General features: G+C 39.8%; 2 protein-coding genes across 2 annotated transcripts in view; both read right to left on the bottom strand.

Moving 5' to 3' along the window:
• Positions 1-20,591: 20,591 nt before the first annotated feature.
• Positions 20,592-47,718, bottom strand: LOC308439411 (cytochrome P450 3A9-like; the record flags this gene model as incomplete). The annotated part of the gene is made up of 13 exons (XM_080941212.1): positions 20,592-20,669; positions 22,103-22,265; positions 25,910-26,136; positions 28,276-28,436; positions 31,427-31,493; positions 32,070-32,197; positions 34,296-34,444; positions 41,437-41,525; positions 41,746-41,859; positions 43,623-43,722; positions 44,297-44,349; positions 45,772-45,865; positions 47,648-47,718. 13 exons carry the CDS (start codon positions 47,716-47,718, stop codon positions 20,592-20,594), a joined length of 1,494 nt encoding a protein of 497 aa, XP_080797338.1.
• A 17,637-nt stretch (positions 47,719-65,355) lies between these two features.
• The window catches only part of LOC308439302 (uncharacterized protein), a gene marked incomplete at both ends in the record, with an annotated part of 20,755 nt that continues 15,389 nt past the window's right edge, over positions 65,356-70,721 (bottom strand). The window contains one exon of the mRNA XM_080941029.1: positions 65,356-66,309. Within this exon, the coding sequence (XP_080797155.1) occupies positions 65,356-66,309 (954 nt within the window). The remainder of the gene's footprint in view (positions 66,310-70,721) is intronic.

Below are 70,721 nucleotides of genomic sequence, written 5' to 3'. Positions count from 1 at the left end.
ACAGGGGAAATCTGTCAAGAGGAACTCTCAATGCTTAACATATATGCTCCAACTACAAAAGCACCTACATTCATAAAAGAAACCCCAATACAGCTCAAAAAATACATTTTACCCCACACAATAATAGTGGGAGACTTTAATACCCCACTCTCACCAATGGACAGATCATGGAAAAAGAAACTGAACAAGGACACTGTAAAACTAGCAGAGACTATGAACCAACTGGAATTAATAGATATCTACAGAACATATCATCCTAAAGTAAAAGAATACACCTTCTTCTCAGCACCCCATGGCACTTTCTCGAAAATTGACCACATAATTGGACACAGAACGAGCCTCAATCGATATAAGAAGATTGAAATACTCCTATGCACCCTCTCAGATCACCATGGTCTAAGGCTGGTCTTTAACAACAACAAAGACAACAAAAAACCCACATTCACATGGAAACTAAACAACGCTCTGTTAAATGATAGCAGGGTCAAAGAAGAAATAAAGAAAGAAATTAAGGATTTTCTAGAATTCAACGAAAACGAAAACACAACATACCCAAACCTATGGGATGCAATGAAAGCAGTATTGAGAGGAAAAATCATTGCTCTAAGTGCTTCCAAGAAGAAACTGGAGAGAGCTCACATCAGCAACCTGACAGCACAGCTAAAAGCCCTAGAACAAAAGGAAGCAGATTTACCCAAAAAGAGTAGACGGCAAGAAATAATCAAAATTAGGGCAGAAATAGACCAAATAGAAACAAAAAAAACCATTGAAAAAATCAACAAAACAAAGAGTTGGTTCTTTGAGAAAATCAACAAGATTGATAAACCCCTAGCCAGACTAACTAAAGGGCAAAGAGAGAGTATCCAAATTAACAAAATCAGAAAGGAAAGTGGTGACATAACAACTGAAACTAAGGAAATTCAAGAAATCATCAGATCCTACTACAAAAACTTATACTCCACAAAATTGGAAAATCTGGAGGAAATGGACGAATTCCTAGACAGATACAAGGTACCAAAGTTGAACCAGGACCAAGTAAACCATCTAAATAACCCTATAACACCTAAAGAAATAGAAGAAGTCATCAAAAGCCTCCCAACCAAAAAAAGCCCAGGTCCAGACGGGTTCAGTGCAGAATTTTATCAGACATTTATTGGGGATATAAGACCAATACTCACCAAGCTATTCCAAAAGATAGAATCAGATGGAATATTACCCAACTCATTTTTTGAGGCTACAATAACCCTCGTACCTAAGCCACACAAAGACCCTACAAGGAAAGAGAACTTCAGACCAATCTCACTTATGAACATTGATGCAAAAATACTCAACAAAATTCTTGCAAACCGAATCCAAGAACACATCAAAACCATCATTCATCATGACCAAGTAGGCTTCATCCCTGGGAAGCAGGGATGGTTTAACATAAGGAAATCCATCAATGTAATCCACCATATAAACAAACTTAAAGACCAAAATCACATGGTCATCTCACTAGACGCTGAGAAAGCATTCGACAAAATCCAACACCCCTTCATGTTAAAAGTCCTGGAAAGAACAGGAATCCAAGGCCCATATTTAAACATAATAAAAGCAATATACAGCAAACCAACAGCCAACATCAAACTTAATGGCGAGAAACTTGAAGCAATCCCACTAAAATCAGGGACTCGACAAGGCTGCCCACTCTCTCCCTACCTATTCAACATAGTACTGGAAGTCCTGGCTGGAGCAATTAGACAGCAAAAGGAGATCAAGGGGATACAAATCAGAAAGGAAGAGATAAAAACATCACTCTTTGCCGATGACATGATAGTGTACTTGAGTGACCCCAAAAATTCCACCAGAGAACTCCTACAGCTGATAAACAAGTTCAGCAAAGTGGCCGGATACAAAATTAACTCAAACAAATCAGTAGCATTCCTATACTCAAAAAACAAACATGTGGAGAAAGAAATTGGGGAAAAGGTACCCTTCACAATAGTTACAAAAGCTATGAAATACCTTGGTGTGACTCTAACTAAGGAAGTGAAGGACCTGTATGACAAGAACTTCAAACCTCTGAAGAAAGAAATTGAGGAGGATCTCAGAAAATGGAAAGATCTCCCATGCTCATGGATTGGAAAGATCAACATCTTAAAAATGGCCATCCTACCAAAAGCAATCTACAGATTCAATGCAATCCCCATCAAAATTCCAACCCAGTTCTTCATGGAATTGGAAAGATCAATGTGCAATTTCATCTGGAATAACAAAAGACCTAGAATAGCGAAAACCATCCTCAACAACAAAAAAACATCAGCGGGAATCACTATCCCTGACCTCAAGCTATATTACAAGGCAATTGTGCTGAAAACTGCATGGTACTGGTACAGAAATAGGCAAGTGGATCAATGGAATAGAATAGAAGATTCAGAAATGAGCCCTCATGTATATGGTCACCTGATTTTTGACAAAGGAGCAGTAAACATTCAATGGAAAAAGGACAGCCTATTCAACAAATGGTGCTGGTCCAACTGGCACTCAACATGCAAAAGAATGAAAATAGACCCGTTCTTATCTCCTTGTACAAAGCTCAAGTGTAAGTGGATCAAAGATCTCCACATTAAACCAGATTAAACCTATTAAAAAATGGGGTACAGAGCTAAACATCTTTTTCAGTTGAGGAACTCCGAATGGCCGAAAAACATCTGAGGAAGTGCTCGACATCCTTAGCCATCAGGGAAATGCAAATCAAAACAACCCTAAGATTCCACCTCACTCCAGTCAGATTGGCCAAGATCCAAAACTCAGATGACAGCAGATGCTGGCGAGGCTGCGGAGAAATAGGAACACTTCTCCACTGTTGGTGGGGTTGCAAGCTAATACAACCACTCTGGAAATCGGTCTGGCGATACCTCAGAAAATTGGATATAGTACTACCTGAAGACCCAGCTATTCCACTTCTGGGCATATACCCCAGAGACACTTTAATACACAACAAAGATATATGCACCACAATGTTCATAGCGGCTCTATTTATAATAGCCAGAAGCTGGAAGGAACCCAGATGTCCTTCAGAAGATGAATGGATACAAAAATTGTGGTACATATACACAATGGAATACTACTCAGCCACCAGAAACAATGACTTAACCAAATTCTTAAGAAAATGGCTGCATCTAGAGAAGATCATCCTGAGTGAGATAACCCAGTCACAAAAGAACAGACATAATATGCAGTCACTAATAGTGGGATGCTAACCCCAGAGGCTTGCACTCCCCCAGAAACAACTCACAGACTGTATGAAGTCCAAGAAATAAAGAAAACAAAAACTATACATATATTCACAAAACAAGAAGACTTTGACTATTTCCATGTTGCGTTTTGTTTTGCATGTACTTAACGCTTATTGCAACTAGTACGTTTTCAATGCATACTGTCAAGCCCTTGAAAAAAATCAAGTACCGACTAAAAAACATATTCACATGGTTTTATGTAAAATTTATTTTAATGTCTGAAAAAACAGTACTGACAAAAATGTATAATTTTAAGCAAAAAATGTTTAAAATCAAAAAAAAAAAAAAAAGAAATTAAGGATTTTCTAGAATTCAATGAAAATGAAAACACAACATACCCAAACCTATGGGATGCAATGAAAGCAGTACTGAGAGGAAAACTCATAGCACTGAGCGCTTCCAAAAAGAAACTGGAGAGAGCATACATCAGCAACTTGACAGCACAGCTAAAAGCTCTAGAACAAAATTAAAGCAGATACACCCAAGAGGAGTAGATGGCAAAAAATAATCGAACTTAGGGCAGAAATAGACCAAAAATAAAAAAAAGAACCATCGAAAGAATCAACAAAACCAAGAGCTGCTTCTTTGAGAAAATACACAAGATTGATAAACCCCTAGCCAGACTAACTAGAGGGCAAAGAGAGAGTATACAAATTAACAAAATCAGAAAGGAAAGTGGAGACATAACAACAGAAACTGAGGAAATTCAAGAAATCATCAGATCCTACTACAAAAGCCTATACTCAACAATGTTGGAAAACCTGGAGGAAATGGATGAATTCCTAGACAGATACAAGATACTAAAGTTAAACCAGGACCAGGAAAACCATCTAAATAATCCCATAATACCTAAAGAAATAGAAGAAGTCATCAAAAGCCTCCCAACCAAAAAAAGCCCAGGTCCAGATGGGTTCAGTGCAGAATCTTATCAGACATTTATTGCGGACATAACACCAATACTCTCTAAACTATTCCACAAGATAGAATCAGATGGAATACTACCTAACTCATTTTTTGAGGCTACAATAACCCTCGTTCCTAAACCACACAAAGACCCTACAAAAAAATAAAACTTCAGACCAATCTCACTTATGAACATTGATGCAAAAATACTCAACAAAATCCTTGAAACTGAATTTAAGAACACATCAAAACGATCATTCACCATGACCAAGTAGGCTTCATCCCTGGGATGCAGGGATGGTTTAATATAAGAAAATCCATCAATGTAATCCACCATATAAACAAACTCAAAGAACAAAATCACATGGTCATCTCACTAGATGCTGAGAAAGCATTTGACAAAATTCAATACCCCTTCATGTTAAAAGTCCTGGAAAGAACACGAATCCAAGGTCCTTACCTAAACATAATAAAAGCAATATACAGCAAACCAACAGCCAGCATCAAACTTAACGGTGGGAAACTTGAAGCAATCCCACTAAAATCAGGGACTCAACAAGGCTACCCACTCTCCCCCTACCTACTCAACATAGTACTGGAAGTCCTGGCAGGAGCAATTAGAGAGCAAAAGGAGATCAAGGGGATACAAATCAGAAAGGAAGAAGTAAAAACATCACTCTTTGCCTATGACATGATAGTGTACATAAGTGACCCCACAAATTCCACCAGAGAACTCCTACAGCTGATAAACAAGTTCAGCAAAGTGGCTGGATACAAAATCAACTCAAACAAATCAGTAGCCTTCCTATATTCAAAAGACAAACATGTGGACAAAGAAATTAGGGAAAAGATACCCTTCACAATAGTCACAAAAACTATGAAATACCTTGGTGTGACTCTAACTAAGCAAGTGAAGGACCTGTATGACAAGAACTTCAAACCTCTAAAGAAGGAAATCGAGGGAGATCTCAGAATATGGAAAGACCTCCCATACTCATGGATTGGAAGGATCATCATTTTAAAAATGGCCATCCTACCAAAACAATCTACAGATTCAATGCAATTTCCATTAAAATTCCAACCCAGTTCTTCATTGAGTTGGAAAGAGTAATGTGCAATTTCATCTGGAATAACAAAAGACCTAGAATAGCAAAATCCATCCTCAACAACAAGAAAACATCTGCGGGAATCACTATCCCTGACCTCAAGCTATATTACAAGGCAATTGTGCTGAAAACTGCATGGTACTGGTACAGAAATAGGCACATGGATCAATGGAATAGAATAGAAGATCCAGAAATGAGCCCTCACGTATATGGTCACCTGATTTTTGACAAAGAAGCTGTAAACATTCAATGGAAAAAGGACAGCCTATTCAACAAATGGTGCTGGTCCAACTGGCACTCAGCATGCAAAAGAATGAAAATTGACCCTTTCTTATCTCCTTGTACAAAGCTCAAGTGTAAGTGGATCAAAGATCTCCACATGAAACCAGATACACTGAAACTATTAGATGAGAAAGTAGGGAAAACCTTAGAACACATAGGCACAGGAGAAAATTTTCTGAACAAAACACCAGTGGCTGAAGGTCTATGGTCAAAGATTAACAAATGGGACTTAATGAGATTGCAAAGTTTCTGTAAGGCTAAGTACATTGTCACGGAAACAAAAAGGCAGCCAACAGAATGGGAAAAGATTTTTACCAACTCCACATCAGATAGAGGCCTAATATCCAAGGTATACAAAGAACTCAAAAAGATAGACACTAGAGAATCAAACAACCCTTTTAAAAAATGGGGTACAGAGCTAAACAAAACATTCTCAATTGAGGAATATGGAATGGCTGAGAAACATCTAAGGAAGTGCTGGACATCCTTAGCCATCAGGGAAATGCAAATCAAAACAACCCTGAGATTCCTCCTCACACCAGTCAGATTGGCCAAGATTCAAAACTCAGATGACTGCAGATGCTGGCAAAGTTGTGGAGAAAGAGGAAGACTTCTCCACTGTTGGTGGGGTTGTAAACTGATACAACCACTCTGGAAATCAATCTGGCGATTCCTCAGAAAATTGGACATAGTACTACCTGAAGATCCAGCTATTCCACTTCTGGGCATATACTGCAGAGACACTCCAATATAACAAAGATACATGCACCACAGTGTTCATAGTAGCTCTATTTATAATAGCTAGAAGCTGGAAAGAACCCAGATGTCCTTCAGTAGATGAATGGATACAAAAATTGTGGTACATTTACACAATGGAGTACTACTCAGCCATCAGAAACAATGACCTCACCAAATTCTTAAGAAAATGGTTGCATCTAGAGAATATCATCCTGAGTGAGATAACCCAGTCACAAAAGAACAGACATACTATGCAGTCACTGATATTGGGAAGCTAACCCCAGAGGCTCGGACTGCCCCAGAAACAACTCACAAACCGTGTGAAGTTCAAAAAAAAAAAAGAAAAAAAAAAAAAAAAAGAAAAAAGAAAACTATATAAAAAAAGAAAATGTCATGCTCAATCCTTACACACCAAGAAAACGTTGACTAATTCCGGGTTACATCCTGTTTTACATGTACTTTTTGCTCATTGTAACTAGTAAGACCTTAATGCAGAGTATCAAACCTTAAAAAAAAAAAAAGAAAAAAAAAGCCAAGCACTGACACAATTGTATTTGTATACATTTATGCAAAAATGGTTAAAATATTTTTTTTTATCTTTGTTTTTTAAAATAAAGTTTAAAAAAAATAATAAAAAACCCCCAAATATTACCGTCAGAGAATCCCAGGTTCTGTGTACCTCCAGAAGGCCACTCTGTACAACCTGTTCATTTTATAGAGAGGACCTGTTTAACTAGAATATCATGCTCATTGTTACCAAAAAAAAAAAAAAAAAAAAGAGTCAGAGAATTGAATACCAAGAAATAAACCCTCACACCTATGGTCACTGCATCTCTGACAAAGGAGCTAAAATGATCCAGTGGCGAAAAGACAACATTTTCAACAAGTAGTGCTGGTTCAATTGGAGTTCATCATGTAGAAGAACAGGAATCAATCCCTTCTTATCTCCTTGTACAAAGCTCAAGTCCAAGTGGATCAAGGACCTCCATATAAAACCAGATACACTGAAATTAACAGAAACAAAAGTGGGGAAGAACCTTGAACACATGGGCACAGGGGAAATTTTCCTAAGCAGAACACCAATGGTTTAGGCTCTAAGACCAAGAATCAATGAATGGGGCCTCATAAAATTGCAAAGTTTCTGTAAGGCAATAGGACAAAATTGTAACCAACATATTGGGAAAAGATAGAGGGCTAATATCCAATATATACAAAGAATTCAAGGAGTTAGACTCCAGAGAACCAAATAACCCCATTATAATGGGGTACAGAGCTAAACAAAAATTCTCAACTGAGAAATACCAAATGACTGAGAAGCACCTAACAAAATTCTCAATATCCCTAGTCATTGGGGAAATGCAAATCAAAACAACTCTCAACTTACACCAATCAGAATGGCCAAGTTTAAAAACTCAGGTGACAGCAGATTCTGGTGAGTAAGTGGAGAAAGACGAACACTCCTCCATTGTTGGTGGGATTGCAAGCTGGTACAACCACTCTGGAAATTAATCTGGCAGTTCCTCAAAAAATGGACATGGGACTACCTGAAAACCCAACTATTCCACTCCTGGGCATATAACCAAAAGAAGCTCCAGCATCTAACAAGGACACATGCTCCACCATGTTCATAGCAGCCTTATTTATAATAGCCAGAAGCTGAAAAAAAACCTCAAATGTCCTTCAACAGAGGAATGGATATAGAAAGTGTGGTACATTTACACAATGGAGTACTACTCAGCTATTAAAAACAATGACTTCATGAAATTTTTAGGCAAATGGATGGAACTAGAATATATCATCTTGACTGAGGTAACCCAATCACAAAAGAATATACATGGTATGCACTCACTGATAAGTAGGTATTATCCCAAAAGCTTGGGATACCCACAATGCAATTCACAGATTATATGAAGCTCAAGAAAAAGGAAGATCAAAATGTGAATGCTCCAGTCCTTCTTAGAAGGGGGAACAAAATACTCTCGCAGGGAAATACTGGGAAAATGAGTGGAACAGAGTCTGAAGGAAAGGCCATTCAGAGACTGCCCCAATGGGGATTCATCCACATGCAGCCACCAAACTCGTACACTACTGCTGATGCCAAGAAGTGTTTGCTGACAGGAGCCTGATATAGATGTTTCCTGAGAGGCTCTGTCAGAGCCTTATACAGGTTAGGATGCTTACAGATAATCACTGGACTGAGCAATGGGACCCCAGTTAGAGAAAGAACTGAAGGAGGTGAAGGGGTTTGCAACCCTGTAGGAATAATAACAAGATCAACCAACCAGACCTCCCAGAGCTCCCAAGGACTAAACTATCAACCAAAGAGTACACATGGAGGGACCCATGGCTCCAGCTGCAAATGTAGTGGAGGATAACATTGTATGGAATCAATAGGAGAAGCCCTTGGTCCTGTGAAGGCTTGATTCCCCAGTTTAGTTGAATGCCAGGGAATTGAGGTAGGAGGAGGAGCATCCTCATGGAAACAGACAAATGGGGTATGGGAAACAGGGGCACCAGGAAGGAGGATAACATTTGAAACATAAATACATAAACTATCCAATAAAAAAAAAAGAAAAAAGTACAATTATTTTCCAAACTCAGGGGCTGGAATGTGATTCATTGGGGGAAATGTGTAAATTGTGGGGCTGGAAAGTGGTTCATTCAGGGAATGTGTATATTGAAAACATGACAATCAGAGGTTTGGTGCCCTGGGCAAGAGGCTTCAGACATCTAGGAGAGGGAATTGAGAGGAGGTAACATTGAAAATATATAAATAAAATAATTAAAATTAATGATATTTTAGAAAAATGTGTAACAAATTTCTTAAGTCAGGGCCTGGAGAGTGGTTCATTTAGGAAAATGTCTGTGTTGTAAGCACGAAGACCCACGTTTTATCCTCAGAGTCCAACTTTTAGAAAGCTTGTATGGCTCCCAAGGAATGACACCTGAGGAAAAAGTAGTTTTCAAGTGCTTATGTGGCATATTGTTCCTTAACAAATCCCTTCCTTGCTTCTGTGCTTGGTGACACTTTACTGTTTGACCCTCACTGTGCTTTATGTAACTGTTGCAGATTCCCTTAAAACTGAAAAAGAAAGTTTTTTTCCAACTTAAAAAAACAACAATAACAAACAAACTCATCATTCTAAGGGCTGTATCGAGAGATTGAACCATAGGCGGAGGCTGGCATTATGCCTACTGTAAAAGCCGTGTCTCATGGCACCGGAAGCCAGCTTATTTGTGAAGAAAATGCAGAAATAAAGATGGGATTGATTCTCTTCGTGTTTGGGGGACTCTGGGCCTTCATCAGGCTGCTCACCTCCTCTAGCCACCAAAGTTCAGCAATCACAAACTTCCCAAAATAGACAAAAGCCAGAGTATTTTGTGTACTTGTTTTTATTTCTGTTGTTTTACTTTTGATTTGGTTGCATTGAGTTGACTGTTTGTTGTTTTGAAAACAGTGTTACATTTACCCCAGGTTGGGTTTGAACTCACTACATATTTGTAGATACCCTGGAGCCTCTGTTGCCACCTCTCAGCCTAATTAAACTTACCTCGAAGAAGAATGGGCAGTTGTCTTTGCTACATAATGCCAGGTGCCAACCCCAGTCGGGGTTTTCTTTCTTGCTGGTTCTTCTTGAGGCAGCAGAAAGGGAAGAGCGTAGACAGAGGGTAAGACTTGGTATTATGAGATATTGGGGTAAGACTTTTTCTGATGAGAGGTTTAGGGTTTGCTGTATAATAAAAAGTTTATCTAAGTCTAAGTTACTATGCTGCTGTCACTGACCCGTCTTCTGTGTTCCTCTGGGGCCAGAAACTGCAGTCTCTGGCACTTAGCACCTATTCCTCAAAACAGCAAAGGATTAAGTAAATAGCCTTTGGACTATCTCAATAGGAGCTGTTCAGCTCTAACTTTCAGCCTGCTAGTAGGAAGTCACAAGAAGAAATAGGGACTCTTAGAAAAGTTATTATAGTGCTTATCACTATGTTGTAAGAAGTTTCCCATGAAAGCTATCTAAGGTAAAGAGCAGAAAGATCCCAAGTGAGGAAAGGGAGAAATTCTTCTCTAAGCAGGGAAAGGCAAAAAATTCTAGTAAGGGAAATTTTTACTTTTATTTTTTGTCCTCAGTACTTATACATCTTTCAGAATACATGATCACATGTTAAATAATTCATCACAACTTTATACAAAAATCAAATCATCAATTGAAATAGACGTTTACAACAGAGAACGTTTACATGCATATCCATTAGGAGTAATTATCTGGCTAAATATTCATTACTTGTCTCAGCTTCAGAGGTTCACTGAAGGTTTAAAACTATAAATTATTAGTGAAGTTTTGTATAGATAAACCCAGTCAATACTTTATCTTTTGTCCTAGCACCTATAATAAATCGTTAGTTTCCTTTTTATGACCCCTGGTAAATTCTTTTACAGTCTCTTGGAATGTGCTCTGAGTAGGAGAAAGTCTGGTTACTATCTAAGCAATTAAGTTGTAATACTTGGGGGATTGGCAGAGTTCTCATTGCAGTTTTGACTATCAGAAAAGGACCTAATGAAAGTCCCACAGTTGTTAAAAGATGATGTCCCGGGTTTTTGGCACCAATGTTAGGAAAAGGATGAAGAGAGTCGGGGGCGGAATATGGCTCATGGAGGTGCGGTGAGGCCTGGAGGCGAGGGGAATGCCTCTGGGGGATTCATGTTGGGAATCCAAGGGACCAGCCATCGGATGGTATAGTATAGAATAAAGTTTATTTAGGTCATGGGGGAGTTAAGAGGGTAGTAGAGGCAGAGAGAGAGAGAGAAAGAGAGGGAGAGGGAGAGAGAGAGAGAGAGAGAGAGAGAGAGAGAGAGAGAGAGAGAGAGAGAGAGGAAGGAATAGAAGAAGTAGAGGAGTAGAGGCTGGCTATAAGTACGTGGAGAGAGAGGGGGAAAGGAAGGGGAAGAGGAGGGATAGGGGTGGGGAGACAAGGGAGCAATAGAGAGAGCAAGAGAGAGAGGAGGGAGCAAGCAGCCCCTTTTATAGTGACAGGTCACTGGGGCGAAGCTTACTTGGCTATTGCCAGGTAACTGAGAGGTGGGGTTTACAGAATCCCAACACCCACTATAAAAGAGCTGTATAATCACTGATATAATTTTTGAAATTATTTTTTTTTTAAAAAAGATTTATTTAATGTACATGAGTACACTGAAGCTGTCTTCAGACACACCAGTAGAGGATAACAGATCCCATTACAGATGATTGTGAGCCACCATGTGGTTGCTGGGAATTGAACTCATGACCGCTGGAAGAAATTCTTATAGGATCATCATTAAGACTTAAGAAGTCATCTATTTGTCTATATAGCATTACTACAAGACAGTACATCTTTACAGATCTGTAGAGGTCTGCTCCAAAGGGATGAGTTATTACTTAGTGATTATTATATATGTTTAATAATAACAGGAAAAGCATATTAATAGCAGAATCTTTTCTAAAATCCCCTTATGTTTTTTTTTCTAATAAGGACAAATTTGTCACAGATTACATAATCATCTGAAGCAGGCCATCTCTGGATTACTAATAACTAGATTACCTGCTAGTTATTAGCTTTTCCCATTTATGGCTCCTGACAAAATAGCAATGGTACTCTTGTTTGTTTGGATCTTTTTGCCCAGTTAGAATACATGGGCTGGGAACATGGCTGTGTGTTCAACTTCCTAAAAAGAACGACAGTGGCTCAGGCACTAAGGTTCAGAATTAATAAATAGGACTTTATGAAACTGAAAAGCTTCTGAAAGTCAAAGGACACTGTCATTAAGACAAAACAACAGCCCACAGATTGGGACAAAAATCTTCACTAACCCTACATCTGATGGAGGGCTAAAGAAGAACTCAAGAACTTAGACAACAAAGAACCCCAAATAACCCAATTAAAAATGAAATACAAAGCTAAATAGAGCTCTCAGCACAGGTTTCTTCAATGACTGGGAAGCACCCAGAGAAAAATGTTCAAAGTCTTTAGTCATAAGGGAAATGCAATTCCACCTCACACCCATGCATTCAGAATGACTAAGACTAAAAATCTAAGAGATAGCATGTGCTCGTGAATTTGTAGAGGATGCTCACTTGTCTAACTCAGGGTTTCTATTGCTGTGATAAAACCCCAATGACCAAATGCAACGTGTGGAGGAAAAGGACTTATCTCTCTCACAGCTTTGTGTCAGTCCACCGGCCAGAGATGTCAGGACAAGAATTCAAGGCAGGAAACTGGAAGCTGGAGATGAAGCAGATGCCATGGGGAACGTGACTTACTTGTTTGTTCCTCGTGGCTTGGTCAGCCTGTTTTCTTATCCAGCTCAGGACCACATTCCCAGATGTGTCACTCTTCACAGTTAGCTGGACCTCCACACCAATCATTAATTAAGAAAATACACTGCAGATTTGCCTAGAGGCCAATACTTTGGCAGCAGTTTTCCCCACTAAGATTCTTTCTTTCCATATGACCCTAGCTTATATCAAGGTGACATTGATAAATAGCTCTGAACTCACCTTTTTGATTTCTTTTCATAAACTCTCAACGTCCAGAGTCTGAGGAGATAAGTCACTGAATAAAGTGCTTGCCATGCAAGGAAATAGACATGAAGCATTTCCAAAGCATTCACAGAAAGAGACAGAGTATCCATGGGCTGGCTGTTTAGCCAGTGCAGCCAATTGGTGAGAGACCCTGCCTCAAAAGCTAAGGTGGAGAGCAGTATCAGAAGACACTAAATGTTGACCTGTAACCAGCATACATTCACAAAGGTGTGAGCACCCACATACACATGCATACAGCAAATCCACACACTCTCAAAACTCCTGTTAACAGACTTGTCAGTGAGCCCCTTCATTTTTCTCAACTTGTCCTCATTGAGCAAATCTGTGCTCTTTGTCCTCTACCTCTGTTCATCTCTTTGATTATCATATGCAGATGGGTGGTCCAGCCTGTGCTGTGGGGATCCTCAGAACTTAGACTTTTGCACTAACCCTGGTATCAGATCTATAGTCAGACTGTATTTACTTTTGAACCTAATGCTTTCTCTGCTGTTATGTAAAATTGGACTTTGACTTGTTAGGGACACAAAAAGAATAATTACATCAATACTGATAAGTCTGTTTAAAGATAAGATGTTTAAAACCTCTGTGTGATTAAATTTTACATAAGTGTGCTGTAAATATCACCTTGTTATCTCAAACTGCAACCAGAATTGCTTCTGGGTATAACTTACCTCTGTCCTCTGGCTATGAGTCATCAGTGTACTCTAAGTATTTTAAGCAACTTGTTAAAGACATGTGGTAAGTAATTCAATAAATGTGTGTGGGGATGTGAATGCTGCAGTTTTCAGGATGTATTTTCATCACCTAATGTCTGCCTGTATATCTGCAGCTCCATTCTCGGTATAACCATCTCTTCAAGTTTAAAGCTATCATTTAAAATAGAACAAAGTTCAGGAAAAAAAAAATGGTTCCCTTTATGGTCCTTTATCAGCAAATTCTTTGCAGTGGATTGGCCACTGTGCTGGTTGGGTTTTAGTTTCAAGAAAGGACGAGGCAATCTATGCTTACAGTTAGACTAGAGGCTTGTCATGTGAATAGGACAGATGAAGGTCATATTACCCCTATTGCAAGATCCTCTCTTGCAAATTAAGTGTTTCATAGTAAAATGTTATTTCCATAAGTTTTATATTTTATGTGTGTGTGTGTGTGTGTGTGTGTGTGTGTGTGTGTGTGTGTGTGTACAAGCACACATGCTTATGTAGAGGTCAAAATCAACATCAGGAATCTTTCTCAATCACACTCTATCTTACTCTTTGAGACAGAATCTCTCCTTGGATCTGACTGGCCAGCAAGGGCCTGGGATCTTCCTGTCTCTACCTCCTCACCACTGGGGTTACATGTGTGGCTTTCTGACCTGCATTCCAGGAATCCCAACTAAGTGCCTCACAGTTATGTGAACAGTGCTTCTCCCTTATCCTGGCTTTATATTTTAAAAGGACATACATAGCCTTTGCTTTGGGCAAGCTCATTAAGTTATCGACAGTCAGGACACAGTAATCTCCCCTTGTCCTCATGTCTGTGTGCTTTGGTTGGGATTTCCACAGGACACCCTTTGCGCTGGAAACACTTGATTCCTGACTTGTCCCCGCTTAGATAAGACCAAGTAGTAGTTCTGGAAGACATGTGTGGGATGTACTGGGAGGAATCTCATAAAAGCATCTGAATCTCAAACAACTTTGCGGTTGCTGTCTTGAATCTTGCTGTTTCCTAGAGGGACCCTAGTGAGGGAATGTGATATTCTGTTAGTCTCCCACAGTTCTAATTTTTATAATATATTTTTTACTTATACTTTGAGAATTCCATACATATGGATTTTGAAAATGTGGTACATATACTCAATGGAATACTATTTAGCTGTAAAGAAAAGTGAAATTTCCAGGTAAATCATAGAACTAGAAAATATTAAGCACAGTGTGGTATTCCAGACCCAGACAAACAAAGACGATGAGTTCTCACATGTAATTCATAGAAACATAACAATGCAGGAAACACTGAAGGAGCTCATATAACATTGTAGTTATATGTTAATGCATTTCTATGTTTATGTAAATGCAATGATTAAAGAGGAGGAGGACTTGAATTTGGAAGATGGAGAAAAAATAATGTAATTATGTTTTGTTGATTTAAGCCCATAAGGTATGCCAGAGTTTGGAGGTGTGGCCTTGTTGGAGGAAGTGTGTTTCACTGACAGGAAGACATGCTGCCTGAGGGTCAAGATATAGATCTCTCAGCTCCTTCTCCAGCACTGTGTCTGCTGTAAGCCACCATGCTTCCCACCATGACGATAATGGATGAACCTCTGCACGTGTAAGCCAGGCCAATTAAACGTTTTCCTTTAAAAGAGTTGCCATGGGCATCTCTTCAGAGAAATAAAACCCAGGGCAGGTGTGGATATTTGATTTGCACATTTCTGTATATATTTTTGAAGATGAGGCCCTTTCTCAGCACACACATGGGGGCTGGAGAGATGGCTCAGTGGTTAAAAGCACTGACTGCTTTTCCAGAGGTCCTGAGTTCAGTTCCCAGCCACCATGTGGTGGCTCACAACCATCTGTAATGAGAGCTGATGCCCTCTTCTGGTGTGTCTGAAGACAGCTACACTGTACTCACATAAAACAAACAAACAAACAAACAAACAAATAAATCTTTAAAAAAGAAACATGGTCTCAACACACACACACACACACACACACACACACACACACACACACACGTGCATATGTGTGCACACACGTTACTGAAATAAGAACTTGCTTCTTCCTCTACCTTCAATATTCCAAAAGAAGAAATTGCAGGGAATCGGAAAGAGTTTAATTCAGAAAGAGAAATCTTCTGCACTCTCAGGCAGAATCTACATTTTATGTAGAATATGAGAATAGAAGGGAGACCAGGAGAAAAGGTAGGGGCCTAAGATACAGGGGAAACAGGAAAGGGAAAGAAAGATGTCTGCATCTAGTGCATGTTTTCACTCGTGTGGACTATGTACCTGTCATCCATCTTCTGTCTATGTGTGTGCACACATACGTGCACACATGTGGCATGAGAATAGAAGAGTGGCTGTTGAGGAAGAGCGAGAGGACCATTGAGAGGGATGAGGAAAGAAAGGTGATGATGAGGGACAAGTATAAGCAGGGTACATTGATTTGACTTTTACATATGAAAAATATCTTATTGTTTTTTTTTAATCTGGCCCGAAAAGGGCAGTGTTATGTGGCGAGCACCAAGTCTGCAAGCTGTACAATTTAAGCTGCCTACTGGCCAGTAAAGGATGTCTGCACGTCGGTGAGGCGGGATCGGATAACCAGGTACCACTGATGATTGGATACAGGACACAGTACGTCCAGGTGCCTGAACAAAAGCCAGCGACGATTTGGAAATATGAAGAAATAAATGTGTGCCCACTGAATAAGAGCTAAGATAAGATGGGAGCTCCGTGGGTAACTGGGTTGGCTGCACACGCATGACTGCCTCAGTCTGGATCGCCAAACCGAGGCAAAGATCTGGGGCAACATGGTGCGCACCTGAAACCTCAGCACTGTAGGGGCCAGAGAAAGGAGGGTCTCTGGGGCTTGCTGACCAACAGCCTCACTCCGGGTGGATAAGATTCTGTGACGAAACTTTTGAGAGCTTCTGATTCCCCCCAGCAAGTACTAGAATTGTAAATGGGCTTTGAACAGAAAATATTATCTCTATCATGGATTTTTTTCTGACTCCTTCACTTCTTCCTTCCTTCCTTCCTTCCTTCCTTCCTTCCTTCCTTCCTTCCTTCCTTCCTTCATCAATTTATTCACTTTACATCCTGATCAAAGCTCTGTCCTCCTCCCAGTCCCATTCTTCAAACTTTTCTTCCTTTATCCCCCCCCTCCTCAGAGAAGGGGAGGCTCCCTTTGGTTACCACCCCAGGCTGGGACATCAAGTCACAGAAGGACTCAGCACATCCTCTCCCACTGAAGCCCCACACGGTAGTCCAGCAAGGGGAAGGGAATCCGAAGACAGGCAACCTAGTCAGAGACAGCGCCGGCTCCAAGTTTTAGGGACCCACATGAGGGCCAAAAATATATAGAGAAGGCCTGGGTCCAGCTCCTGCCTGGTTTTTGTTTGGTGGTTCGGTCTCAGTGAGTCCTCACGGGCACAGGTTAATTCTCTCACTTTTTGTATATTTTATAAGTTTCTGTGAGTTTGTAATGTGGGAACAATTTATTCTGTTTAAATTTCATTATTTTTATTTTGGGACAGGAGAGACAGTTTAGTGGCTTATTAACCCAGATTCAGTTTCTGGTGCTCACAGCCACATGTAACTCCAGTTCTGGGGCAGCGGGATCTGCTGCCCTCTTCTGGTCTTCTCAGGCACTACAGGAATATGTACACAGATAACATATGCAGCCAAAACACCCATATGTGTAAAAATATTTTAAATTAAAAAATTAGCGGGGCGTGGTGGCGCACACCTTTAATCAAATCATTCAGAAGGCAGAGGAAGGAGGCTCTCTGTGAGTTCAAGGCCAGCCTAGTCTATAGTAACTCAAGTTTCAGGACAGCCAGGGCTACAAAAATTAGTATTATTGTGTGGGTATTTCTTCACACACACCACATCCATCAGGAGTCATTTCATCTTCGATTGTGGGATGCAGGAATCAAAGTCAGGTCAGTATACTTCTAATTGCCTTGTCTTTAAAATCGTGCTGAACGAATCTCTCAGGTGCAGAAAAACTTTTACAAGCATTCCTCAGCATTATTTAGGAAAACTCCGAAGAGGAAAATGGAGGGGGGGGGGTCGTGGACAGTGGATGTTAACTCACAGAAGTAGTGTTGGCCCAGCTTGATATATTATTACCAAATAACATCAGCGGGAAACAGCAGAGTCAGGGACATAGATCCATTTACTAGTGAAGTGTCTAGATAGATATCTGCTATGGATAGACATGTTCTGGCCAATCCAATGCAAAGCCTTAGCTGATAAAGGGCCATAAAGGGAGCCATGTTTTTTCCCCGAATTTTGCTCTATTTTAAATGATAGCTTTAAACTTGAAGAGATGGGTATATCGAGAATGGAGCTGCAGATATACAGGCAGACATTCGGTGATGAAAATACATCCTGGAAACTGCAGCATTCACATCCCCACACACATTTATTGAATAATTTACTACATGTCTTTAACAAGTTGCTTAAAATACTTAGAGTACACTGATGACTCATAGCCAGAGGACAGAGGTCATTTGCAGATGAAAGCAATTTAGGTTGTAGTCTGAGATGTCTAGGTGATGCATGTTTAAGTCAAGTTAATCACACAGGTGCTTAAAACACACAGACTTATCAGTATTGATGTAATTATTCTTTTTGTGTCCCTAACAAGTCAAAGTCCAATTTTACATAACAGTAGAGAAAGCATTAGGTTCAGAAATACAGTCTGACTATAGATTTGGTACCAGGGTTAGTGTAAAAGTCTAAGTTCTGAGAATCTCCACAGTATAGACTTAACTGATTATCTGCATATGACAATTAAAGAGACAAATAGAAGCTGTACTGACTGGTTTTGTGTCAACTTGACACAAGCTGGAGTCATCACAGAGAAAGGAGCCTCAGCTGAGGAAATGCCTCCATGAGATCCAGCTGTAAGGCATTTTCTCAACTAGTGATCAAGGGGGGAGGGCCCAGCCCACTGTGGGTGGTACCATCCGGGCTGGTAGACCTGGGTTCTATAAGAGAGCAAGCTGAGCAAGCCAGGGGAAGCAAGCCAGTAAGTAACATCCCTCCATGGCATCTGTATCAGCTCCTGCTTCCTGACCTGCTTGAGTTCCAGTCCTGACTTCCTCTAGTGATGAACAGCAATGTGGAAGTGTAAGCTGAATAAACCCTTTCCTCCCCAACTTGCTTCTTGGTCATGATGTTTTGTTCAGGAATAGAAACCCTGACTAAGACAGAGGTAGAGGACAAAAATGGCAGATTGGGTCAATGAGGTCCAGTTGAGGAGAACAGGCAAAGGGGTCCATTGAGAAGTCTGTTAACGGGAGCTTTGAGATTGTGTGAATGTGTTGTATGTATGTGTACATGTGTGCCCACATGTTTGAGAATGCATGTAGGTTGCAGGTCAACATTATGTGTTTTCTGCTGTTGCTCTTCACCTTAGTTTTTGAGGTAGAGTCTCTCACCAATTAGCTACACTGGCTAAACAGTGAGACCACGGAACCTCCTGACTTTTTTCCCTGTTGGTGTTTGAGAAATTAATTCCTCATGTCTTTTTCCTGGTGTGACTAGAAGTTCACTCCGTGACTTATCTCCTTAGCCCCCGGGCTCTGGGAATTTCTGGGAAGAAATCAGAGGATGTATGTAGGGTATCGAGGTGGCTATTTATTAATGTCGACCTGATACACGCCAGGGCCATCTGAGAAGAGAGAATCTTAGTGGGGAAAATTACTGCCAAAGGATTGGCCTCTAGGCAAATCTGTAGTGCGTTTTCTTAATTAATAGTTGATGTGGGAGAGCCCAGCTAAGTGTGGGGCGTTTCATCTCTGGTAAAGTGGTCCTGAGTTCTATTAGAAAGCAGGCTGAGCAGGCCATGAGGAACAAGTAAATATGCAGTGTTCCTCCACAGAGTTTCTGACTTGAATTCTTGTCCTGACTTCTCTGGATGGTGGACTTACTCAAAGCTGTAAGATGCATAAATCCTTTCACCCACGAGGTGCATATGGTCACGGGGTTTCGTCACATCAGTAGAAACCCTAATTAATACAGGTATGTTTGAAGGGTAGAAAGGTCATCTTGGCCAAACCTATAGTCTAAAAACTTCATCCCATTTCATGTTTGCTTATGCCGGGGCCTCTAGAGAAGCTGTTGTTGCTGTTACCATTTGCATTCCCATGAGATGGTTGCTCCTGCTCTGTATATGTGCTTGTTTTGTACATGTATGCATGTGTGGGGACACATGAATGTGAGAGTACAAACACATATGTGCAGGGTGCTTGTGGAAGTTCAAAGTTGACAGTCTCCCTCCATCTTTCTCCACTTTATTGAGAAACAGAGATTACTAATTGATTAGTCTAGCTAGTTTGCACAGGGACACTCTGTCCCTGCCTCTCCAGTGTTGAAATTATGTGTGACCTTCAAGCCTGCCCATCTTTTAACTTTGTTCAGGGGCTCTGAATTCCCATTCTTACACTTACACACAGTGAGGGCTTTATACACAGAGCCATGTTCCCAGCCCATGTATTCTGACTGGGCAAAAAGAACCAAACAAGCAAGTGCACCACTGCTCTCTAACAAAGACAAATAACTTTCCATCCTTCTCTGAGGCAACAGTTTAGCTGGGTAGTGCAGGACTACAATCTCGGCATTTGGAAGGTAGTGTAAAGGGCTCCAGGATATCCACTGCTACGGAGTGAGTTCAAATTCATCTGGTGATTAATGTGATACTGTTTTAAAAACAATGAACCAGAAAACTCAATCCAAACAAATCAAAAGCAAAACAAAGAGAAATAAGAACATGTACACAAAATACTCTGGCTTTTGTCTATTTTGAGAAGCATGTGATTGTGATTGCTGAACTTTGGTGGCTAGAGCTGGTGAGCAGCTTGATGAAGGCCCAGAGTCCCCCAAACACGAAGCGAATCAATCCCATCTTCATTTCTGCATTTTCTTCACAGAGAAGCTGGCTTCCGGTGCCACGAGACATGGAGTTACAGTAGGCATAATGCCAGGCTCCGCCTATGGTTCAATCTCTTGATACAGCCCTTAGAATGATGGGCTTGTCTGGTTGAAAGAATCCTTTCTTTCTTAGTTTTAGAGGAATCTGCAACAGTTACACAAAGCACAGTGAGGGCCAAACAGTAAAGTGTCACCAAGCACAGAAGCAAGGAAGGATGTCGTTAAGGACGAGCATGCCATATAAGCACATGGAAACTTCTCCCACAGATGTCATAGAAGCCATCCTACTGTATGAGACTTTGTGCTCTAATGATGAACCCCAGACCTTCATGCTTACAACACAGACATTTTCTTGAAGGAACCACTCTCCAGCCACTAAATTTAGGAAACTGTTATACCATTTTTAAAAGCAAAAGTTACAGCTCTTAACCTGAAGAACTTAACCCTCAACAGATGTCACAAAAGAAGTTCCTTGGCTCATAAAATAAGTGAAAAAGCAAGCAAGCATACAGTTCTTTGCATATAGATGCCCCCAATTAAAATGCCAAAATATGTCTTTCCAAAGGCTGAGAGAGAGAGAGGCTTAGGCTAAGAAACATAAGGACAGCAAGATTGAATCTGAATTCTTAGACAATTTGTACATTCATTGGAAGAAATGACTGGATCACATGTTTAATAACACTGCTGGACATTCTGTATGACCAAATGACATCTGTACTAAACAAAATGCCCAGACTGAAGACTGGATAAGGCCCTTTCCTCACCCCAGTGATTGCTCTCGGGAAGGCAGAGTAATGGGGAACTCACAGCTTGCCTATGGCATTCAGGCCACTTGTCGACATTCCACTGGGTAGTCTTTGAGGGCCAATGTCCATTTTTATTTGCCCTATGAATGGTTATTGCTGGGCAAAAATAATTGAAAGAGTTGTGTACAGAGAGAACATGACTTTATTATATAGGACCTTCAGAAGTCTGAGACAATCTTAATATGTCCAAAGAATTTATGCAAGAAGTGGAGGGAGGTGAGTTGATACGGGCATCACTATAACCAAGTGCAGGTGTGTGGTTGTGCCAGCCAGCTGTTCTAAACATCACGATAACTAGTTGCTCTCGTTTTAGATGCACAAACTGAGTTTCCAGTGAATCTCCCTTTGTCCTTCAGACTGCGATCAAACTGACAGGCCTCCTGCTTCAACCTCTTCAGTGTTGGCGAGCGGATATACTATCACGCCAGGCTGATCATGAACTTTAATCCCAAGGATACAGAGACAATGTTTTTGCTCCTTAAGTGTGGCTCATGAAGAGAAGTGGGGACAATTTAATGGCTGCGTGTCTTGCTAGAGATGGGGAAGACAGTGAGCAGCTGAGCGTGCCAAGTATCTAAGTGAACCTGACCCAGTTCAATGAGTATTGTTTCCCGGGCACAGTTTCTGAAGGTAGCAACAAGCTAATTTCCACAAGACTATGGAAACAAATTTAGTCATGGGTGACAGGGCTTATCTAAATAAAGGAATGTATTTGTGCCTCAAAAAAAAAAAAAAACAAACTACATGTAACTTATTGGGACATCACACTGACCTGAGTTTCCTTACAAGGTTGGAAGGAGAAGTTCTGCAGGACTCTGACAAGAGCAACTTTCATGTTCATGAGAGCGAACCTCATGCCAATGCAGTTCCTGGGTCCGTTCCCAAAGGGCAGGTATGTGTAAGGATTGATGCTGTCCTGATTCTTCTTGCTGAACCTGGTCCCACAGGAGTAGATGAAGGCATGTTAATGTAGCACAATCCTTACAGCAGCCACTTGTTTGATATCTTGGTTACCCACAAGAAGTAGTGGAAAAGATGCTTGCTTGGGTTGCTTATTGAATCTGTCTGGAGCATCTGTCCCCTGAGAGGCTCCACCCAGCAGCTGACTAAAACAGATGCAGAGACCCACAGCCAAACATTGGACATAGTTTGGGGAGTCTTATGAAAGAGCTGCAAGGATAATTGAGGGCCCTAAAAGAGATAGGAACTCCACAGGAAGACCAACAGAGTCAACTAACCTGGAACCTTGGGGCTCTCAAAGGCAGAATCACTAACCAAAGACCATATACAGGCTGGACATAGGCCTGTCTGCACATATGTAACAGATGTGCACCCTGGTCTTCATGTGGGCCCCACAACAACTGGAGTAGGGACCATCCTTAAAGCTGTTGCCTGCCTGTGGAATCTGTTTCCCTAACTGCACTGTCTTGTCTGGCCTTAGTGGGAGGGGATGGGCCTATCCCTGAAGAGAGTTGATGTGTCAGGGTGAGGAGATACCCAAGGGATGGCCTTCTCCCCATCAGAGGAGAAGGGGTTGGGGGAAGAAGGAAAGACTGTGTAGGGGGGACAGGAAGGGGTGCAGTGATGGGGATGCAAAGTGAATAAAAATGCTTAAAGTATAAAAGAAGTCTTTCTGGGGCTTTCCAGCAGTTTTTGTTTTCCTTTGCTTTGCTTTGGTTTTAGTTGTGTACAACACACTGTGATCCCATTTCTTTTGATCCATTCTTCCAAAGTAGTCATCTCCTACTTTCACGACTCATGTTTTTAATGTGCGCAAGTCTATTACAGGTTGTCACAAACGCTTTGTGGTTATGATGGAAATGACCATGCCTTGTCCAGAAGGACATTTCATAGTGCATTTTCCAACCTTCTGGCCACTACAGTCTGTCCAGCCCCTCTTGGAGGTGTGTGATATACTACAGTAGTTGTAGACTACAGGCCTCTCTTTTCCTCTTTACCATGGAGAAGCTTTTAGCTGTATCAAGAATGCTGTTCAAAATACTTGTTGCCTGTCTGTCTGTCTGCCTGCCTGCCTGCCTGCCTGCCTGCTGCCTGCCTGCCTGCCTGCCTGCTGCCTGCCTGCCTGCCTGCCTGCCTGCTGCCTGCCTGCCTGCCTGCCTGTCTGCCTGCCTGCCTGTCTGCTGCCTGCCTGCCTGTCTGCTGCCTGCCTGCCTGCCTGCCTGCTGCCTGCCTGCCTGCCTGCCTGCCTGCTGCCTGCCTGCCTGCCTGCCTGCCTGCCTGCCTGCCTGCCTGCTGCCTGCCTGCCTGCCTGCCTGCCTGCCTGCCTGCCTGCCTGCTGCCTGCCTGCCTGCCTGCCTGCCTGCTGCCTGCCTGCCTGCCTGCCTGTCTGCCTGCCTGCCTGTCTGCTGCCTGCCTGCCTGTCTGCTGCCTGCCTGCCTGCCTGCCTGCTGCCTGCCTGCCTGCCTGCCTGCCTGCTGCCTGCCTGCCTGCCTGCCTGCCTGCCTGCCTGCTGCCTGCCTGCCTGCCTGCCTGCCTGCCTGCCTGCCTGCTGCCTGCCTGCCTGCCTGCCTGTCTGCTGCCTGCCTGCCTGCCTGCCTGCCTGCCTGCCTGCCTGCCTGGCTGGCTGGCTGGCTGCTTAGTATGTAGCCTTGGCTGGTCTGACACTCTCTGTGTAGAACAAGCTCGCCTCAAACTCCCAGAGATCTTTCTGCTCTTGACTCCCAAGTGTTGGGATTAAAGGAATGGGCCACCACACCTGGTTTAAGAAAGTTCACTTTTAAATAAGAGAAGTGCATTTAGCATAGTGATGTGTTAGTATTCTGGCACATAAGAAACAAGACCAATGAAAGGAAAGCGAGTCCTGGTATCAGTCACCACTCTTATTGTTTACTTGTTCAGTGGGCTCAAAGGATATAATACCTAAAATTATTGGAAGTTTCTTCCCTTTCACTCTAGGATTCTCTCCTCTCCTCTCAATTATTCCTTTCCTTTCAACTACATTTGCTGTCTTTTTTTCTCATATATTTTCTCTCTTTCTCCCAGACTCCCTCTCTTCATTCTCCCTACTCCATTTCTTCTTTCCCTTCTCCCTTCTCTCCTTTCTTTCTCCTTATTCTCCATCCTTTCTTCTTTGTTTAATTCTGCTTCTGCTCTTTTCTCTTCATTTTGGTTTTTCCTACTTCTTTTCCCTTCTTATTGAGTATTTAAGTCAAATATTTTAATAAAATATACAATGCCACTCCACTTTATAATGTCATTATCCAAGTTTTGCTTTTTATGTTTCCTTGGGTATAAAATTCTAGAGGAGTAGACACATTTTAATGGAATATGATTCTATTTAAATATTTAAGAGAAGAATAATTATTTGAGGGTGATAATTGTAAATATGGTTATATATTTTAACCTAGTATTTTTTAGTTTTGAAGAAAATTGTGAAATATTTATGGATGGTATGTTATGCACAAATGTGTGTCTTATACACACACACACACACACACACACACACACACACACACACATACCCCACATGGTTAGTTGAGAGAGAGAGAGAGAGAGAGAGAGAGAGAGAGAGAGAGAGGGAGAGAATGTGGAAGGTGGGAAGGTGTGTATGTGGAACAGCTCACATGGGTGAGTGATTGCTGGGCACATAGAGTTCAATTTATAGTATATATTAATAATGTGTATAGATTAATTACTTGTGTATATTTGTCAAACATTCTTTATATTAGACATAAATTGATATTTAGTTTTTATCAGTGTTTGGAGTAGTCCTTCATTTAAAGTAGGCATGTAATATCTGTTTAACTTTAATGAAATCCAACATAAATATAATTGGTGGTTTGTGCTTTTATAGTCACAATGCTGCAGGAGGTGGAACTGCTGAGACTGCAGGGAACACAGAGGTCATCTGGAATGGATCAGTGTCAACTGAGTTCCTCGGTAAATATTAGAGTGGCAATAGGCATGCCACAACCACTACGACATGGACTCTGACAGCAGAAAGTACACAGTTAGGGCTCAGTCACGTCTAGATCATAGGTCATCTCACTTGCTTAGCCACAGTGCTAAATTCCATTCTCTTAAGACTCAGACAGAAGCCTGACCTTAGCTTCAAATTTGAGCCATGTATGAAGGCTTCTAGACAAGCAGGCGGCATAGACAAGAGCTGGCTAGGATGACAGCTAGTGACAAGAATGTGAGACCCATGGGCTCCTCTGATCTCAGCAGGGTTGCTCTAACCATATAGGAGGAAGGCCTCCAAGTACACAGCAAACAGTACCACAATAGAATACCCAGGAGGCAAACTCCCGTGAAGTGAGAGACTCAAATGCTCTTTAAAGGTCTGAGGGCCGCTAATGGGAATGGCAAGAAAACCCGAAGATGAATGCAGATCACATTACATAAAAAAGACAGTGCAAAGGAAGTTATGGCAGGTCCTATGCTTTCCTAAAAGGTTACATAGACGACAAGCAGGTAAGCAGGCAGGCAGGCAGGCAGGCAGGCAGACAGACAGACAGACTGTTTTTGCTACTAACATTAATCCAGTACCAAGACACAACACATCATGCTTGGACTAGTCTGGGCTCGGGGTTATTTCTTTTTCCCCACATCATTTTACCTTTGAGGGCAAAACTTCTCAGGGTCTGGCCAGCACTTTGGGTCTTTGTGAAGAGCAAAGGTTGGTACCATCACCACAGTCCCTTTGGGAATGAACAGCCCATTGATTTCAACGTCTGTCTTACAGATCCTCTCGAGTCTTCCACCAACTGGATATAATCTGAGAGTTTCATTCACCACCATGTCCAGGTACTCCATCTGTACTAGGGTATCATAGGTGACAGGTGCCTGGAGGGGTGGGGAGGAAGAGGGAGGAAGAGAGGGGAAGAGAGTAGGAGGGAGAGGTGGAGAGGGGGAGGGACAGAGTTTCATTAATTAATTAATTTTCATCTATGGAGTACTACTGTGGCATTATGTTTGGAGTACCACAGCATAAATCCTATTGACAAAGACACTTAGCATTTACACAGCATTTTATTAACTCATCCTTCAACCTGTTCAATATCCTATTGAGAAGCAATTATTTAGGATAATTTCAGACCTACAGCCTTGCACCCTCAACAATATTATGTCCTACTTTTTTCTCACATCAATAAGCACTATTAATAGATAATGACAATTACCCAACAATATGCCACAGTTATTGTTACTTTCCACAAAGAAGCTACACATGTATATGAAAGTCTATAAAATGTAGATGAGAACAAATCTCCACTTTAAAAAAACCTTATTTTTATTTATCGGTATCTGTCTGTACAGAGATTTGTTCATGAGAGTGCATGTGCTTTGGGGAGGGGGACAGAAGAGAGTGTCAGAGCCTCTAGAACTGTAGCTACAGGTGTGAGCCTCCGGATGTGGGTGTCAGAAATGGAACTCAGCCTCCCTCCCCCGAAAGTGCAGCCAAGGCCTTAACTTTCCCGCCTTTAAGCAAATCCTTGTCTTTTATAGGATCTGTTTTAGGATCTTACTTAGTATATCTTGCATGATCATTCTTTTTATTATATATAATATTTAGAAAGATTTAGGCTATTTAAAAAACAGCTACTATTGTTTATCAAGAAAACTCCTCTTTACATCAAATAGAGACCATCACAGAAAACTGTGGCTGGACACAAGATCAATGGATCATTTGGAACTCGGCACTAATAGATATATTTAAATTATAGTTTCTGAATTTACAGTTTAGGGAACATGGGGAAGAAGAGGTGGAAATCTGAAGTGAAATAGTCTATCTTAGAAATGGACACATAAACAAGACCAGAACAGTGGTGATATTAATGGATGTGCTAACGTGGAAGGAGATAGTTTCACTTGGTCCTGCTCCTAGACAAAGAACTTCAGGTGGAGAGTGACTGCTGTCAGAGGAAGAATTAGCCTCTCTCAAGGATGAGACTTCTTATTGTTTGTCTATTGTAGAGTGGTCAGCCTTGAAAATACATATACTCAAACAACAAAAATAGACTCATCATGTTGTGTGTGTGTGTGTGTGTGTGTGTGTGTGTGTAAATACATATACACACAAACATACACATATATTTACAAAACAAGAATAATCAAAAGGAGTTACTAATTTGAGAGTGAGGGGAGAGGTTTGAGGCAAAGGCTAGAGGGGAAACATGGAAGAAAGTGCTGTAATTTCAATTAGAAACATTTAAAATTAAGTAAAAGTACGCAACATGGTTGTACATCAAAATAAAAATGAAGTGAGTTGAGGAGGTGTTGTAGTCTCTTTTGTACTAAACATGACAAAGACATATATAAGTCATTAGTAGCAGAATGCTCAGTTTCAGCCCTGGTAAAAGTTCCAATGAGAACCCAGTCCCGTTCTCTTTGCTGATCCAGCCTGCTGGTTGTTTGTTCCTGGTTTGCCTGTGAATCCTGAAGAAAATGATAAGACAGATAGAGCACCCCATAGATCAGGCAACCTCACACTTTTAGCTTCCCAGTTTGAGCAGAGTTCTAAAGACCAAAATGACTAATACTTTATGGGATTTTTGGACAAAACATAACATGGAGTTAAGAGTATGGGTCAGGGGTCACCTATTAGTAGAGATAAATGTGTGGGGTTTCCCAGCCTAGCCAAGGCCAGTCTCACTCAGCCAACAGCAAGGCAATGACATAAACTGATTCGACTGTCCAGACATGTGACTAACCCATGCCACTGTGGCTGGTGGATGTTTCCTGGTAGTTTCTGGCGACAGATAATAGAAAAAAAAATCTATCTCAATGTTTGTCTACAAAGATGTTGTTTTACTAAAAACAGCACCTGATGCCTGTTTCTCATTAGTTTGTCTTTTCATAACCTTCTTAAATAAAGATGGTGAAGGAACCTATAATGTTGAAATTTTCTCACTGTGTGTGTTAAGTAGTCCTTTGTGCCAATGCTCCTCCCCTTCCCTTCCTCCCTCCCTAGATCCCACCCCTCACCTTGTTGGGCAGAGCTGCATCAATTTCATCCTGCAGTTTCTTCTGGATATCAGGGTGAGTGGCCAGCAAATACAAAGCAAAGGAAAGAGCACTGCTGGTGGTCTCGTAGCCAGCAAAAATAAAGAAGATGGACTGAGCCACAATCTCCACGTCGGATAAACCTGAAGGGAAAGGAAGTACATTTTGTTTCATTTATTTGTACATTGATGGATGGATAGATGTGTATGAAGACCCTAGCATGCCAAAGGTAGAAGTCAGTTTTGTGTTTAGAAGACAGAGGAAATCTTGCAAGTGTGAGTTCTTTTTTTCTCCTACTATCTGAGCCTTGGAGTTTAAACTCAGGTCTTGGGTTTGGCAGCAAGTGTCTTTACCTGTTGAGCCACATTGCACCAAGATTATGTTTTAGGAGCAGCCTATCTAAATCATGTGTGTGTTTGTGTATGTATGGGATATTCAGTATGTGTGTGTTTGTGTGTATGTGTATGTATGATTGTATGAGTGGTACATGTATGGTTATATGAGAGTGTGTATATGATTGTGGTATATGTGGTGTATGTGTGTGTGAATGTAGTATGTGTGCCAGCGTGATGTGCATGTGTGGTGTATTTATCTGATACATGGTGTGGGGGTGAGGGCAGGATGTCTTGCAGACATCAGCAGAGCTGACTGTTCAGATACATAACTGGTCAATGTTCACACTTCCATGCCACTGTGATTTTGTATGTTTTTCTCTGCATTATTTCTTTGCAATAGGGTCTTTTTACTGACCTGGAATCTTGCCCTTTCAGCTATCCTGGCTTGGCAAAAATCTTTAGGATTCTCCTATCTCTACTCTTAAATGCTGGGTTTACAGTGATGTCCAACTATGCTTGTTTTTTTATGTGGGTGCTGGGGGAATTCAAACTGAAGGTCTTATGCCTATGGAGTAACTGTTGTCAACCATGGAGACACCTATCCAGCCCCTTGAAGCCTAATTTTATAAATAAAATAAGAAATAATATCCTACCCTAGGAAAAGTTAAATCATTCTTGGTAAAATATAGGTGGAACCACTTTGGGTGAGCATTCACTATAAAGGCGTGAGAGCACTGTGAGGTATATACACCTTAAATCACCATCTGTGGACTCATAGCATCAGTGAAGTTGAAATACAGAGTCTCAAAACAAACTTACATTTCTCATATCGAAATAACAACTTTTATGTGGTGTGATATATTTTTGAACAGTTTCAATTGATTAGCAAGGATTATTAGTCTTCCCAAATGAATGATGCCAAATATTAATTTTGTCAAATAAGCTATGGGGTGGTGTTTGGTCTTATCCTAGTAAATACATTAATGTCGCAGAAGAAAGAAAATGTCAGTAGAAGGAACAAACATTGAGCATGGAACACACAAAAACACGTGTCCATAGAATAAAGTTAGCAATGCTATTCAATCATGGCTGAATGTCATCTTTCTTAATATTCTGCTCCCCCAGCTATTCTTCATGTGGACCACACTCCTGGGTTTTAATCTGCACAGAAGCTCAGCTCAGTTAAGCACTGAGTAGTGAGTGAGTGGGTGGTTGAGTAGTGGGTAGCGTGAGACCTTTAGAAATATATGACCTGCTCCAACCTTGTAAATTCAAAACTGAAAGAATAAACCACAGTAGAAAATGAATGTTGGAAGGGTTTACAGAGCTTTTGTTTGTTGGCCGTGATATCTGTGCTGTTCTTGGTGGAAGATGGCCAATCGGATTCTTTGTCTTAGTGAGCATGAACTTTGTTGTGTTATTGTAGTGGGTTGAATATCAAGACAGTTTCATCTGTCTGAACACTTGGTCCCCAGATGGTGGTAATGCTTGTGAAGGTTGTACCCTCCTTGGAGGAAGTGGTACACCGGGATGGGACTTTGAGGTTTGGTAGCTTGGCCACACTTTCTAGCCACTCTCTGAAGTTTCTGTGACCATGCCTAGTTCCATGTGTTGTCAAGTCTCCAAAAATGAATGAATCATTAACTGGAACCACAGGTCAAACCAAACCCTCCTTCCTTTAGGTTTCTGATTGTCATGTATCTTCTCCCAGCAAAAAGAGAAAACCCAATACATGAAGGTAGAGTATGAAGGCAAAACCTCAGAAACCCGCTCTCTGGTGTGATAGCTAAGTAGAGACGTAAACCTGCTTAGTTCTAATAAATCAACATTCCATTGGCTTAGTAAAGGAGTTAGGGGTTCAAATGAAATGTCTTTTACACCAGACAAATGTAATTGAATCTGCATGTCAAAATAAATTATAAGGGTAAAGGAACAGGACTAATGTGTGCTTATGTAGGTACAAACCAAAGCTCTGTAAACTCTTCCAATCTTCATTTTCCACTGGGGTTTATTCTTTCTTTTCTGAATTTACAAGGTTGGAGCAGGTCATATATTTCTAAAGAGAGAAAGAAACACATGGGAGAAGTTGAAGGGTGAGAGAAAGAAGGGAGTGAGGAAAGAAGATACAAAGAAATGGAAGTGGGAAGAAAGGGAAAAAACAAAAAAAGAAAACAAAACGACAGGCATCTGTCTCTCCTTTATGAAGGGACTCTTGCTGCACAGGCCCTGGTGGAATTAGAAACCCATTACTCTTCAACTATTGCAGCAATAGTTTCCTCAAAAGCCATCCATGATGGGAAAATCAGTATGGGAAAAACTTAAAAGGAATGGAATATGTGTTTAGTACCAAGGCTTCCACTACACATTTCTTATCAACTAGACAGGAAGTCAAAGCTTCTTTGTAAATCAAAGGCTGGGTAGACTAGCACTCTTTGTTTCCAGGGATCATCACCACTGTGGGGCTGTTCCTGCTCACTGGATGTCTAGATGCAAATCTCCAGGCACAGCTTCTGACTCAGAGGAGCTAGATGAGGATGAGATTTGTTCCGTGGTACATGATCCAGCGACCAACGACAACTTCCAGGCCTGAGTTATATGCTATGACTGCCCTCCAGGCTTCGAAAGCAATAACAATACTGTGTGTCTAGAAATTTTCTCTGGCTGTATATATAATATTCAAAAAGTTATTCTGTAATTTGTAGCCTTGTTAATCTACATGGAAAGCCTTTTGAATATTTCCAGAACAAATTATCTGTCTGTGTGGTTGTACTTTAGTAATATGACCCATCTTTGCTTACCTTGGTGAGAATCTTTGTCTCCAGAACTCTGGGAATTTATCATCAGTTGAAGAAAATCTATTCTTTGCTGAAAGAAAAGTTTTTGGAAGGTGCAAAGTCAGTTGTATGAACTAAGACCACAGCCCTTAATTGTTGAAGAAATAAGCCATTAATAAAGGTTGCAACATTGGGATCTCCTGATCCAACATTAAAGCCATAAACTCTCTTCCCAATATGCAATTCTAGGATAGGGTTTAGTGATATACCAATGACAACTTGGACCACTATTCAAAGATGATATGTTTATCAAATATGCATATGGTCCTGAGTTGAAATACGTCCATAATGTTTTCCAAAATCCTCCAAACTAATTTACATCATCACAAATTGTATGTGAGAATTTTTTTGGCATGTGAGGTTCTTATCTCAAAAGCATTTATTTCATGTCATGTCAGTCATAAATATGTATAATTTATTTTAAAAATACTTTCTTCTTGGCTTATTTCTTATTGGCTATTCCCAATGCTTAATTTCTTTTCAAGATATAAAAAATTTCCATGTTCTTAACCTTGTTTGTTTTTAAAATGTTATATGGAACAAATGCATACTCACATTCACATTAGCACTGTCCATAAATGAATACCTTTGTGTGACCGGCTATTACCTTTACTTTTTCTTGCATGCGGTTCTCTTTCATTCGTTCTACAGAAGTTTTAAAAAACCTCATAACATCTTTTGGAAACACAGTTATCTCAAGTGCTTCATAAACTGGGGTAAGGAATGGAAAGAGTACTAGAGGAGAAAAAAAAAGAAATGATGATAAAAATACAAAATTCTACCTGGAATGATTACATTTATTCTGACACTCAGAACAACAAAAGTCATTAGGATGTCAACCAAGATGTATTCCCTCTGTGACATCACTCAGGTTCCAGTCCACTGACTGGAAAAGGGCAAGTCAGTGATTGTCACCAACATATCAGTGATGTCAGTGTCACCTGCCTGCTGTCACCTTTTACATGTTAGACTGAATTAAGCATCTGTCAAGGGCTGCAGTTGATAGTGTTCAAGAAAGAGCTTCTAGGGGTGGAGAGATGGCTCAGTGGGTAATGTGCTTGCCTTGCAAATGTGAGAATCTGAGGTCAGTTCCCAAAATTCAAGGTAAAAGCCAAGTGCTGTAACTCAGCAATGGCATCATGAGAGATGGAAACAGTTATTTCCTAGAAGCTTTATGGCCATGCAACCCAGCCTACTTGGTGAAATTCTAAGCCAGTGAACACCGGTATCAAACAAGGTGAAAATATGTCTACCTCAAGACCCAGCTATACCACTCCTGGACCAGATGTTCCATTCTCCCATAAGACACTAGTTCAGCTATGTTCATAGTAGCTTTATTAATAATATCCACAAACTGGAAACAATCTAGATGTCCCTCGACTGAAGAACAGATAAAGAAAATGTGGTATACCTACACAATGAGATACTATTTAGCTATTAAAAATAAAGACATCATGAATTTTGCAGCTATATAGGAGAAACTTGAGAATATCATCCTGAGGGAAGTAACCCCATTCCAAAAGGGCATGCATGGTGTGTACTCACCGATAAGTGGATATTAGCCATAAAACATAGGCTACCTACGCTACACTCCACAGTCCTAAAGAAGAAGGCACAAATAGGGATGCTTGAATTTCATTAGAAGGGGGGATAAAATAGTTATTAGATGCAGATGGAAGGAAGGAACAGAGAGGAAGAGGGAATGGGAGGATGGGACAGTTTAAGATCAGGTGTGAGAAAGGACAGGGGCAGGAGAGATGGCCAGTTGGCCATGAGAATGAATGGAAATTTGCAACTGACAGGTGTTGGGAGGTGGGGGGCATCTCCAGGATGAGACAGAAACATGGGATACAGGAGGTGCCCAAGAGTCAGTTGGGGTGATCTTATCTGTGACTCACAGCACTGAGGTATATGAAGATACCATCTTCTGTAGCCAGGTAGGGACCTCAATGGAGTGATAGAAACACCAACCCACCCACAAAACTTTTTACCCATAATTTATCTGTCTACCATCCCTGTCTACCATAAAAGCAAGGATGGGGATTGGAGAAGAAGCTGAGGAAATGGCCAACTAATAACTGGCTCAAGGTGAGACTAATCCCATGGGAAAGTACCAGTCTCTGACACTATTAATGGTACTCTGTTATGCTTCTAGCATGGCCTTCCTCTGAGAGGCTTCACACAGCATCTGACTCAGACAGGTGTAGACACCCAGATCCAAACATTGGATGGAGCTTGGGACTCTTATGGAAGAATAAGAGAAATGATTGCAGGTCCTGAAGGGGATAGGAACTCCACAGGAAGACAAATAGTACCAAGTAACCAGGACTTTTGGAACTCTCAGAGACTGAACAACCAACCAAAGAACATACATGTGCTGAACCTGTGCCTCCCCACACCCTTTAGCATATAAAAACTTTAATGCCTGACCCATTCCTCCAGCCTATAAAGGACTTTAAAAAACATAACAGTTAGGAAACTAGATATAAGAGGTGACAAATTATACATTTATAGGAAATCAGAAACTAGACTGCTGGTTGCTCAAGTATGCAGAAGGTAGGAAGTTGGAAGCTGCTGAGTTGACAAGAAGATTCCATAGCTGACAACATTGAGGACCGTGGATATCTTTAAAATCACTGAAAACCATGAGCTCATTGAAGTGGGTCATATATATTAAATAAAGTTCACAAAAACGTAAGTACCAGTAGGAGAGCAGAAGGATGAGACAGAGGAATGGGAGAAAGAAAATGATTAAAATCCATTGTAAAATGTATAAAACTGTTGGAAAAGAAAATGGAAGAATTCATCAATAACAAAATGTTAGTTCACTCACCCAGTGAGAGGAAGAACGGATCCAAGAAATTAAATTTTAAGAGTTTCTTCACTTTTTGTACAAAGGGATGCTGCGGGTTGTTGAGGGAATCGACGTTTACTCCAAATGATGTGCCTGTGATCACATCCATGCTGTAGGCCCCAAAGATGCTGAGGAGAGAGATAGAAGTTAACATCTACACCTCTTACTTCTTCTAACATAATGCATCAAATGGGAGCAAATTCACAATCCAAGGAAGGACAGACACTGTCAGAACCCGTGCCGTGGTCAATCTAAACCTCCATCACACATTTTCATGTGTATTTTATCATTTGACAGTGTTGACACTGCCCTCCTGCTGGGTTGTGACAGGAACACTATGGAGGTTACTTTCAGTTGTCAACTTGACACAGTCTACAATCATTTGGGAAGATATTCTCAGTGAGTGGTTGCAACAAGCTAGCATGTAGGCATGTCTGTGAGGTATGTCGTAATTAATGTGAAAAGAGTCAGTGAACTTTGAGCAGCACCTTTGCCTTGGCTTGGGTCCTTGACTGCATGAGAATAGAAAACTAAAATTGAGCTCAAGTGTGTATGCATTTATTTAGCTCTGCTCTTGACTGTGGACATGATTAGGATCTTCAAGTTCTCACCTTAACTTCCCTGTAATGATTGACTGGAACCTGGAACTGTGAGATATTATGAACCCTTTTCCTCATAAGTTTTGTTTGAAATCTAGTATATGTTATCACAGAAATAGTTATGGGATAAGAATAGATACCAAGAGACATGGATTCACAGAAAAAGTGATTCCTATAACCAGTCGAACTGCTTCGTTATGAGTGAGATGTGGATGACAAGGATGTGGAGGTGCCATGCCTCACCAGGACCAGGTGGAGTGCTTCTCTGTGCCTAGCAGACTAAGAAAGAGAATATTGTATCAGGTAATTGTGTATCACTGGTACTTGTGCTCAAAGCTTATTTATCTTCAGTATAACAGCCAAGGACTGTTACTAATTCCCTAGATCACATGCCATTCTCAAGGTACTGATATTCTGGGGCGCAGAGAGGTCTGGGTCGAGCGCCTGGAAAGCCCCCCCATTGGTTCAGGGGAGCAGAAACTCTGCTATAGGGACACGGTTTCCACCTGGAGGGCCCTTGCGTGCAGAACAAATGCTCAGGCCATCTGCCACTGGGAAAAGTGGAGATCGAGGGACACAGGCCAGGTACATGGGAGAGACGGGAACCAATCACTGACAACAAGACCATGTATAATCACAGACAAGGTAGTAAAAGGAAAGCGAAAGAATGTACCTCAGGGAAACCAAGACAACCTGGCAACACCAGAACCCAGCTCTCCCATCACAGCAAACAGTGGAATGCCAAACACTCCAGAAAAAGAAGACTCAGACCCAATGTCATACCTCAAGATAATGATAGAGATCCTTAAACAAGAACGGGAGGAAAAGCATAAGGAAATAGAAGCTTTTAAAGAGGAAACAAGAAAAATACTCAAAGAAATCAAATAACTAGAGGAAAACAGAACCAAAGAGATGAAGGAATTGAAAAAAGAATTTAAAATGTAAATGGAAACAATAAAAAAAATACACTAAAAGAGACAATCCTGGAGGTAGAAAACATAAAAAAGAAATCGGGAGTCACAGATGCAAGCATCTCCAACAGACTACAAGAGATAGAAGAGAGAATCTTGGGGGTTGAAGACAATGTTGAAAATATTGACAAAACAGTCAGAGAAGATGCAAGAGCCAACAAGTTCCTAACCCAAAATGTCCAGGAGATCCAGGAAACAATGAGAAGACCAAACCTAAGGATAATAGGAATAGAAGAGGTCGAAGAATATCAACTAAGAAGCACAGTAAATATCTTCAACAAAATCATAGAAGAAAACTTCCCTACCCTTAAGAATGAGATGACCATGAGCATAAAACAAGCCTACAGAACTCCAAATAGATTGGAGCAGAAAAGAAACTCCTCCCAACATATAATAGGCAAAACTCCAAGTGCCCAAAGCAAAGAAAGAACACTAAAAGCAGTAATGGAAAAAGGTCATGTCACGTATAAAGGCAGACCAATCAGAATCACATCCGACTTCTCAAAAGAGACTATGAAAGCTAGAAGATCCTGGACAGACATCAAGCAGACCCTAAGAGAACACAAGTGTCGGCACAAGCTGCTATACCCAGCAAAACTCTCAATCACTATAGATGGAGAGACCAAGATATTTCAGGACAAAACTAAATATACACAATATTTGACCACAAACCCAGCACTACAATGAATTATAGGTGAAAAACCCAATACAAGAAGGGAAACTATATCCTAGTAAAAACAAGAAAATACCTAAGCAAGAAAACTAAAAGAAGAAAGACACACAAGTACAATTCTACCTCTAAAAGCAAAAATAGCAGGAAACAGCAACCACTATTCCTTAATATATGTTCACATAAATGGACTCAATTCCCCAGTAAAAAGATATAGGATATCAGACTGGATATATAAACAGAACCCAGCATTTTGCAGCATACAGAAAACTCATCTCAGCGACAAAGACAGAAACTACCTCAGAGTAAAAGGTTGGGAAAAAACTTCCAAGCAAATGGCCCCAAGAAGGAAGCTGGAGTCGCCATTCTAATATTGAATAAAGAAGATTTTCAACCAGAAGTTATCAAAAAAGATAAGGAAGGACACTTTTTACTCATTACAAGGAAAATTTGTCAGGAGGAAACTCTCAATCCTTAATATATATGCTCCAAATACAAGAGTACCCATATTCATAAAAGAAACCCTACTAAAGCACAAAAAATACATTGCACCCCACACAATAACAGTGGGACACCTCAACACCCCACTCTCATCAATGGACAGATCATAGAAACAGAAACTGAACAAGGACACTGTAAAACTAGCAGAGGTTATGAACCAATTGGAATTGATAGACATCTATAGAACATATCCTAAAACAAAAGAATACACCTTCTCAGCACCTCACAGCACCTTCTCCAAAATTGACCATATAACCAGTCACAAAACGAGCCTCAATAGATATAAGAAGTTTGAAATACTCCTATGCATCCTATCAGATCTCCATGGTCTAAGGCTGATGATCTTTAATAACAACAAAGACAACAAAAAGTCCATATACACATGGAAACTAAACAATGCTCTATAAAACGATAGCAAGATCAAAGAAGAAATTAAGGATTTTCTAGAATTTAATGAAAACGAAAACACAACATACCAAACCTATGAGATGCAATGAAAGTAGTACTGAGAGGAAAACTCACAACACTGAGTGCTTCCAAAAAGAATCTGAAGAGAGCAAACACTAGCAACTTGACAGCACAGCTGAAAGCTCTAGAATAAAAGGAAGCAGATACACCCAAGAGGAGTAGACGGCAAGAAATAATCAAACTCAGACCAGAAATTGACCAAATAGAAACCAAAAAAACCATTGAAAGCATCAACAAAACCAAGTGCTGGTTCTTTGAGAAAATTAACAAGATTGATAAATCCTTAGCCAGACTAACTAGAGGGCAAAGAGAGAGTATCCAAATTAACAAAATCAGATAGGAAAGTGGAGACATAACAACTGAAACTGAGAAAATTCAAGAAATCATCAGATCCTACTACTAAAACCTATACTCAACAAAGTTGGAAAATCTGGAGGAAATGGATGAATTCCTAGACAGATACAAGATCCTAAAGTTAAACCAGGACCAGGTAAACCATCTAAATAATCCCATAACACCTAAAGAAATAGAAACAGTCATCAAAAGCCTCCCAACCAAAAAAGCCCAGGTCCAGATGGATTCAGTTCAGAATTCTATCAGACATTTATTGACGACCTAATACCAATACTCTCAAAACTATTCCACAAGATAGAATCAGATGGGACACGACCTAACTCATTTTTTGAGGCCACAATAACCCTCGTTCCTAAACCACACAAAGACCCTACAAGAAAAGATAACTTTAGACCAATCTCCCTTATGAACATTGATGCAAAAATGCTCAACAAAATCCTTGCAAACTGAATCCAAGAACACATCAAAATGATCATTCACCATGATCAAGTAGGCTTCATCTCTGGGATGCAGGGATGGTTGAATATACCGAAATCCATCAATGTAATCCACCATATAAACAAACTCAAAGAATAAAAACCATATGGTCATCTCACTAGATGCTGAGAAAGCATTTGACAAAATTCAACATCCCTTCATGTTAAAAGTCTTGGAAAGAACAGGAATTCAAGGCCCATACCTAAACATAATAAAAGCAATATACAGCAAACCAACAGCGAACATCAAACTTAAGGTGAGAAACTTGAAGCAATCCTACTAAAATCAGGGACTAGACAAGGCTGTCCACTCTCCTTCTGTCTATTCAACATAGTACTGGAAGTCCTGGCAGGAGCAATTAGACAGCAAAAGGAAATCAAAGGGATACAAATCGGAAAGGAAGAAGTAAAAACACCACTGTTTGCAGATGACATGATAGTGTACTTAAGTGACCCCAAATATTCCACTTGAGAACTTCTACAGCTGATAAACAAGTTAAGCAGAGTGGCTGGATATAAAATTAACTCAAACCAATAAGTAGCCTTCCTCTATTTAAAGGACAAACATGTGGAGAAGGAAATTAGGAAAAAGGTACCCTTCACAATAATCACAAACAATATGAAATTTCTTGGTGTGTCTCTAAGTAAGCAAGTGAAGGACCTGTATGACAAGAACTTCAAATCTCTAAAGAAGGAAATAGAGGAAGATCTCAGAAAATGGAAAGATTTCTCATGCTCATGGATTGGAAGGATCAACATTTAAAAATGGCCATTTTACCAAAAGCAATCTACTGATTCAATGCAATCCCCATCAAAATTCCAACCCAATTCTTTATAGAGTTGGAAAGAGCATGTGCAATTTCATCTGGAATAACAAAAGACCTAGAATAGAAAAATCCATCCTCAACAACAAGAAAACATCTGTGGGAATCATTATCCCTGACCTCAAGCTATATTACAAGGTAATTGTGCTAAAAACTGCATGGTACTGGTACAGAGATAGGCACATGGATCAATGGAATAGAATAGAAGATCCAGAAATGAGCCCTCTCATATATGGTCACTTGATTTTTGACAAAGGAGCTGTAAATATTTCATGAAAAAAGGACAGCCTCTTCAACAAATGGTGTTGGTCCAACTGGCACTCAGCATGTAGAAGAATGAAAATAGACCCTTTCTTATCTCCTTGTACAAAGCTCAAGTGAAAGTGGATCAAAGATCTCCACATTAAACCAGGTACACTGAAATCATTAGAAGAGAAAGTAGGGAAAACCTTAGCACACATAGGCACAGGACAAGATTTTCTGAACAGAACACCAATGGCTCTTGCTCTAAGGTCAGAGATTGAAAAATGGGACTTAATGAGATTGCAAAGTTTCTGTAAGGCTAAGGACACTGTGAAGAAAACAAAATGGCATCCCACAGATTGCGAAAATATTTTTACCAACCCCACATCAGATAGTGGCCTAATATTCAAGGTATGCAAAGAACTCAAAAAGTTAGACACCAGAGAATCAAACAACCCTATTAAAAATGTGGTACAGGGATAAACAAAATATTCTCAGTTGAGGAATGTCGAATGGGGGATAAGCATCTAAGGAAGTGCTCAACATCATTAGCCATCAGAGAAATGCAAATCAAAACAACCCTGAGATTCTACCTCACACCGGTCAGAATGGCTAAGATCAAAATTCTGATGACAGCAGATTCTGGTGAGGATGCGGAGAAAGAGGAACACTTCTCCACTGTTGGTGGGGTTGTAAACTGGTACAACCACTCTGAAAATTCGTCTGGTGATTCCTTAGAAAACTGGACATAGTACTACCTCAAGACCCAGTCATTCTACTTCTGGGCATATACCCCAGAGAAGCTCCAACATACAACAAAGACACATGCACCAGAATGTTCATAGCAGTTCTATTTATAATAGCCAGAAGCTGGAAAGAACCCAGATGTCCTTTAGTAGATGAATGGATACACAAATTGTGGTATATTTACACAATGGAGTACTACTCAGCCATCAGAAACAATGACTTTATGAAATTCTTAACAAAATGGATGCATCTAGAAAATATCATCCTGTGTAGGCAACCCAGTCACAAAAGAACAGACATAATATGCATTCAGTGATAATTGTATACTAACCCTAGAAAGCTCTGAACACCCCAGAAACAACTCACAGACTATATGATGTTCAAGAAAAGCAAAGGCCAAAAAAGTACAATCATTATGCTTAATCTTTACACAACAAGAAATCTTTGACTATTTCCAGGTTACATCTTGTTTTACATGTACTTTATTCTCATTGTAACCTGTAAGATTTTAATGCACACTATCAAACCTTTAAAAAATGAAGTACTGAAAAAATGTATTCATATAATTTTATACAAAAATTCTTAAAATATGTACATTTATCTTTGTTTTTCAAAATAAAGTCTTTCAACTAAAAATAAATAAAAAAAGAGTTACCATGGTCATGGTGTCTCTTCAGAGTCATAAAGCCCAACTAAGACATTACTCTACTTTTCCCCCGGAGATTCCTCTTCTCTTCGATGGCCTACTACAGTCATAAAACTGTTTTAGGAAAGTCTCCAGTTTCCTCTGGTCTCAGCACACGAGTTGCTGTAATCAATTGTAACAGCAATAACTCACTTCTATTTCCTTCCTGAGGTGACTTAACATTGTGAAGTTCAGAATCCCAGCAGGCAGTTATGGTGTTAATTGAATATAAAATATCCCCCATAGGCTCATATGTTTAAAACCTTGGTTCTGAGCCCCTGGTACTATTTGGGAAGGTTCTGAGTTTTAGGAGATGGAGCCTCTCTAGAGGAAGTAGGTTGTTACAGCTAGATCTTGAGTCTTTATAGGCAGGGATTCCTCTTTCTTGAGTGTTAGATGCAGTGTGAACAGCTAGCCTCCTGTTCCTGCCAACATGTCTTCCTGCCATGAGGGACTTCATCCTTTTGGAAATGTAGCAAAAATAAAGTCCTTTCCTTCAGTTGGTTTTGTTGGAGTATTTTGTCACAACAATAGGAAATTAACTAATGCAACCCAACAACTGTGCTAGGTGCTGGTACTTACTCTTTTATGGTAATGGAACTTCCTTTTTCTGCTTTCTGTTTCACATTTCTCACCAACAAATCTGCATACTGGTTAATGATGGGGAACATCTACATGCAAAACAAAATATTATCTGTAGGAAGACGAGGGAACTCAATTCTCAGTGGAAACAGCCTTCCCAAGGATGAATCAAGAAGTCACATTAGCCCAAGAAGCCATTGTCAGTAGGTTTCAACTCAGAGGACACTGACTGGAAGAGGCCTGTGACCCTCCATTCTGTCCCCAGACCTATTCTTCATGTCTCCAAAGAAAAGCTTTTTACTTCATTACCTCCTTGAGCTTCCCACTGGTGAAGGTTGGAGACAACAGTGTTCTTAATCTCTTCCATTCTTCATTCTCAGATAAGGTGATAGCTTTTCTCAAAATTCCCACTGGACCAAAGCTCTAGAATCCAAAGCCAAAGAGATGTTGCCATATACAAGTTAGAAATTCTAAAAGTGTAAAAAAAGTGTGTCATTTATTTAAAAATATTTACGACTGTATGTTTAGTGAATGTAATATATTCAATGAATATTTGTCTCAAATGTCTAACTCTATGGAAGCTTGAAGAAGCACAGAACCAATGCACGTGGCTTTAGGACTTTATTGTCTAGCCTTCTTCCTCTATAGACATTCCACAGAAATGGAGAACCATTGTTTCAGGAGGACTAGACATCAACAGTACTTGGCACATCCTTTTGCTCTGTGCCAAATAGACAAGAACTGATTTAAACTGGTGGCCTTGTAAAGACTGACCATCCAATGACCAGCTCAGCTTGGGATCTAGCCTATGCACAGGGTTCATACCCTTACAATATTAATTATGCCATACTGTGCTTTCAGACAGGAGCCTAGCATGGCTGTTCTCTGAGAGTATTTGCCAGCAGCTGACTGAGACAGATGCAGATTCTTATAGTCAATTGTTGGACTGAGGTAGGGACCCCTATGGAAGAGTTAAGGGAAGGACTGAAGGAGCTGAAGAGGATTGCAACCCCATAGGAAGAACAACAGTATCAACCTCAGAGCTCGTAGAGACTAAGCCACCAACCAAAGAGCGCACATGGGCTCTTCTACGGTACCTAAAACAGATGTAGCAAAGGACTGCCTTGTTTGGTTGGCCTCATTGGGAGCGGATGTGCCTAATCCTGGAGAAACTTGATGCTGCAGGGAAGGGGGATCCTAAGGAAGATGAGGTGGGAGTGTGTGTGTGTGGTGGGTAGGTAGGTCAGGGAGCAGCCTCTCAGAGTCAAAGGGGAGGGGGATGGAATGAAGAACTCAGAAATGGGGGATCATGTTGTGGGGCAACATTTGGAATGTAAACAAATAAAATAATTTAATAAAAATTGAAAAAAGTACATTATATACAGTGAGGAATGTCTAAGAAAACCCATTATTTTGCATAATTAAAATATGCCAATAAAGAGAATAAATAAAGATAGATTCCCATTAAGAAGAAACTATACATGGCTACTTTATCAGACTAGCAAGAGGAAGCCTTGTCTATATTGAAGGAACAGTTATGTGGTCTTAGCTGTTGGTTACTAGATATAGGTATACATGTATTAATTTTGTATGACATTATACATGTATACATACACATTAAGGGAAAATAAAATAGATGATAACTGAATATGTATGGATCTATTAATTAGCTGTCATAGACACATAGTAAGTTTACAGATGTTACCTTTGGATAAAATGGGAGAAGGCGAATGGAAATTTCTTATACTTTTGTGCCCAGTTCACATGAAGGTATGATTACTTCAGGATAGAAAGCCAGTGCATAAACCTGACAATTAAGATATAGCTCAGTGATTAAAGTGCTTGCTGGGTATGATCAAATCCCAAGCACAAGCTCCAAAAGCTGGGCATGGCCAGGTGTGCCTGTGACCCCAGTTGTGTGACAGGCAGAGACAGGAATATGTCAGGGGCTTCTGGCTGCTAGTTTAACTCCAAGTTCAGTGAGAGATTCCATCTTAAAGGAACAGGGTACCTGCCATCCTCCTCTGGCTTCCTTACATGTGTTGAGTAAGAACATCCAAACACATGTATGCATCTAACACACACACACACACACACACACACACACACACACACACACCCCAAACACCTACCAATGCATAAACACATGACTAAATGTTAAAATAATTTTAAAAAATAATGCTTACCCGACGGTTTGTGAAGGTAGAATAACATTCCTTCACCAGCACTGTTTTTAGTATATCTGGATCCATTATAGCCAAAATAGGTTGTCGGCCCTCATAAAACCTGCATCGGGAAAGCAGAGAGGATTTAACCAACGAGCTAGATTTTGTAGCTGGAGGCATGCCCAGGAACCCAGATCGCGATTCAGATATTACAAGACTCATCATCCAAACTGTGCAATACACAACTATATGAGTTCCTAGTTCAAGTTAGGAATTTTGACCCCATATCAAAGAAGTCTCATGAAATGAAGTATAATGAAGCTCATGCAGGGAGGGGTGAACACAAAGGAATTCTACAAAAAGACCATAATTAGAAATAAATGGGAACATTTGTTAAATATGAGTATTGTGTACACAAATATTGAATTGAATAGCCAGACACTGGGCAGAAAAATCAGGTGATCCATTCTTGGACCATTAAGTCTAAGAGAAAAGTCAAAATATACAGCTTTCTCAGACTAATTCAGTCTGTGAACCGTGATACTGGGAGACATGTGAGACCTGTGGTTGTAAAAGCCTCTAAAATACTTATAACCATACCTTCGTTGTAAGAGACTACTGTCTACATTTGTCTTCCAGGATCTGAGATACACGATCACGTCAAGGAAACCACTGGAAGTTTCCGGAATACTTACTCCCATATTTCCCCATATTTTTTATGGCATTGTCTATCAAACTCCCAAAATCCCTAGGAAAAAAAAAAGAAATGAAAACACATTATTATTACTTTTACATTTACTCTGTGTGTGTTGTGCTGTGTGTGTTGTGCTGTGTGTGTGTGTGTGTGTGTGTGTGTGTGTGTGTGTGTGTGTGTGTAGAATAGAGCACCATATTTGGTAGTCAATTCTGTCCTCCCACCAAGTAGGTTCTAAGGATCAAACTTAGGTGGTTAGAGCTGGTAGCAGACAAATTTACCAGATGAGCTCTCTGACTACTATTTTAAGTAGATTTCTCTAATCTAATTGGGGCACAAATAATTTGAATTTTCCAAATCAAGTTTACTAACTCATGATATTATCTATCAATGGCAATCCGAGGAATCTCTTAATCTTATGTATATGAGTGAGTAGAAGATGCCTGAAATGAGAACCTTGACATTGTTCAAGAGTTTCCTCCCAGCGTTGTACAAGTAAGGCCGCCTTTGTCTATAAACAACAGTGAATACCATTTCTCTGAAGTGTGTTCACCTTCCCCACATGCCATCCCTCAATGCTCAAGGACTCTGAGTCACTCTTTCCATAGGCACAAGAGGAAACAGGGGCTTAGTGAACATGAGGGAGAATCCTAAGGACAGGTATCATTGTGCGTCTCCATATTTAAAGTCCTTTTTATTCACCCCATAAGCTCTCCCTAGAATGCCAGAGGAAGTGGGAGATGGAAAAAACGCAGGACCTCTTTTAATCTAGAGTGTGTGTGAGTCTCGGGTACATTGCTGAGTGAGAAAACAGGTAAGCAAATAATGACAGAGAACTCTTTTTATCAAGTGTTTCACTGAGCACAGAAAGAGGAGAGATCCCCAACTACATGAAACATTGCAAGTTGTGTAGGTTTGAAAGAAAAATGTCCTCCTAGGCCCATAGGGAATGTCACTAGTATATGTAGCCTTGTAGGAAGTGGTCACTGGTTTTGAGGTCTCAGATGCTCAAGCCATGCGATATGGTAGTCACTTCCTGCTGCCTGCAGATCCAGGTGTAGAACTCTTAGCCACCGTGTCTGCTGGCATGCTTTTCATCATCACAATAATAGACTAAACCTCTGGACTGTAAGACAGCCTCAATTAAATATTTTCCCTTATAAGAGTTATGATCATTATGTCTCTTCACAGCAACAAAACCCTGAGACACAAATTAAACATTTCCATTAACCTTTTAAGTCCTGCCCTAGTCTTCTGAGCTGTATGAGAAAGAGCCTAAGAGAGGCAGAAAGCAGCATTTCTCTATGGACTCTTCCTCAGGCTCCAGCCCTGATAGCTCTCAATGAAGAATCTCAACCACTACGATAAAATAAAACCCCAGATCTGAGAAGCCAAGATCTACCCTTTCTACTTGCACTAAGCCTATTTTGGCAACTGCAACAAGACTGATAAGGAAGGAGCTCAAGCAATACTTACATCTCGGTATGCAAGAATATTTCCCACGAAAGGCAGTGGTTTGGGTCCAGAAATCCCCAACTTTTTAAAATTTCCATGTGTGGAGGTTCCATACCTATAAAGTGGGAGATTAAGCTCTTAGGGATTGTCCCTGTGTGCTATGTGGGCTTACCAGGCACAGACGCAGGGACTTTAATATTCAAGTTGGAGGGACGATGACATGTAAGCAACAAGTAACAATAAAAACTCCAACTGTACCAATTACTTTTGATCTTCATTTTTATCCTCACATTCTCTGAGAGGGTCTCTAAACCCACAAAGGTTAGCTAAAAAAGTAGATGAATATTTTGGCTGTAAGTCCCAGAGCAAATTATTTACCAGTGTCTCACGATGTCACTGTTAATGTGAGATTCTAGAATACTTTAATGTAATGTCATTTAGGAAATTGATTGGATACCACTGAGTCAGCCCGTGTAGTGATCTTTAGTGGGGCCCGCAACCCACAAGTGTATCTGAGAGTTCTTCCCTGAGAAGAGACGGATATTTCTTATCTACCAATCACTCCATGCTTCTCACCCTTCCTAATGCTGTAACCCTTTAATACAGTTCATTATGTTATGGTGACCCCTAACTGTGACGTTAGAACTTTAATTTTGCTAACGTTATCAACCATAATGTAAATATTAGATATGCAGGATAACATATTTGATATGTTACCCTTGTGAAAGGGTTAAGACCCACAGGTTGAGAACTGCTGTCCCGACGTGTAGCTGTCTAGAATTTATGTTGTCACTGACTCATTCTCTTCCATACCTACCTACTCTGAGAGATTCACATGACCTAATGAACATGAAAAACTGTTTAATTAAAAAAACCTGCTAAGCAAGTTTATTTCAAAGCACGCATACAATCTAGCCTATGTATTTTCTTACATATTAGGCTTACATCCCTGATATGTGTAAACTAATGAAGCCATTTTACCCCAAATAGTATTTGCCTTTATCTTGAACCTTCTGAAAGAAGGCTGCAATATTATCTCATAGAAACTTTAGGGTCAAATAGAATGAAATGAAACCTTCAAAGAATAAAACCATGTTTGAGATTTCTATTTTCACATTACCACGTGTATCTATCTTTTATTAATATAAAATGATGACAAAATTTAGATGTGGAGTGTTTGGTGAGGGGGAGCATCTACTATCCATGGATTCAAAGGTGTACACACACACGCACTCACACACTCACACACACACACACTCACACACTCACACACACACACTCACACACTCACACACACACTCACACACTCACACACACACACTCACACACTCACACATACACACACACACTCACACACTCACACACACACACACACACACACACACACACACACACACACACACACAGGCAAATTCACAAAGGCAGGAGAGTGAGTTCTCCATAGTGGTCACATTTGTTGTCCTGGAACTCAGGATAACCTTTTTTCCCCTGTATATCATTATGAAGGCATCCTAACATGGAAAGTACTGGAATAGATATAATATACTAAGGACATTGTATAAATGGTTCTAGAGGTGAGAAAATGGAGCAGAAACTCTATGTCTCCTACATCAGAGAAAACAGAGGTGAAGACAACATTAAAGCTCCTCCCATCCCCACAATACCCACAATCCCCCTTTCCACAAAATGTAGAGTTTAGTAGAAGAGTAATGCACATTTGTCCCTTATGAGGGACTTGCATAAGATCAGAAGCAACACCTTAAGACTTTGTACATCCTATGCTCAAGCAATGTCCCCTTCATTTTCTCTTTGGACTTTCTAAACAAGTAAAGAATTGTCTGATCAACATCCCTCAAGTCCTGATCGCTAAGGAGAGGAGCCTGGACAGTTTACTCACAGGTAGAGGAGCACCAGGATGGTAGCCAGGAGCATCCAGGTTTCTATGGAAAAGTTTGGGATCAGGTCCATTGCTGCTTCCTTTAATCCAGTCTCTCCTCTGTGCTTTTTATTCTCAGCTGTGTGTGCTGCACCTCGTAGGGCTGATCTTTCGGAGCTCCCTTCCCTGTCTGGCTGTGACTCAAGGATTCAAAGGTTGTTACGTCTTATCAGTAACTCTGGTGAAATTATTGCCATTAACTTCCTCTAGTCTGTCCCTTTGCCCAGGGCTTCTTTTATTTCGCAATACTGGAAATTTATCCAAGTGAACTCCACCTACAGGTATTATTGTCCTTCAATTTCCTCTGCTTACAATATTCTTTGCCTCAGAGAGGACTATTATTCATCCTTCAAATCCAACCTTTAAGATTCCATCTGGTAGAATCTTTCCTCACTAACCTCATGAAAAGATAGAAGTAATCAGTCCCCCGGACAACCTTTATTATGTCTAGGAAACAATTCTATTTTCTCTTGTCAAGAACATTATTGGTTTCTATATGTGTTTTTGTAACCAGGTAATAAGCTTATGCAGTGCATATATGGCTTTCACTACTATGTTTTATGTTTCTAGTCCTTAGTAGAATACTTTGAGAAAGTTGACTGTCATCTCTACCCAGGCAGAACCCCCAGTGGATGAGATAAGGACACCATAAAACTTTTAACTCAAAATTTGTCATTTATACAAGAAATGCAGGAATGAAAATGGAGTAGAGATTGAGGTCATGGCCAATCAATAATTGGAACAATAATTGGAGACTCATTCCATGGGAAAGCACCAATCCATGACACTATTAATGAAACAGGAGCTTAGCATAAGTGAGAGGCTCCACCCAGCAGTTGACTGAAACAGATGCAGAGACCTACAGTGAATATTGGACAGAATTTCGGGAATCTTATGGAATGGTTGGGAGAAGAACTGAGGGCCCTGGAGGGGATGGGAACTCCACAGGAAAACCAACATAGTCAACCAGCTTGGATCCTTGGGGGCTCTTAGAGACTAAACCACCAACCAAAGAGTATACACAGGCTGGATCTAAGTAGATGTGCAGCTTGGTCTTCAAGTATTTTCCCCAACAACTGGACCAAATGGACAACAGACAAGTCTGCATTATATCTATGCCCTGAGAGTTCCTCTAGCTGGAGATAGGCTAATTATTAGGGAAAGTTTGTTGGCATGGTTCCTGCTAGTTGCTTTTAGCTAGACTGACCACTAAAAAAGAAATACAATGCTAACAGCCAGTAAATACAAATGTTTGCAGCTTGGTCAGAAAATGATGCATATAAAGTTGAGGCCAAAAAAGTATGGCTACTGAAGAGATTAGTGCCATTTAAAAAAAGATGAAGTAGTTTTGACTTGTATTTCTATGATGACTAAAGATGTTGAACGTTTATTTTTGGATTTTTTTAGACATATCCATTTCATCATTGGAAAGTGTCCATTTAGCATCTTTGTTAGCTAGTTTTTTCCATTTATATATGTATTTACTTATTAATTTATTTTACATTCCAATTGCTGCTTCTTTTCTGGTCCCCCATCACACAATCCCTCCTTCACCCCCCTTTCCCATCTTTTCTGAGAGAGTGGAGCATCCTTGGTATTCTTCTACTCTGGTACATCAAGTCTCTGTAGGGCTAGGCATAACTTCTCCCACTGAGGCTGGACAAGACACCCACAGACATGCAACAGCTTTAGGGACAGCCCCTGCTTCAGTTGTTGGGGAATCCACACGAAGACCAAGCTGTGTATCTGCTACATATATGCTAGGGACCTCTGTCACTGTGCTAGCTAGTTTTATGTTTTATGAAGAGAAAACTTCAATCAAGAAAATGGACCTACCATATTGGCTTGTAGGTAAATCTTTAGTGAATTTTCTTAATCGGTGATTGATTTGGGAGGACCCAGCATATTTTGGGTGATGTTACATCTGGGCTGGTGGTCCTGGGCACTTTAAACAGGCAGACTGAGGAAGCCCTAAGGAGCTATCAGGAAAGCAGTGCTCCTCCACGGCTTCTGCACAGTTCATGTCCTGCTTGAGTTCCTGACCTGATTTTATTAGTGATGAGCTATGATATGAAAGTGTGATTTGGATGAGAATACCTCCCTCCACCTTTGAAAGGTTTGACCACTTGGCCAACAGTTGGTAGAACTGTTTGGGAAGAATTAGGATGTGGTCTTATTGAAGGAAGTGTGTTACCGGGGTAGGTCTCAAAATCCATGGCACTCCAGTTGAATCTCTCTCTCTCTCTCTCTCTCTCTCTCTCTCTCTCTCTCTCTCTCTCTCTCTCTCTCTCTGCCTGTGGTTGTTTTCTCATTATGTAAGCTCATTATGTAAGTTACTGCTACTCATCAGGCCTGCCTGCTGCCATGTTCCCTGGCATGACGTTCATGGACTTCTCTGAAATTAAAAGCCCCAATAACCTCTTTTACAGGTTGCCTTGGTCATGGTGTCTCTTCACAGCAATAGCAAAGTAACCCTGGCAATGCCTATTAAATATTGTGTATAAAATGAATGTGAAAGGAAATTAAGAGTTGCTTTAATTGGGACTAGGAATGTGGTTCAGTTTTAGAATGCTTGCTTAACATGCAGGAAGCACTGGGTCTGATCTAAGTTCCACGATACTGGCCTTAGCTTATGTGGAAAATCTCAACGCTCAAGGAGTAAGAGCAAGAGGATTCAGAGTTCAAGGTCACCTTCGGCAACATAGAAAATTGTAGAACAGCTCAATGGGATACATGTGCAAAAGGGCTAGGCAAATATCTCAGTTGGTGAAGTGTCTGCTGTACAAGCATAAAGACATGATTTCATATCGAAAGGATCCATGTAAAAGTCAAGCATGAGGATGTGTGCCTGTGGCAGCCTTGGTGAGAACAGACAGATGATCTCTGAGGGTCGCTGGCCTGCCAGGGTAGTGTAGTTGATGAGTTTTGGGTTGAGTGAGAAACCCTGTCTTTAAAAATAGAGGTAGAAGTGTAGAGAGACCACTGGGTGGTTAAGAATGCTTGTCACCTATGTATAGGACCCACATTAATTCCTAGCACACTACTGGGTGGTCACAACTGCTTGTAATTATGCGTCAGGAATTCTTATGCTTTCTTGAGTCTCCATAGAAATATGCAAGTACTTGAACACACCTCAACATAAAGACACATGTATAAATAAAATAAATCATGAAAGTTTAAAGGTAGAGAATGAACAAAGAAAGATACTTGATTATAACCCCGGGTCTTTAGATACAGTCACATATATGTACATTCACACACACAGACACACAGACACACAGACACACACACACACACACACACACACACACATTCTCTCTCTCTCACACAGATACACATGGAATAGACATACAAACATACACATAACAAAATATAAAACCTTTCTGGAAGTAACACATTTTACTCTGAAAAACTTAATTTGGTTGATTACACCTCCTGTAAGGTGTAATATGACTTTGTCCTGTCCTATTCACTGGGAGGCCTCTGGGTGACTTTGTCCTGTCCTATTCACTGGGTGAAGGATTTTAGTCATTTCTTGAGACCAAAGCTCAGCCAGGGCCATGGTCAGTTCAAAGCAAAGGTCTCAGTCTAGCAAGGGTCATATGAAGAGGCATGAATTTTTGTGACGTCTGTTATAGGAGGTAATATCTTAAACACAGAATGACATGAACACAAATAACTGAGCTGTAGGCATGGTTAAGACATTGGTGGTTCATCCTGATGAATTTTGAGCTCTTGTCTGCACTCACTGTCTGCACTTGATGGCCTTCTGTGAGCACGTGGAGTAAACGAACACAGCCCGGTAACAGCCAGATCTTATTTTGCACGTAGCGACAAGGTGATGATACTTTGAGCTAAAGCCACACAATGACATGACACCTTTATCCACATTGATGTGCTTATCTTTTTGTCCCCCTAAAAAGTTAAAGTTCACTTTTAGATATCAGTAAAGGAAGTAATTAAGCTTAAGCTCATAAATGACCCCAACCATGAAATCATTGTTACAAGGTTGTCAGCTCCCATATAGATAGAGGGGAACCAAACTCAGGTCCTCTGCAAGAGCAGCCAGTGTTTCTAACTGCTTGTGTAAGTCATCTCACTTTTATTGTTTGACTGATTTTTTTTTTTACTTCAGAGCAAGAGTCTTGTTAATTCCCAAAGGAAGCTGACAGTTTTTAGGAATGAGGAATTTTAGAAAAAAAGGACCTTGAGACTGTGATTAAACCTTAATAGGGAAGAGCATTAGAAAGAAAGGCACATCATAATAAATGGAATACCATTCCATAATCTTATAGGGGAACGTAAGCCTCCATGTATAATGTGAAAAGGAACTTCATTAAGATATAAAAGTTCATTGCATGTATATATGGAATTCTCACTTAATAATGAAATATATATATATATATATATATATATATATATATATATATTACGTTATCTATCTATCTATCATCTATTTATTTATTTTTACAATCCAGTCATTGCTCTGATCCCAGTCCATCCTCCCACAGGTCCCCATCCATTCCTCCTTCCCCTGTCTCAAAGAGGATGTCCTGCCCATGCAAGGCCTCCCCACTCCCTGGGGCCTCAAGTCTCTTCAGGGTTAGGTGCATCTTCTTCCACTGAGGCTAGACCAGGCAGTACTCTGCTGAATATGAGTCTAGGGCTACAGATCAGCTCATGTATGCTGCCTGGTTGGTGGCTCAGTGTCTGAGAGTTATCAAGAGTCTGGGTTAGTTGAGACTGCTGGTCTTTCTATGGAATCACCCTCCTCCCCAGATTCTTCCAGCCTTTTCTTAATACAACCACAGGGGTCTCTGACTCCAGTCCAAGGACTGAGTGTAAGTATCTGCAACTGTCTCAGTCAGGTGCTGGTTGGGCCTCTCAGAGGACAGCCATGCTAGGCTCCTGTCTGTAAGCACACCACAGCATCAGTAATAATGTCAGGACTAGGAGTCTCTCCTTGACAGGAGGCTCTGAATCACCTTTCCCCTAGTCTCTTCTACATTTTTGTTCCTGCAGTTCTTTTCAACAGGGAAAATTCTGGGTCAGAGCTTTTTACTATGAGATGGAAACCCTATTCCTTCACTTAATGCCCTGTCTTTCTATTGGAGGTGAACTATGAGTTCCCTCTCCCTGTTGAGCATTTTATCTAAGGTCTCCCCTTTTGAGTCCTGAGAGTCTTTTGCCTCCCACATTTCTTGTACTCCCACTACAGAGTTCACATATTTTCATTCATTTTACTATGTTGATCTTTCCAATTCATGGGATATATTTCTATCTTCTGAGATCTCTTTCAATTTCCATCTTCAGAGATTTGAAGTTCTTGTCATACAGATCTTTCACTTGCTTAGTTAGGGTTACACCAAGGTATTTTATATTATTTGTGGCTATTGTGAAGGTTTCTATTCCCTAATTTCTTTCTCAGTCTGTTTATCCTTTGAGTAGAGGAAGGCTACTTATTTGTTTGAGTTAATTTTATAACCAGCCACTTTGCTGAAGTTGTTTATCAGCTGTAGGAATTCTTGGGTAGAATTTTTGTGGTGATTTAAGTATACTATCATATCATCAGCAAATAGTGATATTTTGACTTCTTCCTTTCTGATTTGTGTCCCTTTGACTTCCTTTTGTTGTCTAATTCCTCTGGCCAGGACTTTCAGTACTATATTGAATAGGTAGGGGGAGGGTGGGCAGCCTTGTCTAGTCCCTGAATTTAGTAGTATAGCTTCAAGTTTCTCACCATTAGTATGATGTTCGCCACTGGTTTGCTGTATATTGCTTTTACTATGTTTAGGTGGGGGACTTGGATTCCTGATCTTTCCAAGACTTTTAAATGAAGAGGTGTTGAAATTTGTCAAATGCTTTCTCAGCATCTGGTGAGATAATCCTGTGGTTTTTTTCTTTGAGTTTGTTTATATGGTGGGTTATATTGATGGATTTCCATATATTGAACCATCCCTGCATCCCTAGGATGAAGCCTACTTCGTCATGGTGAATGATCATTTTGATGTGTTCTTGGATTCAGTTTGCAAGAACTTTATTGAGTATTTTTGCATCAATGTTCATGAGGGAAATTTGCCTGAACTTCTCCTTTCTTTGTAGGGTCTTTGTGTGGTTTAGGTATGAGAGTAATGTTGGCTTCAAAGAACGAGTTGGGTAGTGTTCCTTCTGTTTCTATTTTGTAGAATAGTTTGGAGAGTGTTGGTATTAGGTCTTCTATGAAGGTCTGATAGAATTCTGTAATGAACCCATCTGGTCCTGGGCTTTTTTTTGGTTGGGAGGCTGTTGATGACTGCCTCTATTTCTTTAGGGCTGTTTAGTTTGTTTATCTGATCTAGATTTAAATTTGGTATTTGGTATTTGTTTAGAAAGTTGTTCATTTCTTGTAGATTTTTCAGTTTTGTTGAGTATAGGCTTTTGTAGTAGGATCTTATAATTCCTTAAATTTCCTCACTTTCTGTTATGTCTCTCCTTTCATTTCTGATTTTGTCCAGGCTCTTCTAGCTTTCATAGTCTCTGTTGAGAAATCGGGTGTGATTCTGATTGGTCTGCCTTTAGATGTTACCTGACCTTTTTCCCTTACTGCTTTTAGTATTCTTTCTTTGCTTTGGGCACTTGGTGTTTTGACTATTATGTGTCGGGAGGTATTTCTTTTCTGGTCCAACCTATTTGGAGTTCTGAAGGCTTAATTTGGATACTTTCTCTGTGCCCTCTAGTTAGTCTGGCTGAGGGTTTATGAATCTTGTTGATTTTCTCAAAGAACCAGCTCTTGGTTTTGTTGATTCTTTGTATAGTTCCTTTTGTTTCTACTTGGTTGATTTCTGCTCTGAGTTTGATTATTTCCTGCTGTCTACTCCTCTTGGGTGTATCTGCTTCTTTTTGATTTAGAGCTTTCAGCTGTGCTGTCAAACTGCTAGTGTTTGCTCTCTCCAGTTTCTTTTTGGAGGCACTCAGAGCTATGAGTTTTCCTCTTAGTACTGCTTTCATTGCCTCCCATAAGTTTGTGTATGTTGTGCCTTCATTTTCATTAAATTAAAAAAAATCCTTAATTTCCTTCTTTATTTCTTCCTTGACCATGTTATCATTTAGAATTTCTCACCTTCCATGTGCATGTGGGCTTTTTGTTTTTGTTGTTATTGAAGACCAGCCTTAGTCTATGGTGATCTGATGAGATTCATGAAATTATTTCAACCTTCTTGTATCTGTTGAGACCTGTTTTGTCACTGACTATATGGACAGTTTTGGAGATGGTACCATGAGGTGCTGAGAAGAAGGTATATTCTTTTGGTTTTGGATGAAATCTTCTATAGATGTCTGTTAAGTCCATTTGGTTCATAATTTCTGTTAGTTTCACTGTGTCTCTGTACACTTTCTGCTTCTATGATCTGTCCATTGATGAGAGTGGGGTGTTGAAGTCTCTCAGTATTATCGTGTGTGGTGCAATATATGCTTTGAATTTAAGACAGTTTCTTTCATAAATGTGAGCGCCCTTGTATTTAAAGCATAGATGTTTATGATTGAGAGTCATCTTGATAGATGACTAATATAATTCCTGTGATTAATATAAAGTGTCATTCCTTATATTTTTTGATAACTCTTGGTTGAAAATCCATTTTATTCAATATTAGAATGACTACTCCAGCTTGTTTATTGGAACCATTTTTTTTTTTGGAAATTTTTTCCAACTTTTTACTGTGCTGTAGTGTCTGTATTTGTTGCTGAGGTAAGTTTTCTGTATGCAGCAAAATTCTGGATTCTGTTTACCTATCCAGTCTGATAGTCTATGTCTTTGTATTGGGGAATTGAATTCACTGATGTTAAGAGATATTAAGGAATAGCGATTATTGATTCCTGTTATTTTTGTTGTTAGAGGTAGAATTATGTTTGTGTGGCTTTTCTTCTTTTGGGTTTGTTGCAAGGAGATTATTCTCTTGCTTTTCCTAGGGCGTAGTTTTTCTCCTTGTGTTGGATTTTCCATCTATTATCCTCTGTAGGGATGGATTTGTAGTCAGAAATTGTGTAAATTTGGTTTTGTCCTATAATATCTTGGTCTCTTCATCTATGATAATTGAGAGTTTTGCCGGATATAGTACCCTGGGCTGGCATTTGTGTTCTCTTAGGGTATGTATAGCATCTGTACAGGATCTTCAAGCTTTCATAGTCTCTGTTGAGAAGTCTGGTGTAATTTTGATCAGTCTGCCTTTATACATTGTCCTTTTTCCCTTACTGCTTTTAGTATTCTTTTTTTTTTTTTTGTTTGTTTTGAACATTTGATGTTTTGACTATCATCTGTCAGGAGTTTCTTTTCTGGTTTAATCTATTTAGAGTTCTGTTGTCTTCTTGTATGTTCATAGCCACCTTTTTCTTTAGGTTAAGGAAGTTTTCTATGATTTTGTTAGAGATATTTACTGGGACTTTTAGTTGGGAGTCTTTGCTCTCTTCTACACCTATTATGTTTAAGTTTGGTGTTCTCATTGTGTCCTGGATTTCCTGAATGTTCTGCATTAGGACCTTTTTTGATTTTTACATATTTTCTGACTGATTAATGTTTTCCATGTTATCTTCTGGCTTTAGATCCTCTTTTTTATCTCTTGTATTCTATTGGTGTGGTTTCATCTATGACTCCTGATCTCTGTCCTAGGTTTTATGTCTCCAGGGCTGTCTAGTTTTGTGATTTCTTTATTGCTTCTATTTCTATTTTCAATTCCCTAACCTGTTTGGTTTTGTTTTCCTGTAGCTCTTTAAGTGTTTTTTGTGTTTCCTCTTTAAGGGCTTCTACTTCTTTAAGTGTTCTCCTGTATTTCTTTACAGGAGTTATTCATGCGATTCTCGAGTCCCCCCATTATCATATTGAGGTATGAGCGTAAGTCCAAATCTTGTGTTTCTGGTGTGTGGGGATATCTACTTCTTGCTGTGTTGAGAGTACTGGGTCTGATGTTGCCAGGTTATCTTGGTTTCCATTGATTAGGTTTTTGCTCTTGCCTCTTGCCATCTTGTTATCTTTGATGTTAGGTTGATCTTGTTCTCTCTGACTGAATGTTTTCTCTCCTGTGGCTCTGTGGGCCCATGGTCTGTGGAGGAAGATTGCTCCTGGGTGTTCAGCTCTCTGTGGGCAGGCAGTGAGTCCTGATGGCGGGTAGCATGTCTCTGTTTCTGGGCCAGAACAGCCTGTTCCCATTCAGCATTGCATTACCTGCAACACTAGAGTTCCCAGTGTTCTCTCCCTGGATAGTCAGTGGGAAGGAAGTTGAGGCTCACTCGTGGGCTCAGATGTGGAAGCACTTCTGAGGCTCTTCTGGGTGCTCAGCAGGCTGCAGGCAGGCCCGGAGTTCTGATGGTGGGGACCAGCTATATCTCTGGGAATTTTCTTCCTCCATGTTTTGACTTGGCTTTCTTCTTTTTTCTCTGTCCCTATTATTCTTATATATATATTTTTATTTTGGCTCAGATTTTTGGACATACTGTAATGGAATTTAAAGATTTAACCTTTTCTTTGATTGAGCTATCCATTTTTTTGTATTCTGTTTTTAATGGCTGAAATAGTCTCCTTGATGACTTTACATCTGGTGCTGAGTTTTTAATTTCTATTTATTTATTAAATTTTACTTTCTTTTACTTTGAATTGTATTTTTTATTTCATACAATTGCTTACTCATATTTTTATGGTCTTTATTAAGGCATTTATCAAATCCTCTTTAAGTTCATTGAACATATTTATAATTTCTATTTTCAAATTCTTGAATTGTGCTTCAGATAAATTTTTTTCAAGGCCTGGTACATAAGGTTGCATTTAGAGTAAATATATAGTCTTGGCTGTTTGCTTTTGTGCTTTTGCACTGGGGTCTAATGCATCTGGATTTATGATGTATGTAGTCTTTCTTGGTATACACATATGGACTTATATTTGTTGGGCAGATGTTTTGTTCTTTGGTTGCTGTTGCCCACTCTGTGTTCTAGCCAAGTTTAGCATCTGTTAGGTCCCTGAGTCTCAACAAAGTGGGGTCACTATGAGTTCTCTGGTAGAGAACTTTACCGGAGGCCAGTGAGGAGTCAAAGAAGGATGGGTATAGGCTAGAAGGAACTTCAAAGAGGAGCTTCCAGAAATAACATAGACCCTGGCATTTGCACCATAGAAAAAGACCTAATCTCAAGGGGATAAAGATGATTTGGGAGGAGGGTTTCTGGCAAGCAGGGTACAACACAACTATATGTAAACTGAGTGTTCAGAAGGGAGGGCAGGAAGTAGAATGGCCATTGCCTATGGAAATCCAGCCTAGAGTGCCAGCTGTGGGCTTCTGAAAGAGAGAGGTTCTATGGGTTGGTGGATGGAGTAAAAAAGGAGTGAAGATAGGTTTAGATTTAAGCCAACAAAAAGTCTTTATTAGATGACTGGAGTGTACATTGGGTGTTTTGGATTCCAGTGCAGCTCTGAACCTTTCTCAGGGTAAGGTTTTAAGCACAAAAATCATGCTACAAAGGCTCAAATGTGAGGTCAGTACATTTTAAGACTTTTCCATATATATGGCCTTTGATGGATTAGAACTTTGCTTTTTTTTTCACTGGCAGTGCTGTCCGCATGCTGACTATTCCAGCCTAAATCATTCTTCCATCATGGTATCAGTTGTGTTAAGGTCTGGGTCCCTGTTACAAAGCCTTTAATCCAACTGGGTGGAATAGCTTTTTTGATTCTTGAGACTAAAACCCAGTGATTACATTGGCCAGCCCAAAGCAAAAAGTCTTAACAAGAGGTTATAACAAGAGGCACGGGTTTTGTGAAAATTGTTCTGTAAGCTAATACCTTTAAATGTGAAAATATGAGCACACTCAGAATTGGGCTTCAGGTGTGTTAGAAAATACTCTACACCTGCAGTACATCCTAATGACCTAAGCATTCTTGTCTACTCACACACTTATCACAACTTTCACAATGTTATAAATACATGGACTAAGCAGATAACTCACAAACAGAAAGAGTAAACATTCAGATTCTATTTTAGTTGCAGATAGAGATAAGGTGATAATTATATAACTTGAGCTAAAATTAACATTAACCACGTCAGTATTATCTACTTATCCCTTTTAAATTCTATAAAAAGTCAAAGTTCAATCTTAGATAACAGTAAGGGAAGCCAACAGGCACATAAATGACTATAGTCACATTATATATTACACCAGTGATTCTCAACCTTCTTCATGCTGTGGCCCTTTAATACACTTCCTCATGGTGTAGTGACCCCCCCAACCATACATTTGTTTTCATTGATGCTTCATATCTGTAATTTTGCTACTCTTATGAATCATAATGTAAATATCTGACATTTCCAATGGTTTTAGGTGACCTTTGTGAAAGGATCTTTTGACCACCCCAAAGGAGTTGTGACCCAGAGGTTGAGAATTGTTGTGTTGCATGGCTTAGTACAAAATCTTGGGCTCTGGGAATGCCAAAATAATAGCCTGAGCAATCATTCCCATGTGTCAGTCAAAGAAGTGAAGGACATAAAAGGAAGTTGTAATCAATGAGGTCCTTTAAGAACACTTAGGACTCATTCACAAAGGGACAATCCACATAACACTGACAAAGAGGTTAAATTAGGCTGATGACTTCAGTCCTAACCTCCCTAATAATTACAGCAAGAATACTAACTGCAGTCAGATGCTGCTTATTGTCTGTACAGGAGGGCTAACCTAGAAATCCACTGAAATACAATTAACAAACAAATACTTAACCTGATGCTTTTAGATGCTGGACCAGAAGATCAATCCTATGCTAAAAGAGTTATAAATTGTTAGATTGAATGAAAGCGTTAAAATAAATTTGAAAACCTAAAAAAAAAAAACTAAAGAAAACGGAGAGGGAAGTGTCCAAAATAAATCATTAAGGTCCATTTTCAGTTTGAGGTAGTTTTAGAGCTCATCATGAGTCACAGAATATCAGGAGGCTCTAAGCCCCTCTTTCTCCTGGTAGCTGATGCCTACTGGTCTTGTAGCTCTAAGACTTCAAAATTACAGTCCCCCATGTGACCAAGATAATAATCATAGAAGGAGGTAACCTCAAGACCTGAGATATTAACTTGATGGTATTTTGCACCCTGAAACAACAATGGAGGGTATATTAGACGAATGTGAAGATTGAAATGCCCAGTTTTATAGAGGCTCACCAGAGAAGACTGCTTGAACACGGGTTAATAGAAAGTCTTTACTAGCTAATCAGCAACTACACTGGGTGATTGAGACTTTAGTGTAGCCTGAGCCTTTCTCAGGGTGAACTTTTAAGCACAAAACACATGTTCAGTTTGACGAAATAAGGATAACAAAAACAGTTAGCATGAAGTGGAACCACAGAAGTAAAAAAAGCAAGGTCAGCACACTTAGAGACTTTCCCATAACTATGGGCATCAATGGATTCGGTATTTGCTTTAGTTTTTGGCAGGCTGTGCAATCTATATGCCTGAATGGCATCCCATAATGGAGTCAGTTATGCTAAGGTCTTGGGCCCTGTTATTATCAGAGAACTATAGGACATTGAGAGCAGAACTTACCTGTGACCATGGAGTTCTCCCTCCATGAGAACAGCCTTGAAATTGGCTGAGATCGAAAAGATCATTAGAAGCACAAACTCACCCACAAAACTTTCAATTCAAAATTTATACTGTCTACAAGAAATAAAGGCAGAGGGGTGGAGCAGAGATGGAGGAAATGAAAAAACAATAACTATCCCAGCTTGAGACCCATCTCATGGGCAAGCACCAATCCCTAACATGATTAATGATATTGTGTTATGCTCACAGACAGGAACATGATATCCTCTGAGTGGCTCCACCTAGCAGCTGACTCAGATGCAGACACCTGCAGCCAAACAGTAAATAGATCTTGGGGACTTTTATGGAAGAATAGGAGGCAGTCTTGCAGGCCCCAAAGGAGATAGGAACTCTACTGGAAGACCAACAGAATCGACTAATCTGGACCCTTGAGGATCTCAATTTCTCCACCACCAAACAAAGAACATACATGTGCTAGACCTAGGCCTCCATGCGCATATGTAGCAGATGTGCAGCTTGGCTTTCATGTGGGTTCTCTACTAGTGGGATGTGGCCTATACAAAAAGTTGTTGCCCATACTTGCTATATGGTCTATTAGCTGGGCCTCCTTGTCTGGACTCAGTGGGAAGGGAAGCACTCAGCTTAGAAAAGACTTGATGTAACAGGATGGGAAGATAACTAAGGGTTCTCCACCTGCTCAGGGGAGGAGAGAGGAGACGAGAACAGGATTTTTGAAGGGAGTGACTGGGAGGCATTATTGATTGGGATGTAAGGTCAATAAGTAAAATAAATAAAATTCAATGAAATTCAATTCTGGAATCAAAAAGATCCATTGTGACACAATTCTCTATGTATTTTTTTCATGTGATAATATCACAAAGTCTAATGTGATCATAATACACATACCTTCATAATTGTCTATTGTGACATCATAATATCAACTCTGACATCACAGCTCCACAATATGACCCTATAATGTACGTTATGATATCACAGTGCATAATATGATATCATAATTCTTCATTACGACATCTCCACAGTGGTCTATTGTAGTATCACAATTGTTGTAGTACCATTACAATTTGGTTACAATTCATCTCTTGATTGTGCTAATTTCTCTATATTGAATGTGGTATAATGAATCCGAATTTAATGTCACAGTGGTTCAAAATGATATTACAGTGCTATATCTTTATATCAGAAAATTATATTGACACCCCACAGTATTCCATTGTTTCATCCCAATGCTGACATTTTCATTACAATACCTGATTCTGACATCCCAAACGCCCATTGTACTATCTCATGTAGAATTGTGGTATCATAATGCTCTATTGTGTCTGCAGTGAGTAGTGACATGGCAGCATTCCATTTTCTACAGCAATGCCAGATCTGCTGACATCTATTTGATCTAGGACAGGTAATCATATCTGTCCTATATGTAGAGAGACTTAAAAAGCCTAGAAATCACTGCACATGTGAGCATCATGAGAGTTGTAGAATTTAGCAATCACATAGAAATACTGCAGACTGTCTAAACATATACAAAACTGTAAATACAAATTAGCCTAATTAAAGGCTCAGTGACAAGCTTTATCAACAGACTAGACCATGTGGAAGGGCGACTATCTGAACTGGAAGATAAAATAGATTAGATCACACACTCAAAGGAAATCTGAGAATTATCACATGAACAGCACACAGCATCTTTGGGACAGAATTAAAAGGCCAAATCAATAATTGATGAGCATAGAAAGAAGAGTAATTTCAGACCAAAGTCTGGGAAAATAGTTTCCTTTCTTTATTACATTTAAGTAATTTTCCTCCTTTTATTTTTTCTTTCTAGCCCTTCCCATATTTATTTTCTCCAACCCCTCCAAATGCCCCCTCTCAAATGGATAGAATCTTTTTTCTATTACTACACACACACACACACACACACACACACACACACACACACACACACACACATACACACACACAAATGCACACACATACACACAAAAATGCACACACATACACAAACACACGCACAAATGCACACATATAGAAGTAATCTCATCTTGTACTCCTTATATTGCCTTCACCTCCAAATCTCAGAGTTACAGAACTGCTCCACTCTGGCAATTTTGTTATTAGAACTTACTTTGTCAAGTCTGTGCAAACAGGCTGCCATTTTGAACCTCATACCTGCCTCATGGAGCATGGAGTTTACTCCTTATTTTCTAAATAAGGAAATAGTATCTCAGAAAGGGAACAGCAATTGTAAAAGATCACACTGGTGGTAAGTACCAGAAATGGAATTAAGATCTAAATAATTTATTTTAGTTTTGAGACAGGGTCTCAATCTGTAGTCCTGAGTGGCCTTGAAACTGTGACTCATCTGCCTCAGCCCTTCAAGTCTGAATATCATAGGCAGGAGCTACCATGCCTGATTCAATCTAAATATTTTGCTAATATCCCACTGATAGTTGAGAATCCTGACATACGGTTTCACTGTGTCCTATCCTCTAACAAAAGACTTCCATGACCTTCTATCCTATGTCTAACCTTCTGAGATCTCCAGTTACTCCATGATTACAGATGTCAACTTCCATAACAACTTAATGTGTGTCAGTCTGTCTTATCAAGGCAATAGAGGGTGGGGCACAGCATCAGTGTCATAGGTTGCCTAATGATGTCTGATGTGACAATGATATCACTCAGCTCTTGTGTATGGACATCGTACACAGAGAAAGGGAAAGATTAGTTTTTCTCTGAGTCCCAGATGAGCTGATTCTGCTCACTGCCAGGACTGAAGGAACCAGACGTTACAAGAATTACTTTATGGAGCTAGCCTTCACTTACCATTAGAGGCAGGAAAGCCTAGGGAACAGAGTGAGTACTGGGTCAAAGATGGACTTCTGGTCAGGAGTCTAGGGAATTCTGCCTGGCATTAGGCCAATGCTTCCTGATCTAGACTTTACATCTCTATTTCCTGTGTATAAGCTATCTTAGTCTTTTCTAGTAGATCTAGCTTGTTATATGAATGACTGGTCTAAATACATCCCTTTCTATTGCAGTAATAGACTATCTCTATGTGTGCACACATCCTTGTATCTGGGAACACCAGAGTCAAGCTCTATGTGTATGATGTCTGTTATATCTCTCTGCACATGTTAATAAACCTGTGACTTCACTTCCCCTATCCCTCAGTTTCACTATTAAATTTATTTGTGTCCTGAGACAAGGTATTGAGAATGAGAATTAGCCTGAAGACTGTGGGTGCCTACCCAGGTCAGCTAGCTGAAAGCAGCTTACTGGAGCCACAGAGACACACTTACAATCTATACTCTCCAACTGAGAAAATGCCTTAGTATGAAAAGTTGCCTGCCACCAAGTCTGATGACCATGTTTGATCGCCATGTCTCACCAACATGGTGGAAAAAGAGAATTGACTTCTTTAAGGTTTTGTTTGGCTTTTGAATGAAGTCAACGGTCCCTAAGCCACTATTAGGATTTTATGAGAAAAATCATGTCCTGCCCAGATCAATTCTGCACAATCTAAGGGACAACAATCAAAGAGACAGAAATGTGCCTATCTGATGCATTTCTCTTGTTAACCTACCTCCTGGGAACTACAAACCCTTTAGGACATTGTTATGCGTGCAATGAAAATGTTTCCTGAAGAGTCTGTTCCCAGGTGATCTGGATATAAGGCAGGGGAATCGCTTTTTATTATTTCTTCTCCACCAACTTTTTTATATTCAATAATTTTCTATTCTTTTATAATAAATACTGGAACCAAATCAAGTTTTCTCTCAAGTCTAGGTCCCTTGAATATTTATATATTGAGAGTACATAGCTATTTATTTCTAGAAAATCACCACTGCATTTAACAGGAGAAGTGTTCTGTTCCTTTGACTATAAAACCATATCATTCTAGTCTGTGGTCTCATGTGAGCTTTCAATATGTAGCAATGTGTTATACTTTCTGATTCTGAAAAAATTTTAGCTTGTTGTTTAATAATAAAAAGTTACAGAAAAGAAATTCATTACTTGCCTTCCCAATAGCAACATCAAGATAAGTTATGATGTGGTGTCATATTTATGCATTTAGCTATGGTAAGAAGTAAATAAAATCAACAAAGAAAAAGCTGCACACGCACACATGCTTATTTTGGTAATATTTGTAATCGCTATGATAAGGAAAAGACCTGAGTTTATTGAGTGAATGGATAAGAATAAGGCTGAGTATAGCACTGATAAGCTTGTCATTACATGTCAATGTTATTACTTTAAATTCTATCTGAATCATACACATGTACAATTTTGCCTGTGATTATCTTTGGATTAGACAATTCTTAGGTCATTTACCAGACATTATAATAGGAGCTATAGAAACTGAGTCAAATAGACACAGGGTCCTAGATATATGAGGAACTCCAACTACAAACTATTACACATGCCAATTAATTATGTTAATATTATTAGGAAAGATGGTTAAGGTAATGAAACACTATGGAATGATTAACCAAACACTGAAACAGTCTAGTCTCTAATATTCTTCCACCATAAAGCTATACATAGGTCCATAATTGCAAAGTGTAGTGTTTTCCTCATAGTAGTAAAATTCACTATTTTTATTACAACTTAAAATTACTGATTCTATGGGAAGCAGATATTTCAGTGTGTAAAGGCAGTTTCTGGGAAAAACTGAAGGACATATAAAAATATGAGATGAGAATTGTGCTCTGACATCCACATACTTGATATATCATGTGGGCCAGTATGTATGTACCACACAGTCACATACCCATGAATAATACATAAAATTTTAAATTATGAGTCTGACACATGTACCCAGCCATGCAATTATATCTAAACATTTTTTATATTTGATGAGTGGGGACTTCTGAGTGTTTCTTTATCCATTTTTTTTAAGGTTTGGACAAATGGAAAAAGGAAAAATGGTGAATAAATGTCAGTGTGCCACAGAAGGTGATAAAGTGGATCATACAATTGAAATGCATACAGCAGCTGAAATCAGAAAATGAGAAACCTTCAATAGAACAGAAGCATGAGCATGTTCTATTATCAAGGTCCCAGCAGAGAGCAATGTGCTGTGTTATCAGAGACGTGAACTCCTGCTTAGTGCCTTAGCAAAGGATTCTTCTCTTTCTTCCAGCCCAACATTTTCCTCAGGGCCCTCTTTATGTCTTTATTCCTAAGGCTGTAGATGAATGGGTTGAGCATGGGTGTGACCACACTGTACATAACAGAGGCTCTTGCAGTTGACCGAGAGCTTTTCGTTGAAGCAGAACTGAGGTAAACCCCCAGCCCTGTGCAGTAGAATAGAGAGACAACTAGCAAGTGAGATGCACAGGTTGAAAATGCTTTGTACTTCCCCTGCAGTGATGAGATTGCACGTAGTGAGGAAAAGATCTTGGAGTAAGAGTAGAGGATTCCCATCAGGGAACAAGAAGCCCACAGCACAGCTGCAAAATAGATAACCACATCGTTGGGAAGGGTATCAGAGCAAGCAATTTGCACCACTTGATTAAGTTCACAGAAAAAGTGTGGGATTTCCAAATCTGTGCAGAAGGTCAGTCGCAATGTCATTAAGCTTTGTGTTATGGAGTGGAGGGTATTCATTATCCAGGATGCTAGGACCATTAGCAAACAGAGTCGAGGGTTCATGATGGAAGTATAATGCAGGGGGTGACAGATGGCCACATACCTGTCATAGGCCATCGAAGTCAACAGAAATATTTCCAGCCCTGAGAAGAGTATGAAGAAATGCATTTGGGCAATGCAGTTCCTATATGTGATGACATGACTTTTTGTGTTTATATTTACCAGCATCTTGGGGACAGTTGTAGAGGTGAAACAGGCATCCACAATGGATAGGTTGGAAAGGAAGAAGTACATAGGTGTATGCAGGTGGTGGCTTGAAATTGTTGCCAGGACAATGAGTAGGTTCCCAAGCATGGTGACCAAGTACATGGCTAGGAACAGCACAAATAAGAAAGGCTGGAGTCTTGGGTTCTTTGAAATTCCCAGAAGGATAAAATGTGAAATTTGTGAGTTGTTCTCAGACCCCATTTAGTTCCTGTGACTAATAAAAAGGGGAGGACATGAAAATATGTGACACCGTTGCACAACCTTAGACAAACCCTGCCACAGACATCCTGTATCCAAGAATTGAATTACAAAACTTTAAACATGAATGGAATCTGCCATAATCAGTAACATTTCCATGAATGATTTAAACATCTCTTTCCCCAATTCAGACTTTTCCCAAAAGGCCATGAGTTTTGAGTGCTAACTCTCTCCTGCATTTGGGGAATATATATTAGTTACTATAATGTCGGAGGGAATGCCCAGGCAATAAATTATCTGTGCAGAATGCAAATTTTTTAAAATTCAAATAAGAATGAAATAACACAAGCAAATTAAAAACAAACAAATATTTAAAATGAACAGGTAGAAAGATGTCAGTTGGTGACAGTCACTATGAAGGAAAACAAAGCTACATAGGAGAATATTCACCAACATCACCGGGACAGTTGTAGAAGTAAAGCAGGCATCCACAATGTATATATGTATCTCTCTATCTCTGTCTCTAGCTCTAGCTCTATCTACAGACTAGACACAGACATAGATATAGATATATAACTGAGAATTTAGGGGAGAAAAAAGAAGGCAAGTGAAAAGAGTCCCGTAGAAAGACAAAGCCATATTACCTGAATGAGTATGTGCCTTGTAGGAAGAACAGCCGATGAAATGCCCCAAGGAAGGTGATCATTTTAATGTATAGTCTAACCTGACAGAAGGAGAATAAATAGAAGAGTGTATTACAGAATGAAGCGGCCTTATTGCTGCTGAAATATTAAGACACCATGATGTTTCTGTGATCATACGTTATCGCATTTTCATTTTTACTTAGCTTCAAAAACGCCTTTGAGTTTGTTATTTTTTCCATTGCCATGACAAAACACCTAATCATAGTAATGGAAGGAAGCATTATTTGATATTGCTTTTAGATCACATCATGGCCAAAAAGGGATGCAGGCAGAAACCTGAGATGGCTTGTCACATTGCATTTACAGCCATGAAGCCGATAAAGGTCAATACTGGTGTTCAGCTCATGTTCTTCATTTTTCTGCAGGCTTTTGAGAGAGTGGTGCTACCCACATTAAGGAAATATGACCCATCTTAGCTAATTCAATCTAGAAATTCCACTCTCTTACAGGCTGATAGATTTGTTTTCTAGGTTAGTCCATATCCTGCCAACTTAATAAGAATAATCCCCACACTCTTGATCATTGAAATTCTTTTTGCGATTGTCATCAATCACCTTAATGGTCTCGTGTCTGTATCATGCTACGGTCCATGAGCACCACACCAATGTTTTGTTCTCCAAACTTATGCCATAATATTAGAAAGAAAATATGACAGGCAAGCCACCAGAATCAAGTTGCATTTCTTTCAAGGAAGTGGATAGGCATGGGAAGTCTAATACTTAATGAGGTGACCCAGATTCCCTTTTGTGTGAATGTTGGGTCATAACAAATACAATGTGGTCCTGCCTGTGGCTCCATCCCACATGCAAAGATACCTCTGGAATATGTCCTATGAAACTTTGTGTAGCCAACTCATGGGATATTTATTTCATTTATCCCTAGGTCTTTTATTCCATTGTGTGGTGACAGCCTCCTAAAGTAAGATTCTTATGAGCAGGCACTCCATGGCTTTGATATTTTTGAAGTTTCAATGTGTGTTTGAATATTTCTGCATTTTATATATACTAGAAAGAAAGAAACATATATACTAGAAAGAAAGGACACGGGACATAGCAAGAATGGCACAGAAAAAACATGCAAAGTTCAGTGAATTAAAAAAAAATAGAACTAATTAAAATTGACTGTGGCGTCGGTAATTAGATTAAAGACCATCTATAATATCGTCATCCATAATATCAGCAATCAAATGTTCACAGCACAAATTGATGTTTACTTAGCAATTATTTTGGCAACTACCTACATATTAAAGAATAGTCCCCTCACTGTGTGGTCCACAGCAGAATCTTAGTACATAATAGCCTCAGGGTACATGAACATTTAACATATACCAATGTTTTATCTTAATTGGCACCACTGGCTATCGAATGGAAGAACAATAAAATTGGTCCTCTATTTCACTTACCTTATGTCTATTATAACTCAGGAAATAATGGTGTTATACAGTTAAACATATTAGAGGGGAACATAAGGAGATGTTTATGGTAGATAAAAATCATCTTGATTAAAGTGAGAAACTCAAAGGTAAGAGGATAGAACTATTTCAGCACTGCAAAGGTGTATAAACCACTTATCGATAACACAGAAGATATAGCAGCTAGAAAACACTTAATATGATAAAAAGAAAGACAAACAGTTTTCCAACTCAAAATTTAGAAATACCTCCCTTCTCTTCTACAACTCTCCACATGCAGTACCTTGATTCTCTTTTCCACCCAATTAACCACAGCAACATTTGACAAAGTATCCTACTCACATACAACCATCTGAATCTTAACTTTTGTACTAATTGGGATCCATCACCATCAGCCCATTATCAATGGTAGATTGATGAGTTCAGTGTTCATTTCTTCTATTTTATGGTGAACATGAAACTGAGTTGGTAGAACAAGCTGGTAAACACAGCCAGCTTTCATCTCTGACATGATCTGGATTGGTTTCAAGGTGACTGTAGTTAAATGTTCTTTTTTCCTTCCTACAGAGTTTTTCTTGCCACATCAGCCCTATTCCCATACTAACCTGGGTGGTTTACAGATGGAATGTCTCTGTGTTAAAATCTAAATTTTTCTCCAGATGGTTAAAAGTACAGACAAACAGTACAATACAATGAGACAAGATAGGAAGAAGAGATGAAACTCTGTTTCCTGAGTAAACGGTGAAACCAAAGGAAACAGCCATATTCTGATTAGAAGGAGGTTTCACATGCTCAGCAAAAGTAGAAGGGATATATTTACATCTGTGAATGTCTTCTCATTAAGCACAATTCCCTCTTAAGATTTCACATTTGAGCACGTTGTTTCCCTATGGGATATTTTAATGCACAGGGAAAATTTTTTTCTTGCTTACAGTTTTTTTTTTTTTACACATCTGCCTCCCTGTGTTGTTTTTTTCCTGACACCAGATCAACAACCTTAATGAAATTTTGCTCAAACACTGACACTAAAGAACCTCTTTTGATTGGATCATAGAGCCTTCACTCATGCTGTGCACATAGCCTCTGATAGCCTCTGATAGCCTCTGATGTCTCTAGAATTTTAACTACATACCCTTTCTACAAAGAGCTGATTTGTGATCCCTTAATACAAAACTGTGACTAATATAGTTATTGCTTTGTGTGCATTTTTTACTAAACACTTAATTTTGGAAATATTTAAAGATTAAAGGCATATCTTTGTATTTTCCCAACTGATATGAAAACTTTATTCACAGAAACTTTACTTTCTATGATTTATAGACTCCTGTCCTAGTGGTCTGTACTTCCATGAGCTTTATTATGAACTGGGGTGAATGGGATTCAAAATAGTTGTGTGATGTGCATAGTTGGGGCAATTCAAACTGTAGTGTTAATTTTGGGGGGAGTGATGTGAGCAAATGTCTATAAACCTCAGGTATGTCCCTGACAGCCAGATTTGATGATTGTAATTTTCCTATAAAGACATGAATGATAGTTTATTCTCTCCAGACAGAGCCACAGAGACAGACCAAATTATAATTATCTGTATCCCTCATATTCACCCATCATCTCAGGATTTTTCTTATTATTCTTGTGAACATTTAAAGTAGATTTTTTTACCTATTTTGAAATCCATGGTAAATTTTAGTCATCACCATTATTCTACTATGTTATAAGTCAGTATATAATCAGAACAACCTAACCATGCCCCATGTAATTTAACTATGTTGCTGCATTGAGTCACAAAACCCTGTATGTATCCAATTTGTCCTGCAACTTTGCTCTCTATTTTACTCTTTCCTTATATGGAATCAACAATGCCTCTTAGTGTTCACTTTTGACTAACAGCTTGCAGTTATTTTTCTATGTTGACGTTTTTTTTAACACAGTCATCCAATTTTATCTACTTTGCTACAGATGTATGATTTTGTTGTAGTTCTTTAAACATGAGGAATATCCTATTGTCTATATATGTTCTAGTTTGCTTTCTGTTGCGGTAATAAACCCTTCAACCAAAATTGGGTTTGGAAAGAAATGTTAATTTCATTTTACATTTCAGAAGGAAGTCAGAACATCAGGAACCTGGAGGCAGGAACTAGAGCAGAGATCGTAGAAGGATTATACTTATTGGTTGCTCTCATGGCCTTCTCTATCCCCTACAATCAGGGATTATTTGTCCAGCAGTGGTACCTCTATAATGATCTGGGCCTTCCCACATTAGTCATTACTGAAGAATATGCCCTACACATTTCATCTATTGA

The sequence above is a fragment of the Micromys minutus genome, assembly GCF_963924665.1.
Source record: "Micromys minutus genome assembly, chromosome: 29".
NCBI lineage: Eukaryota > Metazoa > Chordata > Mammalia > Rodentia > Muridae > Micromys > Micromys minutus.
This window is presented reverse-complemented; position numbering and strand designations above follow the sequence as displayed.